The 72,089-nt window shown below is 40.6% G+C and overlaps 2 protein-coding genes across 7 annotated transcripts; both read right to left on the bottom strand.

Annotated features, from left to right (window-relative positions):
- Positions 1–28,244: 28,244 nt before the first annotated feature.
- On the bottom strand, positions 28,245–29,167 carry LOC131220695 (protein EPIDERMAL PATTERNING FACTOR 1). The gene is made up of 2 exons (XM_058215468.1): positions 29,046–29,167; positions 28,245–28,699 (listed from the first exon to the last, which is right to left on the bottom strand). The coding sequence occupies exons 1-2, from the start codon at positions 29,137–29,139 to the stop codon at positions 28,428–28,430; spliced, it is 366 nt and encodes a 121-aa protein (XP_058071451.1). The 5' UTR covers positions 29,140–29,167; the 3' UTR covers positions 28,245–28,427.
- Positions 29,168–36,968: 7,801 nt separating this feature from the next.
- LOC131221969 (uncharacterized) lies at positions 36,969–56,461 on the bottom strand. Of its 6 annotated transcripts, none has more exons than XM_058217269.1 (5): positions 55,910–56,461; positions 41,073–41,151; positions 40,906–41,005; positions 40,324–40,423; positions 36,969–37,219 (listed from the first exon to the last, which is right to left on the bottom strand). In XM_058217269.1, exons 1-4 carry the CDS (start codon positions 56,177–56,179, stop codon positions 40,333–40,335), a joined length of 540 nt encoding a protein of 179 aa, XP_058073252.1. In that variant the 5' UTR covers positions 56,180–56,461; the 3' UTR covers positions 36,969–37,219; positions 40,324–40,332. The 6 variants fall into 6 exon arrangements, with proteins under 6 accessions (XP_058073252.1, XP_058073251.1, XP_058073253.1 ...); XM_058217268.1 differs by having other exon boundaries at positions 36,970–37,226; positions 55,910–56,460; XM_058217270.1 differs by having other exon boundaries at positions 36,971–37,198.
- Positions 56,462–72,089: the final 15,628 nt, after the last annotated feature.

Below are 72,089 nucleotides of genomic sequence, written 5' to 3' on the forward strand. Positions count from 1 at the left end.
CCCTTAGGTCAGGCAAGCAGATTGATAGCAGAATAGAGATGCCTGGGGATGAATCAAATTCTAAAACAGAAGATCAAGATGAAGCAGAGAGCCATACCAATGCATCCAAAGTCCAAAAGCTCTCGACTCTCCAAGAGCCACTAATGTGCCACCTTATGTGCCCAAAGCACCCTTTCCTCAACGTCGGGCACCAATAAAGAAAAGAAATAACTTTGATGAAATCTTGGATGTGTTTCAAAAAGTGCAAGTCAACATCCCGTTGCTTGACGCTATCAAGCAAGTCCTTGCTTACGCTAAGTTTCTTAAAGATTTATGCACTCAAAAGCGTAAAGGAGAATGTTCATAAGAAAGTCTTCCTTGCAGAGCAGCTCAGCTCCATGATTCAACATAACACCCCTCCTAAATTTAGGGATTCAGGAGCTCCCACCATTTCTTGCGGCATAGGAGATCATAAGATCGGGAAGGCATTACTTGATTTAGGGGCGAGTGTCAATTTGTTACCATATTCGGTTTATGAGCTAGGACTTGGTGAGTTGAAACCGACTAAGGTAACATTACAACTAGCCGATAGATCTGTCAAGGTGCCCCGGGTGTTATTGAAGATGTGTTAATCCAGGTTGATAAATTTTATTTTCCAATGGATTTCATAGTTATAGATACTCAGCCTGTCCAGAATCTTCATAGTTAGATTCCAGTCATTTTGGGTCGTCCATTTTTGGCCACATCTAATGCTATTATCAATTGCAGGAATGGAGTTATGAAATTGTCCTTTGGTAACATGAATATTAAACTCAATGTTTTTAATGTAGGACAACAACCCTCAGATTTGGATGACATATTTGAAGTGGACATGATCGAGAGCCTTGTGCAGGACTCCTTCCGAACATCTTTTGTAGACCCATAAGATCGGGCCCGAGTAGGATTCCAAATCCTTACGCTCGACCAAGGTCAAACAATTGTTACCGATATAGCCAACTGAGTCACTTATCAAATATATGTCCTTAACATCCCGCATCACACTTAACCATAAATGAAGGGGGCACTGAAGGTAAGGCCGTAAAAGAAGACCTTGTCTTTAATGAACATGAACAAACCACTGAGGAATTAGTAGATAGTGATGAATAGACAAACGAAGATCATAACGAATCTCTAGTTGTGAGGCGATTACTGTGCACCCCATGAAAGGAATTACATTCACAATGACACAATATATTTTATACGTAGTGCACCATCAATGATAAAGTCTGTGATGTAATCATAAACAGTGGCGGCAATTTAAACATCATTTCAAGAGTAACGGTGGACAAATTGCAGGTACCAACGATAAAACATCTTTCCTCGTACTCAATTGGCTGGATAAAAAAGGTGAGCAAGACCAAGGTTGTAAGCCCCGTATCCTAGACTGTACCGCTCCGTAGGCTTCCGCGATCTTTCCGGTCGAATTTCGGCAACCTTCGCACCGTATTCGGTATTTGCGCACGATCCTAAGCCAGGTCCCGCGCACATACGTCGGCTTGGTCCGAAAGTTATATCATAGCGACCGCGTCGTCGCCGCGGTTCCAACGCCGTGACTTGCGCACTGAACCGATACCCAGGCAAGAAGATGCCGATCAGCGTTTATTCCGAAGAAACACCGCGCGTTGCGGATTTCGAGGGAATCTCTACAATTAGTCCCATCAATCAACCATTTAAGCATCCCATACCTCAAGTACAACAACCCATCTCCACCTTTTTCAAAAGTCCACCATTCTTTCCACCTCACCACTCCTCTTTTCCAAATTTTAACAACAACCATACACCTTTTCACAATTTTCAACCCAAACCATCCCCCATCACTCCATCACCCATCATTCTTTCTTTCTCTCTCTCTCTCCCTTTACAACTATCTCTCTTATTCATTTTTTTTCAAAAATCCAAATCCAAGAGAGAGCACCATACGTATGAGTCCCCCATGGTGAGAAAACTTCATTTGTGAGGTCCACCTTTCCTACCCCTTCATCTCTCATCTCAACCATCCATTTCTCATCTTCCACCATCAAAGAGGAGCTCAAGGAACTAAGGAAGCCAAGGGAGCAAGAAGATCAAGTGGTGGGTGCCTTGATAGGGTAGATTTTCATATTTTTTAAGATGGGCCAAGTGAGGCCAACCGATCAATGGTTTGGATCTTACTTTGGACCCTAAGATGTGGCCAATGACCCACTTGGATTATCATGATCGTTCCATGATGGGGCCATTCTCCATGGACCCCATCATGATGTTTATTTCCTTACATGTTTTGGGTCATCTAGACCGTCTGATTTAGTGGAGAAGGGATCTCTACCGTTGAATTTTAATTCATTAGGCCCACATGTAATGGGACCCACTTGATGTATGATTTAGTGCAAGGGAGGGCCCATAGTGCCGGGGTCCCTCCATCACACGGTCTCACTCTCTATCTCTCTCCCTTTTTATTTTATTTTTATTTCATTTTATTTTATTTTGTTGTATGATGATGAGGTTGTGTGGCCCACTTGAATGGACCCCACCATAGGGTATGTATTCCATCTAAATCACCTACAAGTGGGGCCCACCTTGTGTGTGGTATCCACACCATTTTCCATGAGGTGGCCCACCTAAGCAGGGCCCACCCCTAATATATTTTCAAGGGTCCAGCGTCCAGGGACGCTGGACGTTTTGGGAAAAACATAAATATTAGCTTGCCAACGGGGGTTGTCCACTCATGTAGGCCCCACCTTGATGTATGTATTTAATCCATGCCGTTCATTCCTTTCCCAAGATGATTTTAGGCGTTGAGCCAGAAGGTGGGATCCATCAGACCTTCAGGCGGGCCATACCATAGCAAATGGTGGTTTTCACCATTGAAAACTTCCTTGATTGGTTGTACCTTGAAACATGTCCGATATTGGACTTGAACTGCTCGTGGTGAGCCATGGAAGAGCACTGGATGGCGTGGATTCCCTGGATATGGACCCCACCTGCAATTTCCTTGAAAAATCAAAAAAAAAAAAAAAAAAAAACTTCAACACAGCAGCAACATCGTTGGCATGGAGTTTACCCATGTTTGTAGCCTCCCTTCTCCATGATGTAGGGTGTCCCTTAGAGTAGTGGGCCCCACCTTGATGTTTATATGCTATCTAAACCGTTCATATGGTGGGCCCCTACCTGACGTGGGCCCACCCCAAAAATCAGCTTGATCCAAGACGCAGGTGGCCCACACCGTATGAAACAGTGGGATTGAACATTTACCTTTGAAACCCTTTTTGGGCCCACAGAAGTCGTGGATCAAGGTGAAAATTTTTATCACCCTTCATCTAGGTCTGCTTGACCTTATTAAGGGTTTGGATGAAATGTAAACATTACGGTGGGCCCCACATGGAGCCCACACAGATATATGTGTTTTGTCTCCACCGTCCGCCTGGACGGTGGAGCCCACTGTGTGCGTGTGTGTGCGCGTGTGTGTGTGGGTGCATGTGTGTGCTGGTGTGTGTATATATATTTATATATAATATTATATTACATATAATATATGTTATATTATATATATAATATCATATGTTATATATATATATAATATTATATTATATATAATATATGTTATATGTATATATATAATGTTATATTAAATATAATATTATATGTTATATATATATATATGTGTGTGTGTGTGTGTGTGTATATTACATTATATATAATTTATTGATGGTGGGAGGCCCACCTCAGTACTTGTGACCCATGGTTGAGGCCCACCTTAGTTTGTTGTGGCCTGTGATTGAGGCCCACCTTGATATAGATGTAAGGCCCAACTGTCGAGGCCCATTTGATGTAATGGGGCCAATGAGTTGAGGCCCATTTGATATGCACATGGGGCCCAATTGGTGAGGCCCATTTGATACATATAAGGCCCAGGTGAGTAGACCCATTTGATGTACATATGGAGCCCAACTGTCGAGGCCCATTTGACACGTGTAAGGCCCATAAGCTTAGGCCTATTTGATATGTTCTGAAGCCCCCGGGTTATAGCCCATTGCAATGTACATAAGGCCCATTGGTGCGGCCCGCTTAGTGAATATAGGCTCATATGATACGGCTCATTTGATGTATTGAAGGCCCAATGGGATATACCAAAGGTCCATTGCAATGTGCAATCCCGACATGATTTATGACAGTCGTGCCTTGGGAGCAATGTTGGTTTGACGTCCACATTGCAAGTATAATGTTGGTTAAATGTCCGCATTATGCCCTTCCCTAGGGCCCATTGGCGGGCCCATGCGTGTTATGTGCAGGTCGTCTAGGCCCACCTTCGTTATGCATGTCATCCATACTATATAGCATGTTTAAATTCCATGATTCATGATCATATGCATCATATGTATGCTTGATATGAGAGATGACTGATCATAGCATAAGTCTTTGGGTAGATTGTTTAGGGACTCCCGTATAGGGGATGTTGCCCTACATGAGCGCACGATACGCGCAGGATTGCTTCATGACTGATTAGTGTGATTCATGCATTCGCATTGTGTGATATGGATACTGTACGCCCTAGCGACATCAGGGCCGTAGCCTCCACAGACGTATCGTGGTTGGCAGGATTGGATACCAAAAATCTTATTCTACATGGGGTGCTATAGATATCCCTGGGTGAAAGTCCCTAAACCCTTATGGTACCAGGAGGTTGCTCCAACGTCTAGACCGAGTGGATGCATGAGCGCTGAGTGCCGATTACCAGACGGTTGCGCTTTCCACTGTGTCGTGGTCGGTTGGAAGGGGGTGTGGCCTTACCCGCCCGAGAGTAGGGGGCAATGCTAGGCTGAGTCTGACCAGCTCGAGGAATGGGTCCGCTATTGACGAGCCGAGCCCGATATTGGCAGGCGGATAGTGAGGTCTTTTCCACTCACCTTATTGCGCGCGATGGGGCGGCAATCTGGCTTGGAGTGTACTAGACCCCGGTGATATTCCAGATTTGAGCCGTATTGACATGTGGACTTAGATGAGAATTTGTATGCTTGACTTGCATTTCGCATTGCATGGCCTTGGTATGGCCGACATCATTCTTTACACCGCATGGCCTTGGTACGGCTAATGGGATTCTTAGCATTCATTAGCATTTTCCGCATTAGCTGTCTGTTCACAAGTTACTTGAGTTACAGGAATCATCTTTTATTTCTAAAATTATTTTTCGCATACTTTGCTCGGGACTAGCAAAATGCTGGTTGGGGGTTGTGATCAGGGTCAAATATTGCATATCAGACCCTAGTAATTGCCTAAATTTACGTACATGATAAGGTTTAATGCCATATTTTAATCGTGTTTTTTTATTACAGGATGAAATCAGGTGTATTGAAAGATGATGTTAAGAACATGGATTTGGCGCTCCAAAATTACCAGAGCACGGGATGGACTCCAGAAAACCAATAGTGAAGATTTTACACGCCTGGGATTGAGGAAAGCAAGGCAAAGGGGCTCGAAAAGGGTCCAGAATGCAAGATCACATGTTTTCCGTCATCCGATCAACTCGAAACTTCATACACGTGATGGGGACCATAAATGAACCGTACATATTAAATTTCAGCCATTGAAAATCTCAGAAAGTGTTCTAACGGCCAGATCAGCCCCTTAATTCATTAAGTGGGGCCCGCTGGATATCTGGATATACATCAATTTTGGTCCTGACAGTGGAAATAATATGAGAAAAAGGATGGACGGTGCAGATTTCTCAAAAGTATCACAGTGGACCCCACCTTGGGTGACATGTGCATGGTGCACATGTGCACTGCATGTGCACCGAACGAGCATAAGTCGGTCAGCAGCGCTGACCCGACTTCATCCTTTCAAAAACAGAAACTCCCGTTTCTGGCGTGTGTAACGGACCGCTAGCCGTTTTTGCGAAGGATTGTGGGCCCCGTACGTCACCCGTACGGCCGATCCGAGCCGTCCATCGTGTAGATGGGTTCGAGAACTACAAAACCATGCTGATATTCCACTCCCATACGTGCACACGTGTTCGGTACAGAGGACACAAGCAAGCTGCCCCATGACGTCCAGAATGAAAACAGCATGATTCCTTCTTTGGGCCGCGTCCACGCAAGTTCAAAACCATCCATCTTTGAACGAAATCTCGTCCTCTATCCAATGGACGGGGTGAATTTCCCCGAAAACGCTTATGTGGGGCCCACCGAGCATCGCAGCGCCGGACGTGCGAAGGCTTACGCACGTCCGCGAAAAAACTGACTTCCGGGCGGTTGTGGCCCACCATCTTCGATCAGATGGAAGATCTGATCCGTCCATCGTGTAGAGGGCGTCGAGAGCTTCAAAACTATGTTGATATTCCTCGTCCATGCGTACACACGTGTGCGGTGCAGAGGCCAAAAGTATACTGCCCCGGGACGTTCAAAACTGATCTTTTTGTATTTTCTTCTCTGGGCCGCACTAATGGACCTTCAAAACCACCCATGCTTGACTGAAATTTCGTTCTGAATCCAATGGACGGGGTGGATTTTCCATAAAATACCTCTGTGGGGCCCACCGATCAAGGCTGCGAAAAATTGCACTTCGAGTCCTTCTACGACTCTGCCACCGACCCCAGCCATCCAGCAGCTATAGAAGGAGAGTTTTGGACGTGGGAAAGGCATTCAGAACCAGGGGATTCCAGATCTGGAGCAAGGAAGAGAAGAAAGAGAAGAAAGAGAAGAAAGAAGAGAGAGAGAGAGATTGTTTGGTTTGATGTTTTTTTCATGAATTTTATTTAATATTTTTATGGATTTTATGGGTCACTAATCTCTCAGCTAGGGCTGAGATGAAGCCCTTAATTTGATCAGCTCTTGTGTTGGTTGATTTACTTTGAATTTCAATTAATTTGTTTCTTTCTTTAAGTGGGCTTTATGGGTTTCAGTTCTATACTTCTCCATCTATGAACTTGATTAAAGTATATATATGGATGTTGTTTGGATGCTTATTATAGGTGCTTGTGTCTGATCAAGAACAAGTTTCCTATAGAGGAAGAAACAGGGTGCTTTAAGGAATGCACATTCCATGTACCCGACCAAGGACATGGGATATGTCATTCATGGCATTGCTTAAAGGAATTAGACAGTCTGTATGCCCGATTAAGGACACAGATTGTGCTTTCTCTGTATAAGGGGTATCAATCTAGATCAAGGTGAATCAACAGACAAAACAAGGGTTAGGATAATTAGGGGTGGATTCGAAAGTCCTAGTGCTCTCTCTCTGATTGAATTTTCTTCCCTGTTCTTAATTAATTGTTTTTCATAAAATTGTGCTTAGTAATTCATTCCATTATTTGTTGGATTAGTTAAGGAGAATCATAGATTTGAATTGTGACGACCAGTCCTCGTGGGAACGATCTCGTAATACGTACTGTATCTGCATCTGATTCGTATACTTGCGAGTTTAAAAATCATTTAAATCGTGTTGGTTTAAATAAAACATCATATATGCCGTATTAGTGAAGGGTGAGGAATTAGAGCCCTCAAACATTCATCCAAGTTAAAAACTATTCCTAAACAAATTCAAAGAAGTTTCGCCTTAAGATTTACCCGATGGATTGCCTCCCATGAGGCATCTAACATCACATAGACCTCGTCCTTAGGGCTAGCCTATCTAACCGCATTCATTATCGGATGAGTCCGAAGGAGTGTGAGATACTTCAGGGACAAGTGGAGGAATTGATCCGTAAGGGTCTTTTAAGAGAGAGCATGAGCCCATGTGTCGTACCAGCGTTATTAATGCCAAAAAAATGGGAGTTAGTGCATGTGTGTCGACAGCCTGGCAAGCAACAAAATCACCATCAAATATCGATTCCCAATACCGCGGTTGGATGATATGCTCGATATGCTAGAAGGGGTCAAGGTGTTTTCTAAGCTAGACCTGAGGAGCGGGTACCATCAGATTAGTATCTAACCCGGTGATGAGTGAAAAATGGCATTCAAGACCAAGGGTCGTATGAGTAGCTGGTCATGCCCTTTGGTCTATCGAATGCACCAAGCACTTTTATGTGTTTGATGAATCAAGTACTAAAATCGTTCACTGGCTGATTTGTGGTAGCATATTTTGATGACATCCAAATATATAGTTAAGATGAGACAGAGCATAGGAAACATCTCAAACAGGTGTTGTAGGTCCTATAAGTTAACAAGTTGTACCTCAACTTGAAGAAGTGTAGCTTTTTAACGAATAGTCTGTTGTTCCTAGGATTTGTTGTAACATCCACGGGCATACATATAGACGATGAAAAGGTGCGAGTCATTAGGGAATGGCCGATCCCGATAAAGCATTCATGAAGTGAGGAGTTTCTACGGATTGACGACCTTTTATCGTCGATTCGTATGAGATTTTAGCATAGTAGTCACACCTATTATAGATTGCATGAAAATGGGACAATTTTAGTGACCAATGAGGTTGACAAGATCTTTCACAAGATCAAGCATCGGTTGTCCACAACACCAATTTTGGTTCTTCCTAATTTCGACAAGTTGTTTGAGGTTAGGTATGACGCTTCAAATGTCGAAATTGGAAGAGTATTATCACAGGAAGGCAGGCCGATGCCTTCTATAGCGAGAAGCTCAACGAAGCCTGAAAGAAGTGGTCGACGTATGAGATTGAGTTGTACGCAGTTGTTCAAGCGCTGCAAAATTAGCGGCATTATCTGATTCAAAGAGAGTTTGTTTTATACATTGACCATCAAGCATTAAAGTTTATTAATAGTCAGACTAACGTGAATCGTATGTATTCTAGATGGGTTGTGTTTTTGAAGGAATTCACATTCGTTTGAAGTATAAGTCAGGACAGCAGAATAAGATGGCTGATGCACTTAGCCGTCGTGCATCATTACTTATTACAATGAGCAATGAGGTTGTCAGCTTCGACTGTCTAAAGGAGCAGTATGCTAAGTACGAGAACTTTAAGGATTCTTGGATAATGTGGCAAGGTCATCCCAATGACCTATATATACAGGACAATTTTATCTTCAAAGAGAATCAATTGTGCATTCCCCAAAGTTCTTCGAGGGAGTAGATTATTCAGGAGCTACATGGAGGTAGCCTTGGCGGACACTTTGAGCCTAATAAGACGCAAGCTCTTGTGGAAGAACAGTATTACTAGTCCCAATTGGTATGTGATATGAAAAAAGCAGTACAACGTTATCATATTTGTTAGACTTCCAATGGGTAATCTCATAATACGGGCCTCTACACCCCCTTACATGTGCCTGACAGCCCTTGGGAGGATATATTTATGAACTTTGTGCTTAGTCTCCCACGAACACAACATAGAATAGATTTATTATTCGCGGTGGTAAATCATTTCTCCAAGATGACGCACTTTATCTCATGCAAGAAGACCCTCGATGCAACACAAGTGATGAATCTGTTATTCAGAGAGGTCGAGCGGCTACACAGGGTCCCCAAGACCATTACTTCTGACCGTGACTCGAAGTTCGTTAGCCACTTTTGGAAGACTTTATAGACTCGATTCGATACACAATTTCAGTTCAGCAATGCTTACCACCTACAGACTGATGAACGGACTGAAGTGGTGAACCGCTTGACGGGAAGTCCCCATTTCAGATTATTTACGGACGAGTGTCTTGCCATAAACTTGACTTGGTCCATTTGCTCAAACTCATAGGCATGAGCATTGCAGCAGAACATATGACAGTTATAATCATGGGCATTCATACGGAGGTACAAACCAAGCTACATGCCTCGAACAAGAAGTATAAAGAACAAGCGACAAGCATTGGCGACAAAAAGTGTTCGATGTGGGCAACCGCGTTATGGTTCATCCACACAAAAAGAGATTTCCGACTGGGATATACAACAAGTTGAAGAATTAAAAGATTGGACTGCTACCAATCATCCGAAAGATATTTACGGCCGAGTGCCTCGTCATAAACTTGACTTGGTCCATCTGCCCAAACTCCCAAGCATGAGTATTGCAGCAGAACATATGACAGACAAAATCATGGGCATTCATGCGAGGTACAGACCAAGGTATATGCCTTGAACGAGAAGTATAAGGAACAAGCGGACATACATTGGTAACAAAAAGTGTTTGAAGTGGGCAACCGCGTTATGGTCCATCTACGTAAAAAGAGATTTATAACTGGGACATACAACAAGTTGAAGAATAAAAAGATTGAACGAGTACCAATCATCCGAAAGATCAATAACAACGCTTACGTTGTTGATCTTCCAGATGACATAGCGATCTCACGAACTTTCAACATCGCGAACCTAACCGAGTATCATGAACCAAAGTAGGACGAGTTCTTTTGAAGTGGAGGTGACTGATGTAGAGTAGGTCGCGAATAGTTTCATGCCCAAGATGGATTAAAAAAGGCCTAGTCAACCACAGAAGTGATCCGGACCATCAGACCTTAAATCGGGTGAATCTTGTAATCCGGATTAAGTTATTTAACGTACCATATATGATTTTGGGGTAGGATGAGCTACATTAGCCAACTAACCCAGCTTAGCCAGGATTCCCATGCCAAATTTGCGAGATTCCATCAGATCGACGGTCAAATTCCATGTTTATTTCTGTTTTTACTATTTTAATAAGTTTTAGTTTGATTATAACTCTTCATTTGTTGGGCTTTAGGAGTTGTATTCAACATGAAAAGTGTTTAGAAAAATTATAAGAATAACGTGTTTAGAAAAGTATTTTAAAATTATTTTTATTTCTTTTCCGTGTGGATTCAAAAAGTCTCCATGAGAAGTCTAGAGAAGCTCCATAGATTCAGAGTAGTTATCCTTGAGAAAGACAGTGACCGACCTCATACGTTCATCCCTGTGTCATAAACACCAAGAACAAGAACTGTCCGATCCGATGATCCATCTTTATAATGTGGGCCAACGGGCCAATACATGATCAATGGACTCCCACGGTGGGCATGGTGCGGCCGTATCATCGGAGGCTTTCAACAGTATACTACAGCCTTATGAGAAGAATTCGTTATGCGTATGTCGTCCACACAGAATCAAATGCATGTGTCCTCCTGATGGGGCCCACATTCATAACTCTTCCATCGATCACACCCATTGATTTATGGAGTTGATCATGAACCACTGGCCCACATTCAACTTAGCCAAGTTTTGTCAGCCATCCGTTGGGAGACATTGGTAGGGGTCCATCGGTATAGCTTGTAGGGTATGGACGGTTACGATGATTTGACCATATCTCGATATGGATAGGACAAGGAAGTGAGATGAAGATATATACGAGGTCATTTCACATCTATTCGAGCCCATTTGAGAAAATTTAAATAGACTAAGATTGCTGGGGTTTGAAATCTTCAAACACGACAAAAGTCACCCTTCCATTTCTTATATTTTATATCTAAGGGCAGATTCCAATATTTTCTAAGACGACTACACGAGTAAAATAATCAAAAATTATAACTGAAATCCATGCCGTGAGAGAAGTGTATAAGATTCTACCCATGCATCCTGTGGGCACCAGCTTGGAGATGATCCCACCCAAAAAATTTAAAATAAAGAAAAATAAATTAAAAATTAAAAAATTAAAAAATTAAAAAAAAAAAGTCTTCTAACTCATCGAATTTAAATGAACTCCTATGGTCCACGAGACATCCGTATCGGAATTGGTTGGTGTTGGAGAAGTACTGTCGCCTCACTATGATATATTTATTTTATCCACACCATCCATCCATTTCTTCGGTTCATTTAGCCCAAAAAATGAGGTAGATCCAAATCTTATGTAGACCACACAATGGAAAAGAGTGGTGATTGAACACCTGCCGTTAAAACTTCTCAAGGGTCCCAAAAGTGTAGGAGCAAGCTGGTAGTTTTATTTTCACTTCATGTAGGTCTTTGCGGCCTAATAAACAGGTTGGATGGCAAATAAATATCATAGTGGGCCCTGGAAGTTTTTAATTGTGAACGTTCAATCACCACTGTTTCCTATGGTGGGGTCCACCCAAGATTTGGATCTACCTCATTTTTTAGCTCAGGCTCTGAAATGAGCTAGCAAAATGAATGGACGACAGGGATTAAACACATACATCATGATGGGCCAGAGAGCTTTTCAAGCACCGACGTGTTACTGGAGGAGTCACTACCAAATCCTAGTCCGTATCACCCCTGGCGGTACCTGACAGAGTGATATATAACGGTATTGGCGGTGGTCTCATTACGTACACCATTTCAACCTTATAGGATTGGATACTGCGTCCGGCCATACCCACCTGCAGCTACGGGGTGGGTTTTTATTTGGACGGTGACCCCATTTCAGATATGAGACCCACATCCAAAGCACTTTGAAAGGAACTCGGCTTCCGTAGTAATCCCTCCCGTTAAGACATCAGTGCTGTGGAAAAGCTCAATGGCCCCATCATTATATATATGTGTCTTATCCATGCTATCGGTTCATTTTTCCATATCATTTCAGGACATGAACCCAAAAATGAAGAAGATTCAAATCTTACGTGGACCGTAATATAAAAAACAGTGGTGACTGAATACTCAGCATTAAAAACTTCTTAGGACCTACTGTAATGTTTATTTGATATCCAACTTGTTGATTAAGTCACACAGACTTGAGTTAATTCAGAACTTTTGTGGCCCTAAAGAAGTTTTCAACGGTGGACGATTAATCACAATCTTTTTTTTTTATGGGGTTCGCGTGAGATTTGGATCTGTCTTATCTCTGAAAGGATGACTGTGTTGGGATTTTGGCCTGCGGAATCACACAGATCTAGATTTAGGATAGCAATCCAATAACACCAAGCACACACAAGATAACACAGATTTAACGTGGAAAACCCTTGCAGGAAAAAATCACGGCACAAAGCAACAGATCTCCAATATGAAAATAGAAATTACAAAGAGAGAGGATTTACCCAATTCGAACAACCTCGAATCTCACACTTGCTACACCCTTTAGAAACCCTAAAATCCTTTTAGGAACCCTTAGAACTCCTTTAGAAAGCCTTAAAAAAAATTAGAATAGCCCTAGGGACTCCTATTTATAGTTTAGGAAACTTCCCTTTCGCACCCTTACGAAAGGCGACACAGAAATCCACAGTCCACATCAAATTTAGAAATGAATCTGCGTAACCACGACTGGTGGAGCAAACTGCACGACCGGTCGAGCGGACCCCACGACCGGTCGAGCATGGCCCATGACCGGTCGAGCACGTCGGACCCAAAAACTGATACTTGCTGGAGTTCGAGTCGAGCAGGCCACGACTAGTCGTGCAACTCCCACAACCGGTCGAGCCAATCACTCGATTGGTTGAGCACGGTAAAAAAAATTTCAGATTTAAGACACCTGACAACAATCTCCATCATGTCTTTAATCTTCAAATGTGTAGTTTCTTGACCTCTTCTCTTATTTCTATATTGCATCATAACTTCTCGTGCGCACTCCGTCCTTCTTTTACGCCATTGTCAAGCCCAAAGAAGTTATACTAAACTTGAACTTCTCGGTAGGAACGATTTAGGTGATCATGTCTGCCGGATCAAAATCCACAAGCTCAACCACCTTTGCTCATGTCTTCTCAAAAGAAAAGACGTAGTCTTCTTACCATCTCACCGCTACCCAATATTGCTTACCGGGGTACTTGCTCACAACACTGATAGACTGTGAAATAATCGGTCTAATCCAAACCATGACATACACTGTCAACCGCATTCGAATAAGGCTCATAAGATATCCTACTTTTCCTCATCTGTTTTGGGATATGTCCTGAGGAAAAGTTGAGGAGAGACATGTAGGGAACGCTCTCCGGCTTTACTTGGCCCATCACATCGTTGACTAATACTTACACGCAAGATATTCCTCCTGTGATTACCAAAGCCTACTCCTCCTTCAGTCTCAATGCCAAGAACCATCTTTACAGCCCCCTCGATCCTTCATCCTGAATGTCCCACTTAACCGAGTCTTCGGTACATTGATTTCAGACATGTCATAATTGGCGATCTACATGTCATCAATTCCTGACTCACTATGAAGAAATCAAACCACTGCCTTGGCGACAGGTCGAACCACGACCTCCTGCAAAGTCTTTTCTCAGCCCCTTTAACTTCGAACCGCTCCGGTTGCTTCATGTAGATCTGCTCTTCACTTTTTCTTGTAAAAGTGCAGACTCTACATCCATCTTTTCAGCTCAAGATCACATTGGCCAACCAGCGCCAATCACGGATCTAATAGACACCTGTTATACCGTCAGCGCGAATATCTCTGAGAAGCCGATCCCTTCACTACCAACCTCGCCCTATATTTATGTTGTATCCTCCTGAAGATCCACCTGCATCCAACCGCTCTCCGGCCCATTGGAAGCTCCACCCGCTCCCATATGTCAGTCTGGTACAAGGAATCCATCACATCACCCATAGTCACCTTTCACTTCTCAGCACCAGGCTTACCTAGAGCCATCTGAATAGAAGATGAATCCTCTACGATATTGGAGTCGTCCATGTATCTCGCCGATATCCTGCGGTCATGCCGTGTGATTCTTCTCATAGGTGACTGCTCTACCTACTCTGTAATCCTGTCCGCGTGTCTCAACCTTCCTGCCCTGCTCGCTCATGTGGCTATGCCCAACATGCCACACACGTGCAGATGTGGAATCCGCTACATCCACTGCAGCTCCACCTTTTGAAGTGCTCCCAATCAACCTGTACATGTTACCGAGTCGTTACGCTTTCATGATTACCTATGCCCCCTTAGATACCTTAAGAGCACCATCAATACCTGTGTACTTGCATTCTTTTGCCTCGAGTACACCAAGAGAAATCAGATTCTGCTTTAAATTAGGAACGTGCCTGACATTAGTCAAGGTACGCTCCACCCCATCAAACATCCTGATACGTACTGTACCAATAGCCACAACATTACAGGCAAAGCCATTGCCCATAAACACCTGTCCACCATCGCACTCCATGTAGCTGGCGAACCAACTCCAATGAGCAGTCATGTGAAAATATGCCCCTGTCTAGCATCCACTCGCCCTCACGATCATTGCATGGCCGCTTGATAGTAAACACAGACAAAACATTACCATCACATCCACTCGATCCATCAGACGTGACAGTATTGACCTCCTTATATGAAGCCTCAAAATCTTCTCTCTTCGATTTAGGATTTTCATAATCCTTCTTCACATGTCCTTCATTCCCACAGTTCCAGCACTTTACCTATCCTTTGCCCTTGCCCTTGGATTCGGATCTAGAACCTGAAGAAAATGTACCTTGTTCAGAATTCCTACCCCTTGTAACTAGTGCATCAGAAGATATTCCCATGTCGACATTAAGTTTTCTCATAGCTTTCCCTTGAAGAGCTGAGATAAGGGTGTCGACACTCAGGGTTTTATTCGTGCTGCACATAGTGTCCTCGAATGCCTCATAAGACGCCAGAAGAGAATTCAGCAATATACATGCCTGTTCTTCATCTTTCATCACTTTCTCCATATCCAGCAATTTGCAAACCAATTTATTAAAGTTGCTGATGTGAGCCTCCAGATCTCCACCCTCTGCCATCTTGAAGTTATACCACTGTCGCTTCAAGTGCAGGCAATTTTTAAAAAAAATTTTCACATAAACATCCTTTAACTTTGCCCATAACTTAGCTGCAGTTTTCTCCCTCATGACGTTGTAGAGAACCTCATCCGTAAGGCATAAACGGATCGATGATAAAGCCTTCTTATTAAGAGTATTCCACTCATCATCAGTCATAGTAGACTTCCGTTCCTCAAGAGCAACATCTTCGCCTTGCTTGATTAAGGAACTCATCATCTTAATCTTCCATAACTCAAAATTATTTTGTCCTGAGTACTTTTCAATCTCATACCTAGTGCTTCACATTATTACTAATCCCTCAGATTCATATCTGTGCCCCAATGATTGCTCTGATACCACTTGTTGGGATTTTGGCCTGCGGAATCACACAGATCTAGATCTAGTATTGCAATCTAATAACACCAAGCACACACAAGAGAACACAGATTTAACATGAAAAACCCTTGCGGGAAAAAACCACGGCATAAAGCGACAAATCTCTACTATGAAAATAGAAATTACAAAGAGAGAGGACTTAACCGATTCGAACAACCTCGAATCTCACCCTTGCTACACCCTTTAGAAACCCTAAAATCCTTTTAAGAACTCTTGGAACTCCTTTAGAAAGCCTTAGAAAAATTTAGAATAGCCCTAGGGATCCTTATTTATAGTTTAGGAAACTTTTGTTTCGCACCCTTGCGAAAGGCGACATAGAAATCCACAGTCCGCATCAAATTCAGAAATGAATCTGCGTAACCACTACCGGTTGAACGGACTGCACGACCGATCGAGCGGACCCTACGACCGGTCAAGCACCTCGGACCCAAAAACTAATGCTCGCTGGAGTTAGAGTCGAGCACGGAAAAAAAAAATTCCAGATTTAAAATATCTGACAACAAACTGGATCACATGGAAAAAAAACATGTGTCTCTTATGGTAGGGTAACGAGGCTTTTTCTAGCACTAACCACTACTCATGAGTAGCCAGCTCCGAGCCACTTAAAATGTGGTTGGGCGAAGTGCGTACTCAACGGAAACCCATCACCGGCCAACCAATCAAACCCCACCACGTACGTTGCCACGGGTCCTTACATCTTACCCACATAATAATTGTATCAGCCCAACATTTTGGTGGGAACGGATTGGCTACTCCTCGGTGCTCTGTGGGCCCCAACATGATGTATTTGTTTCATCCATGCCGTCCATATATTTTTCAGTTTGTTTCATCCATGCCGTCCATATATTTTCCAGATCATTTTATGGTATGAGACAAAAATTGAGGTTTATCCAAATCTCAAGTGGAACACATTACAGAAAACAGTGTTGAATGAGAGTAGATCATTAAAAACCTTTCGGGGGCATAAAAGTCTTAGATTAATCTGATCTTTATTTTTCCATTCATCTGGACCTATATGACCTAATCAACAGATTGGATTTCAAATAAACAGTACATTGGGCCTTAGGAGGATTTTAATTGTGGATATCCAATCACAATTGTTTTCCTATGGTGTGATCCACCTGAGATTTATATCCCTCTCATCTTTGGGATCAAGTCCTAAAATGGTCTTTAAAAATGGATGAACGGAATGGCTTAAACACATAAATCATGGTGGGGCCGACAAAACACCGACCACCAGCCACGGGGCTGGTGGCAGGGGGAGTAGCCAATCCGTTTTCCATTTTGGCATGTCATGTGCATAATAAATGGCTCAGATGCCACGCATGTTTGGGTACATGTAAAGGCGTGTCCTGGCCCAGCCAATCTTTCTATCAATAAATATTAATTAAAAAATTAAAAATTAAAAATCCAAGCAGACCAGACAATATAAGGACAATCAACAATGTCTATGCATCAACTAATGAGAAATGATCATATACAACTATAGTATGTTAAGCTTACCAGGCCACACATATTCGCCTTCCAACAGGTCAAATGAGTTGGAAATCCCACTCATTAGAAGGGTAGGAGGAACCGTCATGGAGATCACCATCATAGAAATGAGGCCAATCCACTCAGCGAGTGGACCACACCAGCTAAATCAAAACAGGTGTGGTCTACCTTATGATCGGACTAGCGGGTAGCATTAGCGAGAAATGATCCTACACAGATGATGAATTAGTGGGAAAAATCAGGTAGCATTGTAAGCTTAGCAAGCTATGGTTGCAAGTGATGAACGCTAGTTTAAGCAATATGCTGGATTTTTTAAACCGAGCAGGGAAAGGAGACGTACCTGTATTAAAATGTGCAGTGACCAAAACCCTACTTGGCATTTGAAGCACAGGAAAGTTATTTATGGAGAGAGAGAGAGAGAGAGAGAGAGAGAGAGAGAGAGAGAGAGAGGAAAAAAGAAGAAGAAGGAAAGCCAATTAATACAACTCAAGTTACAATGTAGGAGAAGAAAACCAAATTCCAGCTGTTTAATGAGTTGGGACCCAACAAAGAGAAAATGGGTTCCCTTCGGACATTTTTGGAGTTTCTTTGGGTTTGGCTTGCGTCTGTCTTTTGTTAGTTAAGAGTTAGAGGAACCAATTTGGGAAGCCAACAAGTTTTTTTTTTTTTTTTTTTTTTTGGGTTTTAAGTTTGAATAGGAAAGTCTATTTAAGTGGGATTGGGTTTTTCTAGTATCTACTAAAAGGGAGGAGATGGGATATGAATTTTAAATTTTTAGGGGATTTTTATCACAAAATTCTTGGCAATTGACATTTTACCAAATAATGCCTCTACCACTTGAAATTACAGGGTGGTGCTTCTGGAGAGAGGAAATTACAAAAAAAGTTGTTATCTAATTTCTCTTGTTTCATTTATTTTTTTAGTAGTGAAAGTTTAGACTTGTAGGGCCCACTTAGTATGTCTGAAACATTCAACCCGTACAACATAAGGAGCCTTACATGGTGGTCACATTAACAAATAATCCGGTTGATCAAATCATCAAATGGGTTGCAATTGAATGTAGATGTTTTGATTGGTGTATATTATTTTTAATAGTTTGGTTCGCCTTATAATTGGGTCCCTCATAATTTTAGTTCATCTAATAATAATGTTGTTTGCATCTATTGATGGGTTGATTTTACTATTCTTAATTCCCACTTTGTAGAGAAAATATAAACAAGGGCAGTAGTATTAGAGATGTACATGAGCCAAACTGAGTCAAGCTCGGCTCGGCCGACAAGCTACCCTAGCTTGAACTCGGCTCGGCTTTGCCAGCAGGCTACCCTATAGCTTGAACTCAGCTTGGCTTCATCGGCAGCTCAACTAGCTCAAGTTGAGTTTGAACCGAGCGTCAGCTCGTGCTTTCAAGCCTACAAGTTGAGTTTGAGTATAGATTTTTAAGTTTTTTAATGTATATAATATATACTATTTATTATAATTTATTTAAATATAAATATTTATATTGAGTGAACCCGCTCCAAGTCGAATTGATTTGAACCAAGTTAAGTTCTGAGTTGAGTGGAGTCGAGTGGAGTGTAGCATGGACTCTACTTGAAATTTTTTCGAGCGAAAAGAATTATCTCTACTCAGCTGAAATCCAGTTTTTTTTAATCGAGTCAAGCAAGTTAACCGAGCTACCTCGGTTTGTGTACAACTCTAACTAGCATAAATTTACCCCTAAAAAAAGCATTCCCAGGCAGTATTTGGTAAATTAATCATGTTCTTAAAAGAAAATTTCAGTAAAAATTTCTCAAAAAAGAAAATAGCAAAAAAGCAGAGTTGCATAGGTTGTCCGAGTTTGTAGCCCCAAAAACGAGAAGGTTTGATGTGATGAGGCATGTACAAAGTTGGGACCCAGAGAAATTGTATATGGCAAGTGTGCATTCAGTTTCTACCATCGAGGACCTGCGGTTCCGTGATCCAAACTGTTGATATGATCAGTGGACCCACTTTGATGATTAAGAGCAAAAATGGTGGGCCACATGCCAACTCAGATCTTTTTATTTAGACCATACATCATGTGGGTCCCACCATTGATTGCCTGTCATTCCAGAAAACGCACTTGTTAAGGAAGAACATAAGAATAAACGTGCAAGTTCGTTTTGCCTAGGCTCAGGATGCAGCGTACATCACCAACGAGTGGGCCCGCATGCTGAATAGGGTTGTCAATAGGATGGGCTGGCCAGTTGGGCTTCCAGTCCCGGGCACTAGGGCTGAAAGTCGGGCGGGTTGGGTTGGTGCTCAACCCTAGCCCAACCCAAGGTTCCTATACCTCAACCTTAACCCAACACAACCTAACCTCAGGTTAGGAATTCTCAACCCAAGTCCAACCCAAGCGGGCTCGATCGGGTTGGTCAAGTGGTTACGTGCTAATATTTTCATTATTACATTAGTCTATTATATTTTCAATACTCATCTTATTTTTTATATATATGATTTTATTAATTATATATGCAGTTATTTACTGTAAAGAATTTCATTTTTTCTAAACAAGCAAGGTAAAAGATCGGACAACTACTTTTTTAAAAGTCATGTTGTTTAGCTTGCAATGTAGATGGGAGAGAGAAATCTGATGTATCTTATTAGCTTGAGTCATAAAAAATGACGTGGACTAATGAAACTGGATGAATTTCCTTTGCTTTCAATATAGACGATCCACATTCAATTACAATTTATAAGTAACTTATATATTGATCGGGTTCAGGTTAGGTCAGGCAACTTGATACCTCAACCCGTGCCCAACCCAAGTTTTATCGAGTTGGTGTTTGTATAACCCAAACTCAAGACCGAACCCAATACATCATGCCTGAGCCCAACCCAATGTCGGATTGGTCACACAGGTGGGTTCAGCCCTATTGGCCACCTCTGGCCGAACTTGTGCTAGGGGATTAGGACCAAGTGCCTGGGCTCAGACTGAGTTGGGCCTACGTTGAACAAGGCAGGCTGGGCTCAGACAGAGTAGCTTGGCCCACCCTAACCCGGCCTGTTGAGACCCCTAATGATGAGTATCCAAATGATCTGAATCATCTATGTTGTGGGCTCTATAATATAGATGATTTTGACCATTGCCAATATCTGTAAATGAGTTTAGAACAACAAAAGGGAGATTTTTAATGGCCCCCATTTAACACTAAAAATCACAACTTAGGATCATCGTTGAGCTCTTAACAAGGGAAAATAGTTTATTTGTGGTAGTAACACAAATATGAACGGTTCAAATCAACTAAAGATTTCAATGTGTGGGGCCCAGTCGGTGCCAGTGTTGAATCATAGGTTGCGCGCGAGAGCCGCAAAATACGACTTGGGTTTTGCAACCCTATTGAAGATAGATTTTCTATGTGGGGCGACAGCGACATTTCCTACCCACACAAATGGTTGGTTGGATCAAGCTGATAATTAGTTGATATTTATGTCTTCCCTTTATCCAGGTCATCGTGACTTTATCATTTGGTTGGATTGCAAATAAAAATTACAATGGGCCTTTGGAAAATTTTAAATGGTGGCCGTCCATTCACTATTGTTTCCTATGATATGGTGTAGTCCAAGTAAGATTTATATCTAATGGTCTAAAATGATATGGAAAAATGGATGGATGGCATGGATATACAAAAACATATATATCAAGGTGAACAGCACAGTTAGGGCCGCACCATGTTGGGTAGGGGTGTACACGAACCAAGCTAGGTCGATTGGCTCGCTGACTCGACTCGACTCGACTCAGCTCGAAATTGACTCGAACTTGGCTCAACTCGGTTTGACTTGAATTGGCTCATTTTAGGGTATATATTTACCCCCTTTAAATATTATAAAAATTAAAAAAATAATTAAAAATAAAATAAAATAAAAACCTACTTTTTTACTTTACCCCCTTTAAACAAAAACCCGGCCACACCTTATTTCTCTTCCATATTTTCCTTCCCCTTCAAAAAATACCCTAACTCTACCCGCACGGCCGCACTTTACCAGTCTTCCCTCTCTCAAGCGCTCCCCATTTCCCTTACCAGTCTTCCCTCTCTCTCTTAGGCGTTCCCCATTTCCCTTACTAGTCTTCCCTCTCTCTCTTAGGCGTTCCCCATTTCCCTTACCAGTCTTCCCTCTCTCTCTCTCTCAAGCGTTCCCTGCCCTGTCCAACGCAAGGCAAATGGCTCTTGATGTCGAGTTCTACACAGATACGTGCACGAGATAGGTTTGCCCATGTAGCTGTCGCTTTTGCAGGTATTGAAGCAAGACTCTATGCTGCTACAGACTTCCAAAAGATTCCAGCAGGCAGCCTCATGTTGTTTCTGCTGCCCATTCGGAATTTGATCTGCTAAAGGCATTTGAAGCACTGAAAAGAGCTGTATATACTTTCATATTAGAGTGACAAGTTCTTATCTGATCTTTCCTAACAACAATTTTTTTCTGTTATTGCAATCCAGGCTATTATTTATTGAATTTTTTATTTTATTTTTTCCATTTCTCCATTATTGATATCTGATATTTCATGGTTGAGAGTTCGAGCTCGAACTCGGCTCGAAAAACATACTTGAACATGGCTCGAATGCTCGAAACTGGCTCGAACTCAACTCAATCTGGTCTGATTGCTGATTGACCCGAGCCGAGATGGACATGCTGGCTCGATCGAGCCGAGCCGAGTTCAAGGTGTGTGTGACAGGTGACTGAGCTGAGTTGAGCTGAGCCCAGCTCGACTCGGTTCGGCTCGATGTACACTCCTAATGTTGGGTGAAGCCAGGCCGCACTTTAAATCTTTTGGTAATCACACTTTCAGATTATCATAGAGATAACTCGCCTTCACTTTCTGGAAGTTAATCATGACTGTTAACAGTTTTTCTTTAACAGTTAGCTTTGTATCTTGAATAAATTTTCATCCACGAAGGTCTCATTTCATACATATGAACGGTTCAAATCAACTAAAGATTTCAACATGTGGGGCCCAGTCGGTGCCAGTATTGAATCACGAGAGCCGGAAAATACGACTTGGGTTTTGCACCCTATTGAAGAGAGATTTTCTACGTGGGGCAACAGTGACAATTCCTACCCACACGAATGGTCGGTTGGATCAAGCTGATAATTAGCTAATATTGGTGTCTTCCCTTTATCCAGGTCATCGTGACTTTATCATCAGGTTGGATTGCAATTAAAAATTACGGTGGGCCTTTGGAATTTTTAAATGGTGACCGTCCAATCACTATTGTTTCCTATACTATGGTGTGGTCCAAGTAAGATTTATATCTAATGGTCTAAAATGATCTGGAAAAATGGATGGACGGCGTGGATATGCAAAAACATGTACATCGAGGTGAACCCCACGGTCAGGGCCGCAGCACGTTGGGTGAAGCCAGGCTGCACCTTATATCTTTTGGGAATCACACTTTCAGATTATCATAGAGATTACTCGCCTTCACTTCCCGGCAGTTAATCATGACCGCTAATAGTTTTTCTTCAACTGTGAGCTTTGTATCTTGAATAAATTTCGATCCACGGATGTCTCAATTCATACAAACTGCCACGTGTACTATGTTAGTTTGAATTGCACACAGGAAGTTCTTGTAGTCTGAAACCAAGCGAGGACCGCAGATATGCCTGTGACAAATCCACTCCGTCCATAAGTTTCGAAAGATCACAATAAGATGGAAATCAAAAATAGAAAGATCCAAACCCTAGGTGGGCCACACAACACGAAAGAGAAGGGATTGAACGTTCAATATTGGAAACACCGTGGGGGCCACAGAAGTTTTGTATCATAATAATATTTTTTGCATATAGTTTATCTGATTCATAATAACCATATGAACCGTTTGGATCGCATATAAACATTATGATCGGGTTCAGGGGGGTTTCAATGGTTGACGTTTCTGTTCTCACTGTTTCATGTGGTTGTGGCCATCTGAGCTTTCGAATCCGTATGAGTTTTGGATTTCTATATTATTGTGGTCTCTCGGAACTGATAGACGGAGTTGATTTATCATAGGGCATCTCTTTGGGCCTCACATAGCTTCCGAACACAGGCAATTGGTGGCTCTGCCATGCACGTGTTCTGCACTTTATAACCTTTTAGAAAAATCACAGGATACTCGCCAGATGTATTGCACATACGATCTTCTTGGGATTTGAGTTCTGACGAGTGGTCCCATACTCAGTAATTCGGACAACTCTGTCTGCTGCCTTCCATTTGCCGAGTTGAATGAAACATGGACGTACGCTTTTATTATCAATTTAAATAAAAATTTCAGTAAAAAATTCTCAAAAAAGAAAATAGCAAAAAAGCAGAGTTGTATAGGTTGTCCGAGTTTGTAGCCCCAAAAACGAGAAGGTTTGATGTGATGAGGCATGTACAAGGTTGGGACCCAGAGAAGTTGTATATGGCAAGTGTGCATTCAGTTTCTACCCTCGAGGACTTGCGGTTCCGTGATCCAAACTGTTGATATGATCAGTGGACCCACTTTGATGATTAAGAGCAAAAATGGTGGGCCACATGCCAACTCAGATCTTTTTATTTAGACCATACATCATGTGGGTCCCACCATTGATTGCCTGTCATTCCAGAAAATGCACTTTTTAAGGAAGAACATAAGAATAAACGTGCAAGTTCGTTTTGCCTAGGCTCAGGATCCAGCGTACATCACCAACGTGTGGGCCCACATGCTGAATAGGGTTGTCAATAGGATGGGCTGGCCAGTTGGGCTTCCAGTCCTGGGCACTAGGGCTGAAAGTCCGGCGGGTTGGGTTGGTGCTCAACCCTAGCCCAACCTAAGGTTGCGATACCTCAACCTTAACCCAACTCAACCTAACCTCGGGTTAGGAATTCTCAACCCAAGTCCAACCCAAGCGGGCTCAGGTTGGTCAAGTGGTTACGTGCTAATATTTTCATTATTACATTAGTCTATTATATTTTTAATACGCATCTTTTTTTTTCTACATATGATTTTATTAATTATATATACAGTTATTTACGGTAAAGAATTTCATTTTTTCTAAAGAAGCAAGGTAAAAGATCGAACAGCAACTTTTTTAAAAGTCATGCTGTTTAGCTCGCAATGTATCTGGGAGAGAGAAATCCAATGTATCTTATTAGCTTGAGTCATCAAAAATGACGTGGACTAATGAAACTCGATGAATTTCCTTTGCTTTCAATACAGACGATCCACATTCAATTACAATTTATAAGTAACTTATATATTAATTGGGTTCGGGTTAGGTCAGACAACCCAATACTTCAACCCATGCCCAACCCAAGTTTTATCGGGTTGGTGTTTGTATAACCCAAGCTTGAGACTAAACCCGATACATCATGCCCTATCCCAACCCAATGTGGGATCAGTCACAGGTGGGTTCAGCCCTATTGGCCACCTCTGGCCGAACTTGTGCTAGGGTATCAGGACCAAGTGCCTGGGCTCAGACTGGGTTGGGCCTTCGTTGAACAAGGCAGGCTGGGCTCAGACAGAGCAGCTTGGCCCACCCTAACTCGGCATGTTGAGACCCCTAATGATGAGTATCCAAATGACCTGAACCGTCTATGTTGTGGGGTCTATAATATAGATGATTTTGACCATTGCCAATATCTGTAAATGAGTTTAGAAAAACAAAAAGGAGAGTTTTAATGGCTCCCATTTAACATTAAAAATCACAACTTAGGATCATAGTTGAGTTCTTAACAAGGGAAAATGGTTTATCTGTGGTAGTAACACAAATATGAACGGTTCAAATCAACTAAAGATTTCAACGTGTGGGGCCCAGTCGGTACCAGTGTTGAATCATGAGTCACGCGCGAGAGCCGCAAAATACGACTTGGGTTTTGCACCCTATTGAAGATAGATTTTCCAGGTGGGGCGACGGCGACATTTCCTACCTACACAAATGGTTGGTTGGATCAAGCTGATAATTAGCTGATATTTGTGTCTTCCCTTTATCCAGGTCATCATGACTCTATCATCAGGTTGGATTGCAAATAAAAATTACGGTGGGCCTTTGGAAAATTTTAATGGTGGCCGTCCAATCACTATTGTTTCTTATGCTATGGTACAGTCTAAGTAAGATTTATATCTAATGTGTAAAATAATATGGAAAAACATATGGACGGCCTGGATATGCAAAAACATATACATCAAGGTGAACCCCACGGTCAGGGCCGCACCACGTTGGGTGAAGGTAGGCCGCACCTTATATCTAGGAATGTACACCGAGTCGAATCGAGTCGAGCTGGCTTCAGCTCGACTCGGCTCGAATACCAGCTGACCTCTACTTGAACTCTGCTCGGCTTAGTCCTCGAGCTTGATAGGCCAACTCGGCTCGATTCCCTCAGCAGCTCGGGTCGAGTTCACCATTGAGGCATTTCCACAAGCACTTGAACTGCAACTTCAAAATCCCACTGCTTTACAAATAGAGGCAATAATTTTGAATATCCCACATGATTGACATAAGTGATTGTATGTAGAGTTGTGGGTGGGTTGAATGCAGCCAACAGACAAATGATATCCAGCAAATAGTTTTGAATTCAATGCACTTACCGAAAGTATAGGTGATGGGCTTTCTATCACGAAGGGAGCGTCCTAAGGAAAGCCCATCTGTGGTCATAATGCTATCAAGGAGTGCTTCTCTTTGTTGTTTCTTAAGCAATTTCTCTTTCCTCTGTTGACAGTTAAAACTCAATGATCACATGAAATCTACCTCCACAAGTACAGTTCTGTGATTTGTTTCTTTACTGTTCTTCATGATTCATCTGTATCAGTATTTACTTGCATGCTGGGGATTCCCTGTATATTAATTTTTGTAGTTGAGTCATTTTAACAAACAGTTGGTGAGCAGCATCAATGGCAAAGCAATTGAGTCACCGATCTGGCCCGATCTGAGTTCAATTCAAGCTGGATTCGATCCGAATCGAGTCGAGCTGAGGCATGCTCGAATTCCACTCAAACTCATTTTCGAGAAAAAATAAAATAAAATCAGCCCAACTTGACTTGAACTCAACTTCAGACCGAGTCAAATTGGGCTTTTTTGAGTCGAGTCGAGCGAGATAACTGAGCCAGATCGGTTCGTGTACACCCTTTTGGGAATCACACTTTCAGATTATCATAGAGATTACTCGCCTTCACTTTCCGGCAGTTAATCATGGCCGTTAACAGTTAGCTTTGTATCTTGAATAAATTCTCATCCACGCAAGGTCTCAAATCATACATAAAATTGCCACGTGTACTACATTAGTTTGAATTGTACCGAGGAAGTTCCTGTAGTCTGAAACCATGCCAGGCACGCAGAGATGACTGTGACAAATCCACTCCGTCCATAAGTTTCGAAAGACCACAATAAGACAGGAATCCAAAAATAGGAAGATCCAAATCTTAGGTGGGCCACACAACACGAAAGAGAAGGGATTGAACGTTCAATATTGGAAACACCTTGGGGGCCACAGAAGTTTTGTATCATAATCATATTTTGCATATAGTTTATCTGATTCATAATAACCATATGAACCGTTTGGATCGCATATAAACATTATGATCGGGTTCAGGGAGGTTTCAATGGCTGACGTTTCTGTTCTCACTGTTTCATGTGGTGTGGGCATCTACGTTTTCGAATCTGTATGATTGATGGATTTCTGTATTGTTGTGGTCTCTCGGAACTGATAGACGGAGTTGATTTATCATCGGGCATCTCTTTGGGCCTCACATAGCTTCCGAACACAGGCAATTGGTGGCTCTGCCATGCACGTGTTCTGCCTTTTATAACCTTTTAGAAAAATCACAGGATACTCACCAGATGTATTGCACGTACGATCTTCTCGGGATTTGAGTTCTGACGCGTGGTCCCATACTCAGTAATTCGGACAACTCTGTCTGCTGCCTTCCATTTGCCGAGTTGAATGAAACATGGACGTACGCTTCTATAATCAATATATCATTTGTCCATCTTCAATTCTAGTGCGGAAGTTACCACATACCAAAAATTCCAGATGTTATCTGAGCCGTAGGTTTCTTCATGTTACAATCAGCCAGTTGTACTCATCAGTTGGGCCATAACGGTGTCCACATTCAATATAGTCATGTGACCCGTCCCAATGACTGGATCAACCTGATTTTTGGGCCACGACCTGGATGATGCTGCACACAGGAAGCGGATTTCCTGCGAAACTTAGGTAGTGCCCACGGTGATGTTTTTGAAAAATCTAATCTGTCCATCCTTTCTGTGAGCTCGTTTTAGGACTTGGATCAAAAAATGAGCCGGATCCGATACTCAAGTAGGCCGAAAATGTTAGGATTGAACGTCCACATTTGAAATACTCGTGGGACCACAGAAGCTTTGAATCAGTATAATATTTGTGTTATCAGTTCATCCCAGTAAGAATGACGTTATGAACAGTATGGATGGCATGTAAACATCACTGTAGACCCAGGGAGATTTCAACGGTGGGAATTTCCCTGCCCATCTTTTCCTTTAGTGCGGCGCACTTGACTCTTGGATCTTGTTCAGTTTTTCCCTCGAGTCCTAAAATGAGCTCACAAAACGGATGGACAGAGTGGATTTCTCCAAAACATGACGGTGGGCCCCACCTAGGTTTCCAGCGCAGGTACTTCCTGCTTAAAGCCTTTCGCAGGACATCCGCGTCCCTGCACACATGCACACGATAGGCACACGTGGCAATTTGTTTTGCTTTGAGTTGAGCGGGCTATTTAATGTAGGCAGTTGGAGTTGATTCCCCACACCACTGATGGCCAGCGCAAACAAGGACTAGAAATAAATACAAAGAACACAAGAAATAGAGCAGATAGACGGTCCAAAAATAATAATAATAATAATACATTTTTAATACTAACGCTATTACATACTAACCAAAAACTCTCATATTACAGAAGGGACGCCAAAATGCCCACTCTCTCGCACTCGAAGAAGGAGAAACCCAAAAAAAAAAAAAAAATACAAGTCCTACAGTAGATGTTTGTGTAGTGTAAAGGAGGAATGGATTCAAGGAACTGGGTATGATTTGCTATTACACATGCATTTGTAAGCCATAGGACATGTCTCTGCCTCTTCCAAAGAAGCGCACATGAAGCTCACCATCACTAGCCGGCATGGCTTGCATGACCCACATGCATGCGAGCAATCAGGCAATCTAGAGCCTGCAATCTCAAGAGTCCCGGACCTCATCCTCCTTTCCTGGTTGTAGTAGTAGACTTTTCCCATCGAAGTAGCAGCATCTCCACCTGTTGGCCGTGTTGGATGATGATGGCTGTGACCTGTCAAGAGAGAGAACAAAGGACACCACATGTTTATTACACTGTCCTTTTTCATATGAAACGAATTACAGTGCAATGGCAAGAATATGATTTGGGTTCACGACATTGTAGTGATTGGATCATCCTAACCATCCAAGCTGAGTGACCATCAAACGAATGGTTATTACAATGGCCATTTTAGAGTTGAGAAGTATATATAACAGCTATATATGTATACAGCTGTATAGTTACCTACAAGATATACTTGAATAATCTAGTAGATACAGCAGATTATAGTTTTATCTACTCTCACGTGCATGTCTGTGGACGGTTAAGATTTGAAAAAAGAGATTAGAAGAGAACATACGTGAGTGAGACCGTCCAATGGATCTTGATAATGCAACCATTGGAAGAAGGAGAAGAAGCCCCAGAAGGACAGCACTGCTCATGCAAAACCTCATAGCTATGGATTGGCTTTTGTTAATTAAGTTGGGGATGGTTGGAGTGACTGAGATATGTCTATATATAAAGGAGGAAGGACAGGAGGAGTATTGAAGTGCATCACAGGCGGAGTATGTTGGTTGGGGGTGTAGATCACATGAAGAGAGAGAGAGAGAGAGAGAGAGAGAGAGAGAGAGAGAGAGAGAGAGAGAAACAAAAGGAAACGATTGGTGAACCGTACGAAAGGTGATAGTTTACGTGAGTAAGAGATAGGGGAGCGGAAGGAGTCATTACTGAGGGAAGTTATGAGTGCTTCTGCTCCCTCAAAAGACAAAACCCCACTCTCTCACTATGCAATGAGAATGTTACGTGTGATTGCTTTTACTCTCTCTCTCTCGCTTTTACTCTCTCTCTCTCTCTGTCTCTCTCTCTCTCTCTCTCTCTCTCTCTCTCTGGCAAAACCCCACTCTCTCAGTAGTCAGTATGCAATGAGAATGTAATGTGTGATTGTTTTTATTTCTTTCTTACTCTTCTCTCTCTCTCTCATGCGTAGGTAAGTGACACGAGTGAGTGAGATCCAGGCCATTCCTAGTTACGGGGCGTGGCTTCAGTGGGATCCTGGGATCCACCGAGGTGAGTGGATCCCTGACTTTGGGCCCACCGTGATGTATGTACCTTCATCCAAGCTGTCCATCCATTTTGATGGCTGATTTTAGGGTACGATAAAAAAGATAAGGAGACCCAAGTCTAACGCGGACTACACCACAGGATTAAAAACTTCTCGTGAGCCGCAAAAGTTTTGAATCAAGCAGATAGGTATCTGGTACTTCCATCAGGTCTTTGTGACCTTATAAACCGTTTGGATGGAAAATAAACATTTGAATAGTCTCCAGGAAGTTTTTAATGGTTGGTATTCAATCACCATATTTTCCCCATGGTTTGGTCCACCTAAGATTTGGATCCGCTTCATTAATTTTTTCGATCAAGCCTAAAATAAGCTGATAAAACAGATGGACGGCATGGATGCAAGAAGCATACATTTCAGTCAGGGATCCACCCACATCAGCCCAAGCCGTCACTTGGGGTTTTTTATTATAATAGCCCTATAGAAAAACATTAGCACTAAAATAGGCAATTTCCCATGGGGCAAAACTTTTTTAGGCTCAATATGAGATTTTTCTTTTTCTTTTTTTTTAGACTAAATTACCATTTTGACTACCTTCCCGTGTATGGCCTAGCTTGCAAATGACTCTTGGAGAAGCGGAGATTGTGGGTCCCACCGTTACCTCTTAGGGAGTGAGGACCACCTCCATTACCGATTCGAGAGATAGAGAGAGGGGGGACCACCAGCACCATCGAATCATAGAGAAGGGACCACCACCACTGAAGGAGGAAGTTAAGACCTTTGCTTCAACCTCCTTGGGACCCACTTCGACAATCATCCAGCATGTTTATAGTGACAGTACCTTTATTCCAACAACATTTTGAGGTGATAGTACCTTCAATCTGGCGACAATCTTCATACCATCGATCGATTTCAAGTTTTTAAAATTTTCCTTCAAGGGAGTGCGACTAATATGGCGGGTAAAGGTAAGAGTACAAAGCGTGAATGTTTTTTAAAGGTTTGCTAGTATGGATTGCACGTGGGTATTGTCGATCCCTCGGCCAGTATTGATCCCGCTTGGGCATTGTGGATCCCACCTGACCCACTGTGGATACCACTTGGCGATTGTGGATCGATCCAACCTGGGCATCCTTTTTGTGGATGTTGAATGAATGAATGTTCATATGGATGTGTTTGTACATTGTGAGTGTTGAATTTTATACCTAGGTGAGATCCACGATCACCAAGTGGTATCCATAATGGGCCAAGTGGGATCCACAATGCCCAATTGGGATCAACAGTTGCTGAGGGATCCACAAAGTAAAAAACCCTTCATAAAAAGACGTTTACACTACGTATTTTTACCTATACCTGCCATATCAATCACACTCCCTTGAAGAAAAACTTGAAATGGATTGATGGAACGGAGATTGTCGCCAGATTGAAGGTATTATGACCTCAAATGTTGTCAAAATAAAGGTACTGTCACCATAAACACTCCGTAGGATTGTCAGAGTGGGTCTCACAGAGGTTGACACAACGGTATTAACCGCCTTCTTCAATGGTAGTGATGGTCCTCTCTCTCTCTCTCTCTCTCTCTCTCTCTCTCTCTCTCTCTCTCTCTCTCGATTTGGTGGTGGTGGCAGTGGTCCTCTCTCTCTCTGATTCGGTGGTGGTGGCAATCTCCTCTCTCTCTCAAATCGGTGGTGGAGGTGGTTCCATCTCCCTAAAAAAAATCTGAAAACCTGAAAAATGGGTTAGAGTGTGGGTTCGACCCCACATACATACCTAGGGAATGGTACTATGGGACCCATCGTGCATCTCCATTGATATCCATTCCGACCATTAGCTTAGTGAAATAATTTTACAGCATGACCTTAAGAATCGTTGAAGAAGACATCAGTGATAGACCACACCAGAGGAAATAGGCCAACAGAGAAAGGCCATTGTGCTCTCTATTGGGGGCCATAGAGGCCTCAAATGAAGATGACATCAACACCCCCAAATATCCAAGCATTCCCAAAAGTGAACGAACGGATCGGATCTCCCAAATAATGGGCCCATATGTGGCTTCGTGGGACCCACAATCTCCTCTAAAAAAAATATTGCCCAACAATAAATTGGCCATTTTAAGGCTGATGTTATTCCATAGAGCTATTATAGTAAAAATCCCGCCCACTTGATAGATGGGAAAGGATTAAGTGAGACCTCGGCCGCACCCAAGATGGTGCAGCCCTTATAGTGGGGCCCACCTTAATGCATGTATTTTGTATCCACTATGTCCATTCATTTTTCCAGATCGTTTTAGGGCATGATCCAAAAATGAATCCAATTATCAGGTGGACCATATTATAAGAAACAGTGGTGATTGAACGATTACAATTAAAAACATCTTAAGACGCAGGTTAATGTCTCTGTGGTGTTTATTTCCATCCAATCTGTTGACACGTAAGCCTGGACATAGGGAAAAAAACAAATATCAACTTGATCTAGAACTTTTGTGGCCTATTAATGATCTATCACCACTGTTTCTTATGGTATGGTCTACCTGATAATTGGATTTGCTTCATTTTGGGATAATGTGCCCTAAAATGATATGGAAAAAAGGATGGACAACGTGGATGTAGAATACATACATCAAGATGGGCCCGATGGTAAGGGCCACATCGTCTCAGGTGAGGCCGAGGTCTCACCTAATCCGCTTCCCTAATAGATACCATGATTTCTACTATTATGCAGGAGATTGGGAATGTCCACAACACCTATTTTAAGCAGTAGTGGTGCGTAAAACATCAAAACTTTGTGGGGGCAACCATGTTGTATGTTACTGTATGTAAAATCTACTTCGTCCATCAAGCAAGTGATAAGGGAGAATTCATAGTCTCCACAAGTGTGTGGAGGCCTTAATTCCTCCCTTATCGGTGAGAACCCTTGTTTATACCATCCATAAAAGGATCATCTAGATTTTAAGACTCCTTGGACCACAACAATCTTAACAATGTGAAATTTCTTCACCCTAATGAATTACATCTTGAATAAGGGGTTTGATGAAAAATGCACCATGGTGACCCTACATATTAAGCTATGTTGTCACCTCATTGCCATTATTCCATGTGATGGCCCACCGAGATTGTGGATGATACTTTAATGCAAGGGCATTTTCACATCGGGCTTGAGTGGGGTCATCTGTGGGATGCAGGGGCACACTCGGGGTGGGTGGGGCACACGGAGGAGGTCTTGTGTTCAAGACTCCTCACCATGGGTGATTAATGCGCATTTCACATCAGGCTCGAGTGGGGTAGCCCGTCGGATGCGGGGAATATTCACATTTAGTATTGGTTAGACTAGTTTGCAAGAGTTTACAGCAAATATGCTTCTAAGATACAATAAGCATCTCTCTTAAATCGGAGAAATGTAGGTTTTGGCCTGTAAAATTGAAAAACCACACCCCAAACACACTTTTACAATATACACTACTAACTTTACTATTATAGTTTATCACATGACCTTTTTCCTGTGTGCAATTTATCCTGTGAAAAATCTGCAATGTCTACAACTTTTCTAAAATGACCCAAATTCAAAAAATGGAGAATGAGAGAAAAGATTGTTGGAATTGTTATGATTCGGAATAACCCAAAATTTAGTTTTTATAGAACCATAAGGGTTACTTTAAGTCTTTAATTTTTCATTAAAAATAAATCTTTTTCAATGATATCTTTTAATTAATGGCATTCCTCCACCATGATTTTTTAATTCAAAGTTAAGAAATAGGTACAACCATTAACTAAGAGTCACAATGACTCATAATCCATGAGCTATGAAGATTCACCCAAAAACCCTCCATTTTCTTCTTCATTTTTCTTATATTTGAATAAATTCAAATTTTTTTCATTTCTTTATTTAAAAATAAAACCCAACATATGCCACGTAGACCAAAAATAAAGAAGTGGCGTAGATTGAGTATTGTACTACTTGGGGTGTACATGAACCGAGGTAGCTCGGTTAGCTTGCTCGGCTCGACTCGAAAAAGCTCGATTTGACTCGGTTCGAAGCTGAGTTCGAGCCGAATCGAGCTAATTTTTTTAGCTTGAAAATGAATTCGAGCTAAGTTTGAGCTGGCCCCAACTCGACTTGACTCAGATCAAACCCAACTCGAATCAAACTCGGATCGCACCAGTTTGGTGACTTGGCTACTTTGATATTGATGTTGCTCACCAAGTGTTTGATGAAATGACTCAACAAAGTGTGGCTGGTGGCAAGGAAGGTATGTATATGAAACAAATACCCTTTTTTCTTGATTTTTATGTTGCTTAGAAGGTGTTTGATGAAATACTTGTAAAACCACTATTGTTGTTTTACATACAGTGAGATTTTGAAGATGTAGTCCATGTGTTTGTGAAAATGTTGCACAAGCGAACTCAGCTCAAATTGGCCCGAGCTGCTGATCGAACCGAGCTGAGCTGGCCAGTCAGGCTCGAGGACCAAGCCGAGCTGAGTTCGAGCTTGGGTCAGCTAGTGGCCAAGCCGAGTTGAGCTGAGGCCAGCTCGACTTGGTGTACACCCCTAAGTACTGCCCTGGACTGAGCTCCCTTTGCTCATGATGTGGTAGGATTTCATAGGATGGAAGGACATTGTGAGAGATGAGGCCCTAGATACAGATTTGGTTTTGTGCTTACTTGGACGAGCTCCGCCTTTAACATGGTGGTGGGATTTGATAGACGCCACGCTGCAAGATGTGGCCCAAAAAATGTATGCATGAAAGTTGTTGAATTTAATATATACTTTTCAGTTCATCTTTTCCAGTGGTATGCCATCCAATCAAATTCATTCATTTCATGGTAGGAGTTTAGTTCAAGAAAGGCAATACTCAATTTATGTCTACTCAACTGATCAACTTTCCAATATGCTGTATGGGCCCACCTTCAATCAATGTCTTCCATTCAAATACGACCAGACAAAGGGCGAAGTAAGTTCAGCCCAAGCAGGCTAAAACTCAATATAGACTCTTATTTCGATAGTAACCCCACTGTATGTGTTTTATTCATTACGTTTATCCATTTTCTCAGCTCATTTTATGGCATGAGTATAAACATTAGTCATCCAAATCTTATGGGGGCCATGTCACATGTAGCAATGGTAATTGAAAGTATATCATTAAAAGCTTCTTCCGACCTACTGTAATGCTTATTTATCATCCAACCCATTGATTAGGTCATACAGACCTGGATGAAGAGAAAACACAAATACCAGCTTGATCCAAAACTTGTGGCCCCCACGAAGATTTTAACGGTGGTCGTTCACTCAACGCTCTTTCCTGTGTTGGGATTCCCCTGTGATTTAGATGTCTCATTGAAATGGATAGATAGATGGAGTGGATAAAACCTATACATCATTGTGGGGCCCACATAGTTTTTTCCAGCACATATACATCATGGCGAAAGGGATTATTACGGTATTGCTAGTCCACAGAATCGGCGTCCGTGAAAGAGAAAGGCAACAAGCTAAAAGTGCCGCATGTCAACACCACATTAAATCAGTGTCGTGGACGGTCGATGGAATTGCAATGCGCTTTCTTTAAAAATGAAATGTGTGGATCCCACCCACTATCGATGGACGGCGACAGATAGGCATTATTTCTATGAATGTCAATGGACCGACCCAAATCATTTGAAAAATCCGAGCTAGAATTCGCGTGATAAGACCCTTGAAGAGGTCAATCACGGCACACTTACCAAGTTGGCACGAATCTGATATTCGGGCCATGTAAATTGTAGGACATTCAGTGACCATTCATTTCCACAAATGCCATCCTAATCCCTTCATCAAATAGGCCACATGTCTACATCGAAATATAATCAATTTCTAACTTCCACTTCCTTAAAACTAGCATGGCCCCACCTAAAGAGTGTTCCACATCTCAGCCACATGTGCCATGTTGGCACGTATATTATTGCTTTTGCAGGAACATCCCTAGTTTTACAGGTAGGGTCGTGATTCAGCGAGGGTTAGATCAGATGGCAATGGGTCAGGCTTCTAGATACTAGCTTGACCCATGGGCTGGGCTTGGGCTCCTGCTCAGGATCAAGTCATTTTAGCCCAACCCAATTTCATACGTACATGTGTTAGACCCAACAAATGTGTCATTCCAATCCATCCATCTTGTATGTAGACCATTACATATATTTCTCTAATATTTCTGCATGTATGGCCCACCTGGCCCCAACCAAATTTTATGCTGTGGCTTGGGTCCAATGCTCTAGGCCCATTCCAGACCGGGCCTTGGGTCAACCCCGTCCATGTGCTAGGGCAGATACATATCCAAGATCCAGGCCATTCATAAAGTAGTCGGCAACATGCACATGATATACACCAAAAATCATTGTACACTCACCAAGTGGGCCACACTTGTTTAATTTGGACCATCGGACTTGTTTTCCTAACCGCCTATTTTTCTCAGAAAAAATTGACCTGCCCGATCAGCAAAAGCAACAATATCTTTGGTCCATATCATTTTCATTGAGAACCTTACTTGATGAATGGCCTGGATCTACCCATAGTCAGAACCACGAGTAGCACCTCGGTCCTCCATTACACTTAGCCCAATGAAGCACATTTATCATTTGAAGCTTCCATATCATGAGGAAAGCTGCGTGCCATGCTTTAAGATGCATGGACTCTCAAATATACCTTTAAAAATCAAGAGAAATGTGGATGATCAAACTGCTAACAAAAATAATGATAACATGATGAATGACACACTCTTCTAGTCCCCAAAAGATTGTTCTCATTCTAAAGACATGTATGAAAACACAAGCAATACATTCAAAAGAAAGAAAGAAGAAATAAATAAATAAATAAAAAGAATCACTACATCATGTTACATACATGTTTAATTTTGTGTTTGGATACAAATATTGCAATTGATTTGTGAGAAATTGAGAAATTTTAATTTTTTTTTTTCTCAATTTTCCGCAACTCGACCCATTTCCCCCAAATCTCGAAATTGAAGTTCTAAATCCATAATTTTTCATGAAAAATATAAAGAATCGTAAATTTGTATCCATTTGACATTAGTTTAAGGTGGTTTACAACAAAAACATTGATCAAATGGATGGGATATATCGGCACTACCTGTGCATTACGTATCACACAGGTGGAATACAAGATATATCATGGGATATATCGGCTGATATCGTCGATATTTAAAACACTGGTTCAACTGGGTCACATGGGTCACAAAGGTACCGATGAGAAGAAGATTTGCCATAAAAGATACACTGTGATGCTGTAGTTTTTTTTTTCTTTCCATACAAATTATGCTGTCGGTGTCAAAATTGGAAATAGCTACATCTGAGTTTTGTGTAGGAGAAGGTATCAGCAGCAGAGCACTCATCAAACATATGCCCAGTTTGGATTCTGATTCAGAGATTGAAGCATTTCCATGTGCTTCTCTTAGTTCCTCATTCCATATAGAGCTTCATATAAGAACATGAAAACTGCAATCTGAATTTAGAAAATTACAGAAAATGGAGTAAATAATAAGGATCAATTTATTTGCATCAAAGATTGAATATATGAGCTGTTTCAGACCCACACATCCATATCTTTCAAGGACGAAACTGGTACATCCCAATTTATACTGGTTTCAAACGCCCTTGATTTGTAAGTTTTTTTTAAAAAAAATTAAATTAAATTAAATTAAATTAAATTAAAAGAAAAGAAAGAAGAACATTGTGAAAATTTCATTCTCCTTCTGGATGAAACATTTCATACCATGGAACAAGTACGAAAAGATTCCAACCCTAGATATTAATGCAAAGGAAATTACAATTTAGTTCATCAGCATTATCATTATCTTGTCTCAACTATTTGGGGTCAGGCTTTACTAATCCTAATTCATCAATAAATCCTATCTAAAGGCCTCCACAGATCTTATCACCACCTTAATCCAAGTCCTTCTAGGTCTTCTCATCACCTCTTTCCAATCCCTTCAACCATCCCAATAAACTCTCCATCATTATATCTTCTGTAGGGACTACTCCTAGGCTACTTCAGATGACCTCATTCTTAATTCTAATTATTTCCATCCTAGTATTGCCACAAATCCATCTCGACATCCTCGTCCTTGCAACACTCAAATCTCTGTTGAAGGGTCAAAGTTGTTTTCTAAACTGCAGACACAAAAACCCATATAACATAGCTGGTTGAAGTCTACCTGGCAAAATTTCCCCTTAATAAGTTTCATTGGTGCAATGATTGCACAACACTCCAGAAGCACATTTCCACTTCATCCACACAATCACTACTTTTATTGAAAATATCCTCATCAACCTTTCCTCCATATGAAAAATACATCAAACATTGCGAAACACACTGCTTGGATGCCATCTTACCCAGACACTTCCAAATGGGATTATACCTGTCTCAGACACTTCAATTTTAAATGTGAACATCATGCCCTTTGTTATGCCTGGGTAAAATCTGAGAGCAATGAGAGGAATCACACAAATCCAAAAACTTGATTGCCTTGACTCAGCAATCAAGAAACAGAGATCATTTTGTTAAGAATCAAAGTGATTAGTCACAACCAAGAAAGATATCCATCACAATTGAGCTTTCCCTCCTCAACTTGAGTGGATTCAACAAATTTCTGATTTTTTTTTTTTTTTTTGAAGACACAGGGTGTCCCCACCTCATTTTTGAAGTGAGACTAATCCCTACGGATACACGCAATCACCTACAACCATGTGTATCAGGTAAAGCCAAGGAGGGGAATCGAGCCCTCACCTATAGGGAGCAAACCTATGAATGTGTGCAAATGTGACATGGTGTTGGCTGCATAAGCTGCCAAATTCCCCAGTGACTAGTGATTTATCTTTTCACTTCCTTCTTCATCCATTGCAATGGTCAATAAAAAAACCATCAATCAACTATAAATCACTCAAAAGAAATTATTGTACTCATTATATTCCAATATGGTTTATCGATCTATCTGCTGGCTGTTCTCATCAAGGACAGTCATTTTGTAATTATTACAAACAACAAGAAACATAGGCTTCATATCACTCCAATGTACTCCAAAGGATAATTTGTTCCTTTCCAACAATATCTTGCTCTAGCATTAAAATATCAAAAATTGACTTTTCTGAGAATTAACCACCACCACCACCACCACCATCATTGCTTTCTCATAACTATTTGGGTTTCGCCGTGCAAAAATTCATTCACCAACTGCATACCACAACAAGGACCCTTACTTTTCCCAGGTTGTACACTACTGGTGCATCAGTACCAGGCTTGTACCCACAAATTACATAATACATTCATTGGACCTAAAAAAAAAAAAAATTGCAATTCTGGTGCGATAGAAAGAAAATGCACACATAGGACTTTTGACTAGTAAGAGCTACACTTATTAAGGCTTCATCACTCTTTAAGCCTTTCACTTCAACCGTAGTGAAAGCGACGGTGACTGCTCAATGAAGGTGTCTTTGATTAATCAATTGTTCCTTTATCTCAATACACAAATATATATATATATATATATATATATATATATATATATATATATATATATATATATATATATATATATATATATATATATATATATATATATATATATATATATATATATATATATATATTAGATAGAGAGACGCGCACACATGCATGCACGCATAATGGGATATTGAGAATATTATTCTAATAGGAGGATCATGTCTGATCCCTCTAACATTCCATATAGCTACACTTATCATGGAACTAACGTTGAGGAATGCCCTTGCAGAATATCGGGTCTCACTTGAGGCCTGCTAACACCACCAGGGCCAAGATACCAAGCCCTCCTACAACGTTTGGACTTGTTTATTTGCACTTAGGTTTTGTTTCGATTGGTAGAAATAGAAAAGTAATTGAGGAAAAGAAATCGATTTCCTTAGATGTGATGGTTCCATAGATTTCTTTTCTTGAGATTTCCTCAAAAAGGGCCATTTCATTTTCCTCTCTAAAACCTAAGAAATGAAGATCATCCTTTTTGAGAGAACTCTCACTTTTTTTAACCAATGACCATTCCAAATTTCCATTAAAATCATGTATGCTAAAACAAACAGGTTGTTTGATGATTCTTTTCCACAGATTTCCTTTTACAAAGTTTTTCTGAGATATGACATTTTCCTTTCCTCATCCACTTTTTGATCCCCACCAGTCCAAACAGGTCCTTGGGGATTACTCAACATTCTACTGCATACTAGTCCACTAATGTGCATTGCATAAGCCCAAAGGCTTGAACCTAAAGAATTTTCTCCATAACTGCAGTTGTGTCTCCACAATGACTGCAGAATAATCTATGACTATCAAAGCTCCAAGAACAAAAAATACAATGCATAGCCAGCTCAATTTAGAAGGGTATTAACAAACTATTGAGGTCCATGCTCTGCAGGGGATGTTCTGCTTGAACGTCAAGGCTCGAGTTATATCTAGTCATACAACTCCATCAATTATACAAAGGTAATAGCCAAGCCAATCTGCCACCAACACCAAATAATCTTCCGCCTAATTCAAAACATTCTTACAGAAAGGTGAGATTTTAGCAGCTCACCAGAATCTTCTAAACATCTGACTTCCTTACAGTACAATTGAAATTATCCAACTCCTGTGAATGTGCACCATAGATTGCTTTGATAGTATCCCTGCAAAAGCTGCAATAAAAGATAAGAGGTTAACAAAGGCCTGCAAGGAGTAAGAACTAAGAAAAGAGGTACTATCTGATGCTCAATCAAAAGAATGGTACATTTCTTTTTTTAACCCAACAATGGCACAGGTAAGCCCACTTTGTGGCAGCCTATGCTGTCAATCTGTGGGCCTAATCATGGGATGGGCCATTACATAATATATTTCCTATCAAATTAGGCTATCCATCCAAGGAAAATGGACAATTACAACCAATGGTACACATTTAACAGGAAGCGAACAGAGATCAGATCATTTGATGGCTGAGATTTTTGGGGTATCTCCCATCAACCATGAGACTCACCATTTGAAGTATGAATGATTTGGGTAACAAAATCTCGGCCCCATATTTCCAGTTTATTGAGCTGGAGGATGCTCAATCAGACATTGTGCATTTTCTCTATGAAGAGGCAATAGAGTGACATGTGAATGAGGATATAGTATCACGCACCTGCATGCTTCCTTGTTGAATCTCTTCTCGTTAATGCCATACAAGTCTTGAAATATTTCTGGTTCAACTCGACAAAAATATGGTCTGTCTGCAATAACAGCTAGAGACAATGTCAACATTGAAGAACTATGCAACCAAGGCACATACAACAAGCAAAGAGTTCTCACCAGGGTAAATGGAGCATGTACGTGTGGTTTTCTCATAGTGTATGCACCATCCATCAGGACCTACCAAACTCCTATAAAGCTGCAATTCATGAACATATGGAGGAAAAAAAATATAAAGACATGGAGGTGAGAAAATAACTTACTATTCTATTCAACATTTTATCAGAGATGCATGATCTGCAGTGTGTGTGTGTGTGTGTGTGTTGGGGGGGGGGGGGGGTTTGTGGAGCTGAGACGTCATTGTTGTAACTCACCATCTGCCATTGGGCTATGGGCTTGAATGAAGGTGACATGGCTTAATTTCAAAGATAGGCTGCTGCTAAATGCCTTAACTATTTGTAATGTTTTCAGTTCATTTAGATTACTACAGAACTAAACAATTTACTACCAGTTCCAATAGATTTATCATAGTGATTCAAGGGAGATTTAGCTCACTAATCAGTTCTTTTATTCATTCTTTATTTCTCTCTTTAGAATTGCTTTAAACAACTTATCAATGGAATGAATGCTCCAGTGGAGAAATTTCTGAAAACCAACATCTTAAATGTTATGATATCCATGGGTACTGTATGAGTACGGATCTTTCACTTGAATTAAACACTGAAACATCGAATAAGACACGATGTGGATATACTTCCAAGTGTTTTGGTGTTTAGTTTGAATGATAATAAATCCTTTTTTTTAAAAAAAAAGATAATAAGCCAAAGAGAGGAACCGTAGGAGCCATGACCTGGTGATCCAAACCATTGATATGATGCATCCCACCATGAAAAGGAGATACCTCAACAATCTTCCAGATTGGAAGATCCTAATTCCCAACTGTTGGAACAATGGCCTGGAAATAGATGATTAAGGAGATAAGACAGTGGTTGACATTCAGTAGACCAACAATCAAAGTGTTGGGATTGTCCAATCTAGGAAATCTTCAACACATTTGTTAGAATACAACCCCAACAAGCACGACGTGTCCCATGCATGTATGAGATGGGGCATGCTTGGTGCAAAACTGCTAGATGTCATTATTTGTTAATGAGGTATGCATGTCTAAGCAAGAGGTGTACCACCACCTCCACTACCACTACATTAGATAGTGCTGAAAGCAGAGCTCCTATGGAGGTTGCTACATCCACCTGAAGAAACACCAACATGATGGGACACGCACACGCATGCACACGCGCACACACACACAGCATCTTCATTGCTAATATCCCTCATGGGTACCTTAAGGCCAGTTTGCAGGTGGTGTTTGATCGTTTGAGGATATTGCTGATATTTTTATTCGGAAGCAATCAATCTCAGGGAAGAGATGAGTTTACCTTCTTGTAGGTATCAGTCTCGCTACAACTTTCGCTAGCTGGGGATACAGAAACAATATCAATATCGTCGATAACCAGAAATGCGGAGAAACATTGGGAAACATGGGGAAAACAGTGGAATTTTTTAGTGAAACTTCAGGAGATGTTAAAATACATATATTTGCATATTTAGGAATAAAAAATTTGCAAAAAGAATGCATACAAAATAAGTTTTCATTTAATGGGGGCCTACAAGCATGTGTTGCCATAAGAAATCAATCCAACCATCCCATCCATCCCATCTATCTATACAACTATCCATCCCATCTATCCATCTAACCTACCATCCAAAAATCCATTGATATTTTAGAATATTGACAACACACAACATTTTGTTGAGAAATCGTCGACAATTGGAAAGGAAATGAAAGGTTGCGGTCTTGATATCTCCCATATTGCGATAACGATAATAGCGCAATATTATTGATATTATCGTTGACAAATTGAATACTGCATACAACCATGAGACCTTAAAAAATTGAAATGCAATATTTTTTAATAAGCAAAATTTTGGCAATATTATCAAAATATTGCCAATACATTGGTGATACAAGTGACACATGGAATTTATACAGTTGAAAATATTGGAGATACATTGGCAATACAAGCGACACTCAGAATTTATGCAGTAAAAAATATTATACTTGGAATTTCTGATACTACCAGTGTTATCGGTATCGCTACCCTTTTTATCACTATCGCTGAGCTGGAGATACGGATAATATCGGGGATATCTAGATAATATCGGGGATGCTTCGAACAATGCTTTCTTGTAGTCATGGATAGAGGGAGGTTCAGTGGGAGGATAATAAGGTGAGAGAAGCAAGGGCCACCGCAAACAGGAATGGTGGTGAGGATGTCTTCTGTTCATTCAAGCATTCCTAGCTATTCTGAAGAGGTTAGATGTGTAAGTTATAGGCAGGAGCGTGATCAGTTCTTCAAAAAGGTATTGGCTACAGCTAATAATATGTTATGGACGGGACGGATGGTCATGTGGTCAAGGTGCCTCCATTGCAGACAGAATATCTATAAAGCTGGATTGGAGTCTGGTATGGGCAGCCTTTCACGGAGGTGTTTCTTATGTGAAGGCTATTATGCAATCAGAAACTCTCTAGAATCTCAGTGGCAAGGATGACCCTCATGAGTTTCCTTCTGTCCTTCGGTTCAAGGGAGGAGATGCCTGCCTTTGCCATGGATTCAGCCCTTCACCTTGTGATGTCGCCAGCAAAAATTAAGAGATGGAATCTGGTAGGTCTTGGAGTTCGTAGCCTGGGGATGTGTTCAGCATGTGGATGAAAAGGGTATGGAATATCATCTCAACTAATAACTTACGGGCGAAATATATGCGATCCACATAAAAATCCCAAATTTCAGCAGACTCAAGACTGTAGAAGAAGATGCAGGAGTGCTTAAGTTGCATGCTGAATAGATCCCAGTGGCTGATCAGTAGAAGCCATGTGGATGTGTGACGTCAGGTCCAGCTTAACAGGCAACAGAGTGTTATGGATATGGCAAAAAAAGATGCTCAATTGATAAGTTCAACAATGTACTGCATTAGCACGCCATCCAATCTTCTTAGTCTTGATTAGCGCCTTCCAAATGATGATTATCACTTCATGTCGAAGCTGGAAACTCGGGAAAAATTCTCTATCAGACCAGCATGGGATTCTTGTTGCGTTCATCACAAGTGGGTCAGCTGGGATGAATGGAATTGGCAGTTTGGCAACTGGTATGCCACACAAGATTTCTGTTTTCTGCTGGAAAATATGGCATGATGCAGTGCAAGTAGATGATATGACAGGTAAGCGCAGTATTCAGCTTCCTTCCGAATGGCACTGCTGTGCTGAGAATCAGAATTTGAAATGTAAAAGTTAGGATCCCTTGTCTGTCGAAGGGAAGGTGGCTGGGGTTCAATGTGGTAGTGTTAAGTGGGCAGTCCATTAAACAAAGACTGAAAATGGTTCAAAATGGTTAAGGACTCATCTCAGCTGGCTATTCCTTGGTGCCTTATCCCTAGTGTTATATGCTGGGGAATTTGGTTGGATAGGCATTGTAGCAGATTTGAAAGTAAAGCTATGAATGCCAAGAGAATGATTGCAAAAGCAAGAGGATGGCTCATTCAAATATGTCAAGTGATGAAGAGCATCAGAGAGTCCTCATTCATGGACTCTTTTAGCACCGAAAGTTACGAGGATTAACATGGCTCAAGAAAAATCAAGTAACTGATTGGTTACTAATTGGACCCAACCACATGAGGAACACATGAAAGCAATGTATATGGATCCTCGAGAAGTAATTTGGGTCAAGAGGGTGGACAAATTTGTAGGGACACAACTGGATATCTTTTGTTTACTTTTCACAACTTCTACAAAGAGGTTTTGAATACTATGGTGGAGGTTCATGCAATTTTTAGTGGGTTGTCGTATTGTGCTACCTTGGGACTAAACAACATCCAGGTGGAAAGCGACTTGAAAATGATTGTAGATTGCCATCGTTGTAGAAATTTTGCCCATTGGAAAGCATGGTATTGGTTGAAGGAAATTTTGTCCAAGGTTCTGGACCTCAATGCGCTCCTTTCCCTTAGTTCTGAGAAAGTAACCAAGTTGCATATGTGCTAGCTGAGGTAGATAGCTTTGGCTCTCTGAATGTGACTATTTTATCCAGAAGGTATCTCCCAAAGAAGAGAAGGGTGACTAGCTGGCTGGGTACTGTTTTTGTTCTCTCCTTTATTTATTTATTTATTTATTTAGGGGGGGGGGGGCGTATCCTTTTTGTGCCATATACATGAATCTTGGTGGTAGCATCCATGTTTCAAGTTGAAGCTCAAGGTAAAGTCACCTAAATGCAAACCTTAAGGCATTTTACCCACTTTTCATGTTAACGCTCTTGGTTAAGGCACCTAAATGCCTATCCTTAAGGCATTCAGAACACTTTTCAAGCTCATACTCTAGTAAAAGACACTTAAATGCCTAGTTTCAAGCCCATTTTCCCACTTTACAAGTTTAAAATATTGGTAAAGGCACCTAAATGCCTGTCCTTGAGTAATTTGGCCATTTCTCAAGTTAAAAACTCTTCGCAAAGGCACCTAAATGCCTATCCTTGAGCCATTTAGCAAACTTGTCATGTTAAAACTTGATGTGTGGCGTCTCCTAAAAGCCCTTCCTTAAGGCATCTCTCCCATTTTCATATTAAAAACCTATGTAAAGGCACTTAAATGCCTACTTTTGATGTTAAAATCTAGGTAAAGGCACCCAAAAGACTATCCATTAGGGATTTATCCCACATTCATTGTGTGTCATGGCCATGTATTTTGCCTCAACACTCGAACAACCCGCAACATATTGCTTCTTACTTTTACGAGTAACCAAGTCGCTGTCAACCAAAATTACTGTAGCCAGAGGTAGACAAACAGTTGGGAAGAGAGCCAACCCATTTTGTGTCAGTATAGGCCTCAATATGAATGCTGTCATGTTTGGAATAAAGAAGACCTCAACCAGGTGAGCCTTTTGGGAACTTTAAGATAAAATAAACTGCATCAAGGTAGCAGGAGCGAGGAACGTGTATAAACTGGCTTACCATGCTAACCCCCCCCCCCCCCCCCCCTTGATATCATATTCCTTGCCAAGCTGTGATTTCAATGACTAAATGACATCAACGTCATCCCCCTGACAATAATATCATCAAGATTATCCCAAATTAATTGCGATGATGACGACCACGACGATGATATACAATGGCAATGGAAAGACCAATGACACGCTTGAAAAAGAGAGTATGATCAACAGTGCGTGTATCTAAACTTTCACAAGGCATGGCTAAAACGTTCAAACCATGATCTAGGAGATTGTTTTTTGAAGTTTATATATGTACTCTTTCCCGATAGATAAAAGAAAGACAGAGGAGGAGCCATATGTTTCTTCTAGAAGATCTCCATGGAGAAAGACATTTTTTACATCGAGCTGATGAAGATGCCAATAGAACTTACCAGCCAAGGAAAGTAGGATTTGCACAGAATTCAACTTGGCAACTGGAGTTCATGAAAATGAAGGCCATGGGTTTAGTAAAGCCTTTTGCCACGGGCCCATGACCAGACCTTTGCAGTGATCCACCCCTCCATTGGGCTTATGCTTGATGGTGAAGACCCATTTACACCCTCCTAATTTCTTACCTGGAGCTGGAGGTAACTGATTAGATCCCATGTCTGATTTTTTTAGGGCACTCGTATCCTTTCCACTCTGAATGACAGAGAGCCTGTCTAACACTAGAAGGGATAGAAACATAGGAAGGTTGGAAAGAAATGCTTGTTATAAAGGTGAAAGAGAACCGTACGAAACAAATTTGGTAATTGGATGAGCATTGCATGATCCCTTCCCTTTGCATCAAGCAATAGGAAGATCGGGGGAGCAAAATTGAGAGACATACCTGGTTATGGGACATTAGATTGAGGGATATAATAATGTCAAGGAGGCTAATCATTCTTCTTCAGATGAGCATATGTCTTCAAGATCGCAGGCTGTTGTAAAGAAGTTGAGCCAAAGGAGAAGTTGAGAACCAATAGCAGAAGAAGGTGAGTCCGGCAATGGTAATGAAAGACAATGAGACGAAGCTAAAACAATGAGACAAAGCTAACTCCCCCTTAGTTGGATAAACAAGAGACTTGCAGCAGACGAATAAAACAGTGTCTTCAAAGAACACTACACCCATAGCTACAAATCATCTACTAGGAATACCAGGAAAGTAATATTTGTATCCATAGGAAGAGATCAAAATAGATTTAATTTCCACCCTTGAGTTGCTCCCTCAAATCAAGATTTTGCTTCAAACAACCCAAGAGTTGTTCAAATCAGTGTTCGAAATATCGGTATCGTGTTACGTATCGCACCCTTGGGATACAAATACGAATCGATTATTGCATAGGATATATCGGTTGTTAGAAATATGGGGAAACATTAGGAAATTGGTAGAAGTTTTGAATGAAACTTCAGTGATTGTAATAATAATAAATAAAAACATCAATACACACTTACAAATCAAAACGTTATAAAAAAATAAGTGCACATAATAGGTTTTCTTTGTATGGGGTCCTAATCTATGCGTTGTCTAACTGAATTGATGCAAGTATATTCAAAGTGTATACATATAATTTATAAATGTAAGAAGACACGTAAAAACACAAGCAATGCATTCAAAAGCAAAAGAAGAATCACTAGATCAGATTACATCATGTTTGATTTTATATTTGGACACAACGATTGCAACTGATTTGCAACAAATTCGGAAATTTTGATTTTTTTTTTTTCAATTTTCCATGACTAGGCCCATCTCCTCCAAATCTCGAAATTGAAGTTCCCAATCCATGATTTTTCATGTTTTGTAACAATTTGACACTGATTTCACATGACTTACAGAAAAAATAAAAAAGGATTGAAAATCGAAAATGCTAACCGGATTGAACATGTGGGATATATCCCACTACTTGTGCGTTTTGTGTCGCACAAGTGGGATACAAGATATATCGTGGGATATATCGTATCGTTGATATTTCAATTTTGTGGTTTTTTAATTCTCACCAATTTCGTGAGTATTCACACACGTGGTATTGATATCGATGATAACATTGATATTATCATCATTATCGTGCATTTGCAGTGAAGAAATGTGGCTAGTATCTGATGATATTTTATGTAGATATTATTGATACTATCAATAATATCAATCGGTACATGGGATTTTTGTATACACCATGTATCTGTGTCAAAAACCTGCAATATAATAATATCAACTAATATTATCGATAATATCAACAATATCAGGAACACTACCTAAATGCCTATCCTTTAAATCATTAGGCCATTCATGCCAAACTCTAGGTAAACACAACCTAAATTCCTTTTTGTAAGGCATTCAGCGCACGTTTTGAGTTCAAACTCCAGGTAAAGGCACATAAATGCCTATCCTCGAGTCGTTCAACCCACTTCCATCTCAGAACTCTATATAAAGGCACCTAAATGCCTATCCTTAAGACATATCCCATTTTTCATGTTAAAACTCTAGACAAAGGCACCTAAATGCCTCTCCTTACAGCATTTGGACCACTATTGATGTTAAAACTCGTAAGGTAAATGCACCTAAATGCTTGTCCTTAAGGGATTTATTCCACTTTCCACGTTAAAACTGTAGGTAAACACACCTAAATGCCTACCTTTAAAGAACTTCTGCACTTTTCAATATAAACCTATATGCACATCCTTAATACCCACTTAAGGCATTTAGCTCGCTTTTCGAGATTAAACTCAAGGTAAAGGTACCTAAATGCCTATTCCTAAAGCATTCACCCACTATTCAGGTGCCCAAACGCCTATCGTCAAGGCATTTCACCAACCTTTTAAGTTAAAAGTCAAAGTAAAGGCAGCTAAATGACCATCCACATGGTATTTAACACATATTTCAAGTTAAAACTAAAGGTCAATCCTCATAAAACGACATCTCTAAAGGCATTTAGCAAATGCTTCAAGTTAAAACTCAAGGCAAAGGTACATAAACTCCAGGATAGGTATTTTGTCCACTTTTCAAGTGATTAGTAAGGGCAGCCTATCCTTGAAGCGTTTCTTCGGTTCTCTAGTTAAAAAATCTAGGTACAGGCACCTAAATGCCTACCCTTGAGGCATTTTCCCAATTTCTAAATTAAAAATTTAGGTGAAGGCACCTAAATGCCTATCAATGAGGCATTTTCCCACTTTGCAAGTTAAAATTAAGGGTAAGGGCACCAAAATGAACATTCTTGAGGCATTTTGCTTGCTTTTCAAGTTTATAAATAATAATAATAATAATAATAAACCCACTAAGTAAGAGCAATAAAATACCCATCTTGAAGGCATTTTACACTCTTTTAAGTTAAAAATATGGATAGACGCACTACATTCCAATCGTTGAGACATTTTGCCAATTTTCAAATTAAAAATCAAGGTATCACCTAAACAAGGTAATCAATAATAGTACCAGTGGCTAGGGGTGTACACGAACCGAGCTAGCTCGGTTAGCTCGCTCGACTCGACTCGACTCGAAAAAGCTCAATTCGACTCGGTTTGAAGCTAAGTTCGAGCTGATTTTTTGAGCTCGAAAATGAGTTCGAGCCGAGTTCGAGCAGGCCCCAGCTCGACTCGACTCGGATAGAATCTAGCTCGAATCGAACCAGTTCAGTGACTCGGTTACTTTGCTGTTGATGTTGCTAACCAACTGTTTGATAAAATGACTCAACGAAATGTGGTTGTTGGTAAGGAAGGTATGTACACGAAACAAATACCATTTTTCTCTTCGTTTTTCTTGGTTTTTATGTTGCTTAGAAGGTGTTGATAAAATACCTGTAAAACCATTGCCTCTGTTTGTAAAACAGTGGGATTTTGAAGTTGCAGTTCAGGCGTTTGTGGAAATGCCTTAATGGCGAACTTGGCTCGAACTTGGCCCGAGCTGTTGACCGAACCGAATCGAGCTGGCCGTCAGGCTCGAGGACCGAGCCAAGCCGAGTTCGAGCTGAGGTCAGCCAGTGGCCGAGCCGAGTCGAGCTGAGGCCAGCTCGACTCGATGTACACCCCTACCGATGGCCATAACAACCAACCTTATAATCAATAACAGTAATGGTGGCCATAACAACCAGCCTTATGGCTGGTACAATACGATGTCCCAAAAAAATAATGGAAGAAAATGTATCAACCCCATATTGGACCATTACAGGCACATTATAGCCCCATCTTGGCCCGTTACAGCCTCATATCAGCCCATTACGGGCCTATAACAGCTGTTATAGCCATTACAAGGCCATTACGATCATTATAGGGCCATTGTGGGCCATTTTTTAGAATAGGCGTTACAATACCATGTCGCATAACGACTGCCACCATTATCATTGCGCAATGGCTGTTACAGCCGTAATGTAACCATTTTTTAATATCATACACCTAAATGCCTATCATTGAGGCATTTTGCCCAATTTTTAAGTTAAAAATCCATATGGGGACACCTAAATACCTCTTAATGAGACATTTGCCACTTCCATAGTTAAATTTCAGGGTAAGGCACCAAAATGCAAATCCTTGAGGCAATTTGCCCATTTCCAAGTTAACAATCTAGGTACAGGCACCTAAATGCCTGACTTTGAGTTACTTTCTCCAATTTTCAAGGTCAAAATCTTGGAGAGGATACCTAAATGCTCGTTATTGATGAATTTTGCCACTTTCTAAGTTAAAATTCAGGGCAAGGGCACTAAAATGCCCATCCGTGAGGCATTTTGCCTACTTTTCAAGTCAACAATCTTAGTAATGGCATTGAAATGCCTATTAAGGCATTTCACCCATTTTCAAGTTAAAAATCTTCATATTGGCACCTAAATGCCTATTCTTGAGTCATATGGTATAATGTTTAAGTTAAATTTTAACATGAGGGCACCAAAATGACAATCCTGGAGGCATTTTTCCTGTTTTCAAGCTATAAGTCTTGGTATGGGCAACTAAATGCCTATTAATGAAACATTTTGTCACTTTCCAAGCTAAAACTAATGATAAGGGCACCGAAATGCCATCGCTGAGGCATTTGCCCCCCTTTTAAGTTAAAAATCCCAATAGAGGCCTCAAAATGCCTATCCTTAAGGTATTTGGAGCACTTCTCAAGTTTAAAATCTGGAGAAAGGAGCTAAAATGACAATTATTATGGAGTTTTGCCCATGTTCAAGTTAAAATCTAGATATAGGCACCTATGTTCTAATCCTTGGGGCATTTCACACACTTTTAACATTAAAAATCTTGGTGGGCCAACCTAAATGCCAAATATTAAGGCATTTTGTGATCTTCCTAGTAAAAATTCTCGGTAAGGGAACCAAAATGCCCATTTTTTACGCATTTTGCCAACTTTTCAAGTTAAAAATCAGATAGTAAGGGCCTTAAAATCATGGTGTGTTGTAAAGGCTGTTACAAAGCTGTAAAGGCCGTTATGTAAAGGTAACGGCAACAATCGTTACACATTATGGGGTCATAACAGTAGTAACAGTTGTTATGGAAAAAAAAAATGACCTGTAATAGTGGTTAATGGCTCGTTACACCCCCTGTAAAGGCCATAACAACCCCATAATGGTCTATTACAAAGTAAATACAGGTTTTTCAGATTATATTTTTTCAACATTACAGGACATACAAAGGTTTTTTAGGTTTTTCCTTTCAATAAAAAAGAGGCCATAATGGCCGTTACGGCTCCATTACAACCCGTAGCCGTTATGGCCACCATTACTGTTGCAGAATACATTGCTCAAAATGCCTACCCTTAATGCCTTTTGCATAATTTTTAAATTTAAATCTCGATGAAGGCCCCAAAAATGCCAATCCTTGAGGCATTTTTCCTATTTTCGTGTAAAAAAATATAGGTACAGGTACCTAAAAGCCTATCCCCTTGAGGCATTGTGCCCAATTTTCAAGTTAGAAAAATATAGGGGAGGGCACGTAAATGCCTATCTATGAGGTATTTTGCCACTTTCATAGTTAAAATTTTTTAAGGGCACCAAAATGCCCATTCTTGAGACATTATATCGATATCGGGGGGTGTACAGGCCTGGCCATAAAAATAATAAGATACAGGCGTCTTGTATCGGTATCGATCTGTATCGGACCACATCGGCCTATATCAGTAAAAGAAAAAATTAAGCAAAAAAGAAAAAAGGAAAATATTACAAAGAGAGAGAGAGAGAGAGAGAGAGAGAGAGAGAGAGAGTATTAAGATATTCAAGAATCTATCTTCTTCTTCTTCTTTTTTTGTATTTTGAGCATGCAATGATGGTGTATCAGACCATTCTTTGATGAGAATGTTGTTTGTCAGTTTGACTTGTTGAAAGTCAACTAAATGGGCCCTAATTGAATAAAAATCAAGCATGATTTGGTGAATTAGGGAAGTTAGTCAGATATGCGGGCTTTTACTTATTTCAAAAATTAAAATTATTAAAAGGGAAGTTATCCCTGTGGAGAAAAGAAGTGTGGAAGCATCTTGAAGAGGAATTGTTGAAAATTCTTCAAAATATTCCGGCCCATGATATTAAAGAAGAGTCAGTTGAGCTAGCGGAAGAAGACGGTGTAGAGGAAAATTTATAGAGCAAAATACAATGCTAGATTGAGAGATGAGGAAATTAAGTAGAAGCAATGATCTTGGGCTACTTGATTGAAAGAGGGTGATAAAAATACGAAATTTTTTTCATGCTATGGCTAGTGCGTGGTATAGAGTAAACAAAATTTCAAGCTTAATTGTGAAAGAGGAAAGAATCGAAGGAAAGGATAAGATGTGTTTAGGGATGTTCAGTTGTACGAGAATCTTATGAAAAAGGAATGGGAGCGTCCTAGGCTAAATAATCTTTCTTTTGTTTCCTTCTCTAGAGCAGCAGCGGAATCACTAGAAGGGTCTTTTTCAGAGGAGGAAATTAAGAAGGCAATTTCAGAGTTGAGGAAATATAAAGCACCCAGGCTGGACAGTTTTCCAATAGCTTTCTTTCAAATATTCTGGGATATGATAAAGCAGGATTTGATTAAGTTCATAAATGAGGTGATATCAAACAGAGAATTTGTCAAAAAAATATTGGCATCCAAATTTAGTGCAGTTCTAAGTGAGGTGATATCAAAAAATATAAGATGTTGTAAAAAAAATATCAGCATCCAAATTTAGTGCGGTTCTAAGTGAGGTGATATCAAAATCCAAAGGGGCCTTTGTGAAAGGGAAACAAATTGCAGATAGTGCACTTATAGCCCATGCATGCATCGATACTTGTACAGAAAAGGTAAGAAAGGTATAATTTGTAAGTTGGACATCGAGAAGGCTTATGATCATGTGGATTGCGACTTTCTTGATTATATGTTGGGACATTTGAGGATGCAGGAAAAAAATGGAGAATGTGGGTTTAAGTGTGCGTTTGATCGGCAAAATATTAGGTGTTGGTCAATGACACACCAAAAGAGTACTTCTCTACTTCTAGAGGCTTGCGTCAGGGTGATCCATTGTCTCCTTATTTGTTTTTCATGGTGATGGAGGCATTTGGGAGGATGCTAGAACAAGTGCTAGAAGTAGGCTTGGTGGAAGGATTCCGGGTGGACAACTCTAATTTTCAAATTTCACATCTATACTATGCATATGACACTTTACTCTTATGTGAGGTGGATGAATCTAAAGTTGATAATCTTCGGTCGATTATTACATGTTTTTAGGCAATTTTAAGGTTGAATGTTAACATCAATAAAAGTTAATTGTTGGGAGTGGATCTTTCCAAGATTGATGTTGATGGTTTTGCAAGTCACTCTGGATGTAAGGCGGGTTATTTCCTGTCTTCTTACCCAGGTCTTCCCTTATGTTTAGGTAAACTAGCCAAGCATTTATGGGAGACATCTTTCTTTGGGAGGTAGGCTTTCTTTAATTAAGTCGGCAATGTCAAATCTTCCAATTTAATTTATGTCCACCTTTAAATGTCCAAAAGCAGTCATGGTCAAGTTAAAGAAAATTTGCCGAGACTCTTTGTAGCGAGGGGTGGAAGGAAATAACAAAATTCATTTATTAAAGTGGGAAGAAGTGTGTAGGCCACTGAATGGGAGGAGCAAGTTTGAGGTGTTTGGAATCAATGAATTTGGTATTGTTAGGAGACTGGGTTTAAAGGTTTGGGGTTAAAGAGGGTAGTTTATGGAAAGAAGTGTTGAGTAGGAAGTATGGGGTTGAAGAAGGGAGTAGCTGGACGAATCTTCTTCTATGTATAGCGCTTCATCATTATGAAAATCGGAGAATTCATTGAAAATTAAGGTGTAGGGGGTGGGTTTTTCTTTAGGCAATGGTAAGTCGATTCGATTTTGGTAGGAATGGTGGTTATCGGATCAAAAGCAAAATGTTTTGTTCCTTCGATTAGCAAGCATTTCCTTGGAGACAAACATCTTGGTTGATTATTGCTTCTCGGTTCATGGTAAGGATATAATTTGGGCAGTCCCTTGTAGAAGAAATTTGAAAGATGAAGTGGTGGAGAAGTTTATCAGGTTGTTAGACATGCTGTCAAATTTTCGCCAATCCATCTCAGAGGTAGATTCTATGGTGTGGTTAAAAGAAAATTCTGGTAAATTTTCGGTAAGATCCCTTTTTATAATGGTTGATGGAGGTTAAAGAGAGGAGTTCAAGTACCACACGGCTTATATTTTGCGTTTTGGTGCTCCTTCAAAGGTGGTGGCCTTTGCTTGGGTAATGGGGAGAGTTCTCACAGTTGATGATTTGCGTAAGCATCATATGATTATCCCAAATGTGTGATTATTATGCTTTCAAGATGGGGAATTGGTTGATCATCTCTTTATCCATTGCTCTTTTGCTACAAAGATTTGGGAAGTTTCTTCAAGCTATTCGGAATCACACTGGTTATCCCAAGTTCAATTAAACAGTTTTTCCTAGTTTGGCATGGAGAGGGCAAAAGTAAAGTTGGGAAGCAGATTTGGCATTTGTGTCTTCTAGCAGTTTTACGGAATAGTTGGTCGGAAAAGAACAATCATTGTTTCAGAAACCAAAGGGGTTCAATAGTGGAACTATTCAATAGGGAAAAATTGAACATTAAGCAATTGGCGCAAGCATCTAATGTATTAGTCTCTGATCAGTTTCATGCCTTCTGATTAGAATTATAGAGGGTTTAATGGATGGAATTTTATTTTTCTCTCTGGTATTCTTTCGCTTCAGCCCTTTCCAAGAAATTGGTTATTGTCTCACAAAAAAAAAAAAAAAGATCCTTAGAGATGAGCATTGGGGATGGAATGCCCACCATTCAAACTTCATGGGGCCCACTGGTGTTTAATGCCATCTAACCCATTCATAAGTTCATTCTCACTGGGATGAAAGGAAAACACAAACATCAGCCTGATCCAAGATTTCTGTAGGAGCCAAGAAAGTTTCAATGCTGTGCATTCAATCCCACTGTTTCGTGGTGTGGCCCACTTGAGTTTTGAACCTGCCTGATTTTCTAGCACATGTCCTAACATGAGCTGGAGAAATGGATGGACAGGGTGGATATAACATGGAGATCTTGGTGGGTTGCACATGACTTTCGTTACATGGGTAGTTGGGGCCAACTCAGCCTGACTCACCTGGGTCGACTCGACCCAATGCAGGCCTTATCCTCTTCAAATTAAAGTAGAGACTCCACTCTCTGCCTCTAATCCAGCAGAAGTTATCTTTTCTTTTTCTTTTTATTTTGTTTTGTTTGTTTTCCTCGTGAATTAGAATGGGGTAGGCTCCAACATCATCTTGGCTGATAGAAAATGAATATTTGTTTTTAATAGTTAGAGAGAAATCCAAGTTGGGTGGGATTCATGTATGGTGCAAATACGAGTGAGATGATGAGATGAAAGAAAAACCAATTGGAACTTTTTCTTTCTCGTTTGATAAATCCAAAACCCAAAGAGAGAGAGAGAGAGAGAGAGAGAGAGAGAGAGAGAGAGAAACCTGGACATCGGAGGGATGTTCAAAAATCTCTTCAGGGGAAGCGAAAGAGGGGCCTTTGTCAAGCTTGCAGCAAGCCCCACACCCCTGAGCGCACCCCCACTTGTCCTCCTTCCTCCCTTTCCCACCAAAGCCCAAGCTTCTTCTTTTGCTGCTGCTGCTGCTGACCTGACTCTCCTTTGCTTGACCTGGGCCCGCCTTCTTCTCCTTGACATGATGGCCTGTCGCAATTCCCTTCCCTACCCCCATTGCTGAAACCTGAATAATCATCATTCCCTCCTTTTTATTTTCTTTTCCTTTTTTTTATTCTTTTTTTTTTTTTTGATCTCCTTTTCACTTGCATACAATTACCAACACCACCCACTCATCCGGCCCACTTATGCCGATATAATAGATGCGGACGGTCATAAAACCATCTTTACCTCCAATTGAATATAGAGAGCGACTGTCTAGATTCTAATTAACAACACGAAAAGGGTCGAAGATGCGGGTACCCAACCTCTCAATTAATGCACGCAGAGAAAGGAATGTACAAAAGAATTGGTAAAGAGAACTCGTCCTACATATAAAAATTTAAAAATAAAAATAATTATGGAGAGAACGTCGAGGCGTTTTACTGGCAAAATATAAGCAGTTACTAAGCTTTTCGTGGGTGAACCTAAACCGTCCAACGAACACCAATTATATATTCAAATTCCAAAATACTTTTTAACATTCTTTCAAATATTTTAATATAAAATTATCTGTTCAGAAAACTAATTACAGAGGCAAAAATGTTGAAGACCAGTGGCATTGTATATGATAGAGAGTAGAGATTTATAGCCAGTCCGCTTCCCAAGCAGCTAAACCAACATCCAACCCAAAAGTAACACTGCTACACCCAGTTTTCCATCCACATTTCACATTCTACTCATGTCCCACATGATGAACTGCCCAAATTTTGGTGATGCACAGCTGCAATGAGAATTCCTATGTTCGTTTATATATATATATATATATATATATATATATATATATATATATATATGAGTTGTGCTCACTTGCGCGCCTACTCACGTCCCTATCTTTTCACACGTGTCAAGGGAGTCTAATCAGAACAGTCCATGTGATGCGGAATCCCATGAAACTCCAACAGACAAATTTTCAACATGATCCAAAATTCTGGTGGGTCATAGAAAAGAGAAATGAAAATCAATGGAGGAAACTGTTTCATTTTTCATAGCTTATCAGAGTTTTGGATCAAAGTAAAAATTGAGTCAGAGGTGTTTCATGAGGTGCTGCTTCACGCGGTGGATTCAAATCACATGAGATGGGTTCTCAAAAAAGTTTGTACCAATTCGGTGCGAACTGGTGCAGGTGAGTGTTCCACCATTTTACATATATATATGGAAAAGGTCATAGAAAAGAGAAATGAAAATCAAAGGAGGAAATTGTTTTCATTTTTCATAGCTTATCAGAGTTTTAGATCAAAGTTAAAATTCAGCTAAAGGTGTTTCATGAGGTGCTGCTTCACGATGTTCTGTGCGGTGGAGCTCATGGGAACTCGCCATGAGGCCAAGCTATGTGGGCTCTACCATGATGTATGTCGAACATTAACACCGTGTATTAGATGGGTCCCCTTTAAATTATGGGATATGTCAAAAATCAGCCATATACGGAACTCAAGTGGGCCATACCATCTAAAATCATGTGAAGACATGCCTACAATATATAAAAGCACTTGGTGGGACCCACTTGAAATTTGGATGCGTCTGAAACTTGGTCCAACCCCTCATCCAAGTGGGACACACATAATGGATGGGCTGGATTTGTAAACCACATCTCGGTGGGCCCAAAAAATGATTACGAATGTTTTAATGAAGAGTAACTCCTCTCAACTTTTGTATGTGGTGTGGCCCACACAAGTCATGGATTAACTTGATTTTTAAGCCCTAAGCCCACCATGGAACGGGGCATCTGACTGATGGGGTAGATGTTCGACATAGATCATGGTGGGGCCAACACAGCTCGACCTCACGGGGAGTTCCCATGAGCTCGCCCGTATAGAACCTTTTCCCACACCCACACACATATATATATAATACATTTGCAAAAGCACAGAGATTATCAACGGTGATGATAGCCCTGCTTTTAAGTTAAACTACTGTATTGGCTTACCAAGGAGAAATGAGTTTTACTGTGTCCCGTGTCCGCGCGTGCAGAGAGAGAGAGATAGATGTGCACGCTTGTTCCCATGCGAGGGTGCAACAGTGTAATCAGTGGTCAGAGCTTGTTTCTTTCTAATGTATAACCATCTCAATGTGAATTTCAGACCATGGGTCACTGGGCCCACAGTTTAGAGTATCACATGCAATAAGTCTCTGGCGAGACAATTAGCAGCAACGTTGCAGGACACTAGTGCCCTTTCTCCCTACCTCCACCAGCTCTGATTAAAATCTAAGTACCAGCTAACTCTATCCACAAGCTCTGCTTAAATCATCCCAATTTTCAGTGATCTCACCTTCCACATTTGGTTTCTACATTCATGCCTCTCTCTTTTTTACTTTAATTTGTTTTAATAGGAATTCAACATTCTCTGTCTTATGAAATTCCTTCGGTAATTTTGTTTCCACGATATAGAAAGACTAATACATATACGCTCCGTATCAAACATAATTCATATTGTAACATATGGACATGGTCATTTATATTGTTGATGTTTTAAATCCGTAAACAGGAGGGTTTGTTGATGCCATCAAGCAGTGGTCGATGCCCTCGATACCATTTGAAAATTCTGGAAAATTCATGTTTTGTTGCTATGATGTTTTGGTGTTTTATTTGATATTATTGAAGCTGTTCGATGCCATCAAAGTCCCATCAAATATGCCATCGAGCGTGCATGTAGAATTGTGCAAGTGTGGGATTTGTTCCCTTTTCCGATTATGATACTATATATATATATATATATATATATATATATATATATATATATATATAGGGTGTAATTAGAATTTGAAAAGTAACAGAGAAGTTCTAGGCTTTCTCAGTCATTCTTAGGAGTTCCAAGGGCATAGGTTGGGCTTATGGAGTAGATTTTAGGCTTGTTCGAATCGGTAATCTTTATTTCTTGTAATTTTTGCTTTCATAGTAAATTACTCTGTCACTTTGTATCATGGATTTTTTCACGTAAAATTCAGATTCTTTGTATTTGAACTTGGTAGTGCAATTGGTAATACTTTTCTTGATTAGTCTTTGCGTGCTTCCACGGTTCTCAACAACTTGAAACCTGCATAGCACAAAGCCCCAAACGCCTCGTTTTTCTATGTTTTTTTTTTAAATTATTTTTTGGTTGGGTAAGTAAGCTGGGAGCGAACTCAAGGCCTCAATGTTGAAATGAACTATTGAGTTACCACTCGAACTCATATAAAATGCTTCAATGTTGAAATGAACTATTGAGTTACCACTCGAACTCATATAAAATGCTTCAATGTTGAAATGAACTATTGAGTTACCATTCTAACTCATATAAAGCAACTTGTTTTGGATGAACTAAAGAAGAACAAGTAGGGGATGCACCAACTCAGATACTACTTATACATGAATGCCAAATTCGAGGATGATGAATCACTAGCATTTCTTTTAAATCTTCCAAAACTAACATAGGATTCTGCTTTAACATACAACGCCCTGGGATGGGTGATAATGATTATAGATTATTGGTATCAGCATGTAGCAATTATTGCTTTGAAGTGCAAGTCAACCATCGATCATAGTCAGGCACCCCTCACAATAGGGCTTGGAGAGGAAGCACAGAGCACCGGTGGCCTGCAGGTGCGAAAAAGCCGTAAGGAATTCCATCGTGTCGAAGCGAGGATCGAAAGCACTGAAGACTTCACCTTACGGAATGACTTCTTAAGTTTCACACAGATGGGCTCGGACCGGGTCTGAAATGATAAGTTGTAGCTACGAAGAAAAATCTGACGTTTCTTGGCTCGGTCTAGTCTGTAGCAGTAAGACTCTCGATCCATTCTCTTTGTATGTCGAAGAGATGGCTTGAATTCGCTCCTCACCTTGTTCAGTGCTTTCCTGGAAGTGTCCCTGCAGTAGCTCCATCGTGGGTCCCTTTGGTCTAATAGCGGAGAGTAATCAAACTGATGGTTGAGAGATAAGCTGGCTTTTCTTACCATTGATTTCATGTTGGCAAGTTGATTGGATTGGTTTGGCTTGGGGTTAGGCAGGGAGAAGATTAGCTTTATAAATTGGAGGAAAAGGAGATTCAGGGCGGCCGGAAATATATTCGAAGAAAACAACAGAAAGAATAAAATAAAAAAAGGTCATGATAGGCATCTGCTAGAAAACAAACGAGCATTTCACCTTCCCTCACTAATCAATAAACAAACAGAGGATCGAAGAACAGAACGATATAGTCTTCTTTTGACATTGACATTCCCCCGGCCATGCTCACAGCCTTTCAAGGTACAGCATCTTCTCCATCTCTAAGCAGTTGATCAGATGGTCAGGATCATGGGACATAAATGATATTTGGGAGGGATCCCAAATCATAGGTCTACCCCACATAATCAATGGTTGGACCTTCGCTATTATTATCAGCATGGATAATTCATTTTCCATGCCAAAATGATTTGATTCTTAATATAAAAAAAAAGAAACGGACACTCCACGTCATTGATGGGACATATTTGCCAATGTAATAAATTTGGAACAACCATTTTGGATTCATCCATTGATGATTAGGATCACATTATTTGAGTGATTTTTAAGAGGGATGTATGACCAAAGGTGGGCTCCACAGGATGGACCTTCTAGACCAAGGAATGAACCTTTTGTTGTATAATCGGCAAAGAATGTCCTTTTTTTTTGTTGGCATGATCATGTGGTTAGTATCATCGAATCAGAAGTAATAAATGAAGATGGATGGGCAATCAAAGTTGGGACTCACATGATAAACGCTTACATTATTAATAAATACAGAACATTCATTTCCTATCTATTGATTGAATGGGCGTATCATAGACAGATGAAAATAATCCAAAAAAAAAAACAAGTATATCATGGATGGCCCATATCCCTGTGTATACTTGTCAAATGTAGTAAATATGGATCTTCATTTTCTATCCATTGATCTAGTGTTTAGGTCATCATATCATACTTGAGTTTTTGTGAGATGGATAATCTAGACCTTGTTGAACTTTTTCTGGTATAGGCTATATTAACTACAGTTGGTCATCATGATATTTTTTGGAAGGGATGAGCAATCAAAGATGGATCCCAAATACAACGTGGAAAACACCTGATGATTGTTCTATATCTTGCACTTATTTGCCAATTGAGTAAATGCTGGACAATTAACCACTTGCTCTAAAAGTTTGAATTGATAGAGTATGTCGAATTAATCCATTTATCTTATAGTGTAGGCCTCACATCCCATGGATTAGGATCTTGGTCGAACCCCCCTCTTGGGCCTCACTTCATATGGGTACCTGCCTCATACGGGTGGGGCCCGCCTTACACGAGTCATCCGTGTGAGGCCGCCCACCCCGAGTTTGCCTCTTCATCCCATAGGCCACCTCACTTGAGCCCGGTGTGAAAATACCCCTGCATTAACAAGCTTAACTATTCACCTTCTCATTGCCCACAATGGATGGGTTAGTCATGATCGGCCAATCTAAAATGTCATCCGCTCAAATGATTCAGGAATCTAGGAGTACTCGCCAATCCATGATTGAGAATTCCTCAGCTTTGCAACTACCCTTGGACAGTACAAGGACTCAAAAGAACCTAATAACAGAGGGGCATCTAAAACTTAATGGACCTCCTGCAACTAACAAGCATATCATAATAAACAAACCTCAAATGGGCTATTGAGATATTGATTCTTTTAGCAATGGCCAACTTTCTTAAAGAGATGGTTTGATCAGCACACGGCTACAAGGCAAATTACATATTCGACAAGTCAATACCGTTAATGCACAGGCATCATTTGAGTGTATGTAAGTTGGGATCTCAGGAAGTGGTCTTCCTTAGAAGTTGGCAGTCATGTTATTGTTGTTTATTTGATAGTTCTATATTATTGTTGAAATTGAGTTTTTTTTTTTTTTTAAATATTTGGTTGACCTAATCTTGTAAGTCATCTTATTAGACATGTTTTTGTGCATACACAACCTTTTCTATATATATGAGATTGGAGGGCAATGCATGTAATTCAATGTGAATGGGCTCTCTTTTAATTGTCTATTGTTTGGGCCCACATTCGCGTACTGATCCCTTAAAAATAATTCTTTCAATGGTTCATTAATCAATAATTAAGAAAGTGGAGAATCCATGTTTTTTATATTAGAAAGGGTCCAACCTTTTGATGTGGACCGTTTATCATGTGGGGTCTGCCTTGATAGGATGATCTTAATCATCATCTGATGAATGGCTAGGAGAACAATGATTCATGTTGATTATACTAGAAAATGTCTTATCAATGAAATGGATCATCCATCATGTGGGGCCTGCCTTTGATTTCCATCCATCTCAAGAAACATTTTGACCGGATTCCTAACAAGCCTATCAATGTCTTAGAAAATGGATGTTATATATTGATTATGCTAGAAAGATCTGGGCATTGGTTATTGTTTGGACCATCAATCCATGGTTATGATTATTCATGTTACATCAACAAATCATAGCTTATTCATGATAAGGTAGAGGATTTGGGTGCTACATATGACTGGCATCATAGGCAAGAGGCCAATTCGTAGAATGTGATTGTAAAGGGGAGTGATACCATACTCTGGTAGCATATGACGCTTGATGTACAACCGCTCAGGAATTGCACATGTGGCATACATTATCCGTGATTAATTAAGCTGAACTGGTTAAATTGTGGAATCCAATGAGGACAAGCGAGATTTACAGAATCAGATTATTTGAATAATCATAACCATGGATTCATGGACACTTATTTATTCAAATAAGATTACTGAATTTCTTTCATTTTAAATGGGAGTTTTACAAACAACTACCTAATTTACATTTCCAGTATTTTTTATTTTTTCCCGGAAAGGTTGTCAAACAGATGTAATTATCATTCTACTAACTACTCTCTTGGCCGCAGTGCAAGCAAATGAATCAGTAGCTCAGGTGGGGCCCGATCATGATGTTTAATTATGTTAAATCTACCACAACCACTTGGTTTGTCACCCCGTTAGGCAAGGCCTCAAAAACCAGATCCATCGACCATCAGTTATTATTTAAGTCGGCTAAATGATATTGGAAATAGTGACAGAAGCCCACGGGCCATCAAAATTAATAGCAGCATCACCTTCAATTTCTTTTGTTTTAAATAATCTCTATGTTGTTGGAAAGCGATGTTGGGGCTTGATTTTTGGAAGGCTCATCATGCCACTCCGACCATTGGATGCATATTCCATTCCAAGTATGGGCCAGGCCAAAAATTAGAGTTGACTTGTGATTAATGTAGACCACATCAAAAAAAAAAAAAAAAAAAAAAAAAAAAAAAAGAAGAAGTTGGAAGAAAGATGTATTTGAATCTTATAGGGTCACCATGATGATCATGTGAAATCCACTTTAATCATTTGATGCCATAGTAAAATTTAAGCATGAGCCTAAAAGCCCAGCTTATCCATGATCGTGCTAAGGAAACAGTTCAATTGAGAAAGTAGATTGTGTGGTGCATTGTTCGAAGTATCCCCTATATTTACATCCATTTTATGCCAAAATTGTACTCACACCTGAAGAAGGTATGTTTTTTTTTAATCTTCCTTTAGTATTACGTATTCTCTTATTATTGCGATTGTATAGACTCTAATCAAGCCCTTTAAGGGGATGAATTTTTGCATGCCATGTGGCCACGATTAATATGAATTCGTGAGGTTGTCTCTCACAATCCTTCTAAAATGAAAGTTTTCCCTAGAGATGTTTAGAGAACCAGTAACAATGTAGAAGATACCGAAGAACTGTATATTGAACCAATATCTAAGTGAACCTAACCTTGAATTGGGCCACGATCAGGAGAAATAAAAATATCATTTGAGTTGAGTTTGTAACCATAACCGGTTCGAAATTAAGAGAATAGGAGAACTAGATCCAACATGATCCGATAACAGATCATTAACGGGTGTTAAATCTCATCTCACTCCAAATCATCACCTTAAGGATAGTTAAGAATGAAGGAGGTGGTTTGATCTAGAACGACCAACACCTTAAAGTTGAAAAGGTGGGCTATTAAGAGATGTTGAATGGCCACGTTCGATAAAGATCAGCCATTGAGTTTCCTGGACCTTCGTCTAATTGTCTTCATCAAAAGAATGTGGGAGCACCAAGCCAGATCTTTAGTGGGCCCAAAGATCTTTATAAAGGATCAGCTACGGAAAGAAGATCTGAGAAGCCAGTGAATTTGAAGATCTTTCTTTCCAAAGCAAACCCTAGTTTACTACGGAAAAGGTCTTGTGTTCAAAAAACTTCCACTAAGAATCTCAAAGGACCTAGAAGCCCAGTGATGGGCTTTCACCACCTCGAGAAAGTTATAAAAGAAGCACCCGGAAAAAAAAAAAAAAAAAGCTCGAGACTCCATGCCAAACACATTTATGTATATGTATACTTTACATTCATGCCTATTTTACCTTCTTTTAACTAGTTTATTACTGCCCAACAACTCCCACTGAAGTACGTTTATCTTAGGAGTAGATTAAATATCTGCAACCTTAAGTTGCCGGATCCCTATATTGTAACGCCCTGAAATTCGGGGGTCGAACATAACTCAGCTCCCGAGTTCTAAAACATCACTTATGCAACATATTTAATGATGAATGTATGTTGTTTGTATTAGTGTATAAAACATGGAATAGATTAATCCAAATAACAAATATACTTCAGGAATAAGTGAAGAAAGCAAGCGGAAGACTTAAAGAAATATATGTGTACATGTGCAAATCCCTGAAATACATATACATACCAGGTCGTAATACAAGTGTTGCTATCAAAATTACAAGTATCAAATTACATCATTTAATTCCCAAAAGAAATCCCAGCATCCCGCGCATCAGGACAAGGCTCACTAGAACCCGTCTGAAAACTACATAAAAGAGAAAGCAGCCTCATCATCCTCGATCTCTCGCTCTGCCTCAGAGGTCTCATCAACATCTGCAGCATCAGCAACTAAGACAGAGTCTAGTGAGTGTTTAACACCGCCCCAGAACGTGGGAGTGAGTGATTAACTCAGTGGAACAATAAAGCAAAGGTTAACATGTTATCAGTTCAATCAAGCAGTAATGATAAAGCAGGACAATTAAATATGTCCTAAGTACTCTTGTTAATGCAAGGATATATAAAGAATGATGCGTGCCCTCGCGCGTACACCCACAGCGTCTTCATCTTACGTTACGCATGACATCGCCTCAAAGTGCGCCATGTCTACAAAGCACATGCAAATGCGGTGCATGAACATGATTACCAAGTTGTTATTAGTCCTTTTCATACAGCAGGATTGGGAAGCTAAGGTACCTTCCTCATATCACCATCCAAACAGTGATCCATACTAGGGTCGTCAATCCTAGACATCTCATATGATCATATGGTTTCAGGTCGTTGTAAAGGGCTCGTCACCAATCAATGCACGCCTATCATACCTTCATTACCACAATAAAGCTCGTCACCTTAATGCGGTGTCTAGGCATGCTCGAGGTCACTACAAGGGGCTCGTCACCAATCAATGTAGGCCGACAGCACGAATATAGTGTCCCATACCACCATAATCGGCTCACGAGTTTGGTTGCTCATTGGTCACTACGGGGAGGCTCGTCACCCCAGCGTAGGCCGACAGCTCGACCATAGTGTCCTATACCACCATGTCCGGCTCATGAGTCTTAGCGGATCAAGGTACCACGGTTAATAGGATTTCATCGATGAGTTTGGTACCCTAGATTCAAACAGTTGCGTCCATACATGGTGAACATACATCAGACAATCGGGTTACTTGACGAACTCGACTAGCACGAACGCATGTTGAGTTGAACGACATAGAGTGCGCAAACACTCCGCGTGGCCAAACCACTGCCGACAACTCTAATACGACTCGGGTTCGTCTAATCACGTCTTTCATGGCGAAAGCAATCTCAGCCACGAACTTAAGGCCGATTACCGATTTCCTGGACTATTCATAGTCCCAAACACATTACACTACAACAGATATTCGTATTGAATGTAGAACAGTAATGGAACAACAACTTCAACCATGTAGCATATGAGTACTTTGAAGAATATCAACTTATCATGAATGTAAGTATAAGTAATGCTTGAACTTAAACAACAAGGAATGTAACTTACATGAAGGAAATCATACACACTAGTGGGAGAGTTGAGAATCGCTTCTCAACGCCCATACTATGTTGATATATCATACTTTAGATCATTCAGACATTTATACAAACACTTAGAATACATAATACAACATACATGACATATGTTGAAATACACACATTTGGACAATTCCTTTTGTCAAGGAGTCGTCGCACATACCATTAGCATAAGTACACGACAAATAATCATGGCAAACACAGGTTCATATTTTATACGCATACGGTACTTTATACATACACAGAATATACAAATCTCAATATAACACATGCATATCAGGAATGCAAAATAAACATAACATTTGGCATGTGAAATCTCATCCATAGCAAGAATAAACCATTCACTGGCATTGAAATCTCATACGTGAAATAATAAAATGCTATGCTTTAGTTTATTTATATAATAACATGTGAATTGTGAAAGAATCGTCAAAATAAATAATGAATATTTACCTGAAATAACTTTTTATATGTTGAAGAAGTTTCACAAAATAAAAGGTAACAATAGGTAAATGCAAACATAAAATTGTTTCTATATATGAGCCATGTTTAGGACTGTCTAATATGCAGACGCATTTAAGTGTCAACATGATGTGACTTCATAAAAATGCCTTTTTTTTTAATTTTTAACTAAGCTATCCTTTTATTGTAAATGTGGGCAGTTGCCGATTTCTTTTCTTTTAATGTATTTTATGTTGTTCCATTGATGAACTTTTTGGTTGATCCATGACTGAAAGTTATGTAAGTAATAACTTATCTTCTGCAAGGAGCATTATGTTTGTGGTTACTATCCCATGGATTGTGCTTAGTTTTTAATGATTTTTCATATTTATTTATTTTTTCAGTTTTCTTTAATTACAGAGATCTTTTTTGGTGTAGTTCTTAGATTAGGAGGAAAAACAGAGAAATTGAAAAAAAGAAAGGAAAAGAAAAGATAATGCCTTTGGTACTTGTTAACATTTGTGAAATTCTATCTCCTTTCAGTTTTTGTTAAGAAACTAATATTTTCAATTTTTTTTATTTCCATTGTAGTTTAGGAAGTTTATTTCAGAGTTTTGGAGTTTCTCGAGATGATTTGAAGCCATATTCAGATTGAGGAGAATTGGAAAAAAAAATATTTCCAAATAATTTTTAAGTTTTTCATATCATATATCACACTTGATGGTGATTGGTGACCTCCTTCTGCATCTTGCAGGTGTACATGTCAGATTAAAGTCCGCACCTTAAACCAAAAAAGAACATCGAACTGATTTCAGACGATTTGTCTTCGTCAACGGCGACAAGATAACCTAAAGCAAGAATAGAAATGAGCTACAACAACACAAAGACTATTCTAAGCTCTAACACAGATTAGGGTTAGGTTAACTTACCCAAAGAAGAACTCAGAATCGCCGGAATAACGATTCAAAAGTGAAGGTTTAAGGATGAAGAAGAACAGGAAAGAATCTAAGATGATTCACCAACTTCTCTCTCACTTTCTCTCTCTTTCCTTTCTCTTTCTTAGCTAGGTTTAGGAAATTCGTATGGAAAAGAGAGCTAGGGTTTTAAGGTCTATAAATAGGCCTAACATTGATGAAAATAACCCCAGGGCCAAGGTATACTTAGGGTATAACCAAAACAAGCCTCTCTCGATCCAACGAAGCACTTTTGGTGGGCCTATAACCACAAAAGGTCGGACTTAAGCTCACTGACCATGGATCTAGGTTAAGCTGAGTTTTCGTACCGACCGGATCTTCAGATCAGCCGTGGCGGACCACACTTAATTCAACGGTCACCGAAACTCGATCAGGTCCACAAGCACAAGGACATGCCTGGGCCACCTTCCCTGATCAGAGGGTGAAATTGGGTCAGAATCCAACGATCAGATTGCTTAAAATCGTCGCGTAAGCGTCACGACTCAGATTTCATAAAATTTCATTTAATTTCCAACCGTTCTCACACTCTTCACTCCGGACTCAATCAAATCGACCCAGAACATCATCTGGACTTGATTTTTGAGGTGATGACCAAGTCCAACATGGTGACCGCAACAGCCTAAGATCATCGCTATCGGACTTTCGACGCGCGGTCCAGGTCCGATCCAGAACTTTCAAAAATTCCCAAGAGCAACTGGACTTAGCGATGAATCCCAGATTTCAGAGTAACCTAGCGCTAACTAATCTACAGATTTAGAGTCATGCAGATCCAATTTAAAGTGATTGATGCAAATTTCACAAGCAATTGAGTTTAACACTAATTACCCCAAAAAGCTACTAAGGATAATAGAGGTAGTACTCGGGTCTTGGCACAAAATTTTCCGGGTCATTACAATCTACCCCCCTTAAAGAAAAATTTCGTCCTCCAAATTCATACGTTCTCATATTCCTCAAGGATCTGAGGGTAGATCTTTCTAACCTCAGCTTCAGATTCTTAAGTAGCCTCTTCTTCACTATGATGCGTCCATAACACCTTCACAAGAGGGATGACCTTGCTACGCAATACCTGCTCCTTCTTGTCGAGAATACGCGTCGGTCGCAGTACATAAGTGGCATTCTCACTCAACTGCACCTGCTCCCAACTGATAATATGCGAAGGATCAGGAACGTACTTTTTCAGCATAGAAACATGAAATACGTTATGCACGCCCGCAAGAGATGTGGGCAAAGCAAGGCGGTATGCTACCGCTCCCACTCGATCCAGAACTTGAAATGGACCAATAAATCTCGGCATAAGCTTCCCCTTCTTGTCGAACCGCAGAACTCCCTTCATATGAGAGACCTTAAGAAACACATGGTCTCCAACCTCAAACTCAAGCGGTCGCCGCCTCGTATCAGCGTAACTCTTCTGCCTACTCTGGGCTGTCAGAAGTCGACGTCGAATGATGTCAACTTTCTCTGAAGTCGCCTGCACCAACTCCGGGCCAATCAAACTACGCTCGCCAACTTCTGCCCAGCAATGCGGTGCTCTGCACGGGCGACCATACAACGCCTCATAGGGAGTCATGCCAATACTCACCTGAAAACTGTTATTATACGCAAACTCTGCATACTGGAGACAATCATCCCAACTGTCCTTGAAATCCAAAACACAAGCTCGCAACATGTCTTCCAGGACCTGATTCACGCGTTCCGTCTGCCCATCTGTTTGCGGATGAAACGCGGTGCTAAACTTTAATTTCACACCTATCGCTTCCTGAATATGAGTCCAGAAGATAGATGTGAAACGCATGTCTCTATCAGACACAATCTCCAAGGAAACTCCATGCAGACGTACAATCTCCTTGATATACAGCCTAGCCAACTCGTCTGCAGAGTTTGTGACTCTGATCGGTAAGAAATGAGCCGATTTCGTCAATCGGTCGACTATCACCCAAATAGAGTCATATCCCTTCCTCGTTCTCCGCAACCCAGAAATAAAATCCATAGAGATGAAGTCTCACTTCCATTCTGCTATGGGCATTGGCTGCAGCAACCCAGGAGGTCGGCGATGCTCTACCTTGACCTGCTGGCACGTGAGACAACGAGAAACAAACTCAGCAATATGGACCTTCATATTGTCCCACCAATAAGATCTTCTCATATCCTGATACATCTTCATGCTACCTGGATGCATCGCAAGCTTAGAACTATGGGCTAACTCGAGAACCTCCTATCTCAAGTCAGGGATGTCAGGAACACATAACCGGCCACGAAATCGTAGGCCCCCATCAGAACTAATACTCCAGTCGGAGTTCTCATCTGTACCAACCCGCTTCCTCATCTTCGCCAAAAGCTCATCATCTGCCTGAGCTGCAACGATCTTCTCGTCAATAAGGGGCTGTACACGAATGTGTGCGATAACCTCATACGGCTCTTCCACCGTAAGCTTCTGCTCAAAGTCTCGCACAAACTCCAACATATCCCACTCTGCTATCATCAGCGAGCCGCAAACTCAATAGCCTTCTTGCGACTCAGCGCATCTGCCACAAGGTTCGCCTTACCCGGATGGTATGAAACATCGAACTTAAAGTCTTTCAATGTTTCCATCCATCGGCGTTGCCTCATATTCAAGTCACGCTGCGTGAAAATGTACTTAAGGCTCTTGTGGTCGCAAAAGAGCTCGAACTCCTCTCCATAGAGGTAATGTTTCCAGAGCTTTAATGCGAAAATGACAGCTACTAACTCCAGGTCATGCGTAGGGTAATTCTCTTCCTGTTTCCTCAACTGACGCGAAGCATAAACAATCACCATGTCCTTCTGCATAAGGACACAACCCAGACCAACGCGAGAGGCGTCAGTATATATAATATACTTAACCCCTTGTTCTGGCAATACTAGCACAGGGGCGATGTCAACTTGTCCTTCAGCTCTTGAAAAGCTCACTCCGCCATCTCATTCCAAGCAAACTTCAAATCCTTCCGTGTCAACTGCGACAACGGTCTGACAATCTTCGAGAAATCTTGAATAAAGCGTCAATAATAGCCTGCAAGACCCAGAAAGCTCCTTACCTCAGTAACTGAACCAAGCTGCTTCCAATCCTGCACTATGGCTACCTTGGTAAGATCGACAGCTATCCCTTCCTTGGACACCACATGTCACAGGAACTTGACTTCCTCTTTCCAGAAATCATACTTTTTGAACTGCGCAAAAAGCTGATTCTTCCTAAGAGTATCCAAAACCACTCTTAAGTGCTCCTCGTGTTCTTCTCGACTCGTAGAATATATCAAGATGTCATCGATAAAAACAATGACGAATCGGAATAAAAATGGCCGAAACACTCTGTTCATCAGATCCATGAACACGGCCGGTGCGTTCGTAAGACCAAATGACATCACAAGGAACTCAGAGTGACCGAAGCTAGTCCTGAAAGCAGTCTTCTGCACATCCTCACTCTTGACGTGTAACTGATGATACCCTGACTGCAGATCAACCTTTAAAAAGTACCGTGCCCCCTTCAACTGATCAAACAGATCATCTATCCTGGGCAAAGGGTACTTATTCTTCACAGTTACCAAATTCAACCTACGATAATCAATACATAAAATCAAGGAACTATCCTTCTTCTTCACAAACAAGACAGGTGCTCCCCAAGGAGACACACTAGGCTGAATAAAATCCAAATTCAGCAAACCATCTATCTGTTTTCTCAACTCCTCCATTTCACTCGGAGGCATACGATAGGTGGGCAATGAAATGGGCGCGGCACTAGGCATGAGGTCGATAGTAAAATCAATCTCACGCTGAGGAGGTAATCCAGGAATCGACTCAAACACATCTTCAAACTCCTGAATTACCGGCGTACCAACTAACGCTGATTCAGCCATACTCTCCAACAGAGAAGTATAATAATCAAGACGAAAAGGGTAATTGACCTGAACTGGGAAAGCAACTGCCTCGCCCTCAGGTCTATGGATGGTCACCGACCTTGCTTCACAATCAATCTCTGCTCGCATCCTCGTGAGCCAATCCATACCCATAATAACATCGTAATGAAAAAGAGGTGCGACAAATAAATCAACATGGATCGATCCACTTCCTAGATCGACCAAACAATCCATACAACGCTTGTTCATAGCAGAGGAAATCCCCGTAGCGGTAGTAAGCGTCACTCCTTGCATAGAAACAGTGCTCAAATCCAAACGCCTAACTGGGGCATATGATATAAGAGAAGTAGTGGACCTTGTATCCACCAACATAGAAATGGGAATACCTTCAATGTGCGCTGTAACCTCGAAGGACCTTGGCACCAAGTCAGACATAGGTGCTTCAGCTGAGAGCGCATGAACTCGAGCCTACTGCTGACGATTCGGCAGAGGAACCATGGGCCGCTGAGGTGGCCTGAAGCTAGGTACTGCAGGTCTGAAG

Source organism: Magnolia sinica, chromosome 12 (assembly GCF_029962835.1).
Source record: "Magnolia sinica isolate HGM2019 chromosome 12, MsV1, whole genome shotgun sequence".
Lineage (NCBI taxonomy): Eukaryota > Viridiplantae > Streptophyta > Magnoliopsida > Magnoliales > Magnoliaceae > Magnolia > Magnolia sinica.

Excerpts from the sequence above, each read along its gene's own strand:
- LOC131221969 (XM_058217269.1), bottom strand. The coding sequence starts at position 56,179 with ATGATGATTATTCAGGTTTCAGCAATGGGGGTAGGGAAGGGAATTGCG. Across the intron at positions 41,152-55,909 it reads AACATCCCTCCGATGTCCAG|CTTTATAGGAGTTTGGTAGG; the intron begins GTTTCTCTCTCT and ends CATGAATTGCAG. Across the intron at positions 41,006-41,072 it reads TACATGCTCCATTTACCCTG|CTGTTATTGCAGACAGACCA; the intron begins GTGAGAACTCTT and ends CATTGTCTCTAG.
- LOC131220695 (XM_058215468.1), bottom strand. The coding sequence starts at position 29,139 with ATGAGGTTTTGCATGAGCAGTGCTGTCCTTCTGGGGCTTCTTCTCCTT. Across the intron at positions 28,700-29,045 it reads CATTGGACGGTCTCACTCAC|GTCACAGCCATCATCATCCA; the intron begins GTATGTTCTCTT and ends CTCTCTTGACAG.